The sequence below is a fragment of the Pipistrellus kuhlii genome, unplaced genomic scaffold (genome assembly GCF_014108245.1).
Source record: "Pipistrellus kuhlii isolate mPipKuh1 unplaced genomic scaffold, mPipKuh1.p scaffold_m20_p_4, whole genome shotgun sequence".
In the NCBI taxonomy this organism is placed as follows: domain Eukaryota; kingdom Metazoa; phylum Chordata; class Mammalia; order Chiroptera; family Vespertilionidae; genus Pipistrellus; species Pipistrellus kuhlii.
Genome location: NW_023425540.1, coordinates 48,605,220 through 48,677,308, shown reverse-complemented (window position 1 = coordinate 48,677,308; position 72,089 = coordinate 48,605,220).

The window sequence follows — 72,089 nt, the reverse complement described above, 5'->3', positions numbered from 1 at the left end:
AAACCAATGGGAGACTTCCTTAATCAAATCTATTCTTTAGCCGAAACCGGTTTGGCTCAGTGGTAGAGCGTCGGTCTGCGGACTGAAAGGTCCCGGGTTCGATTCCGGTCTAGGGCATATACCTTGGTTGTGGGCACATCCCCAGTAGGGGGTGCGCAAGAGGCAGCTGGTCAATGTTTCTCTCTCATCAATGTTTCTAGCTCTCTATCTCTCCCTTCCTCTCTGTAAAAAATCAATAAAATATATATATTTTTAAAAATCTATTCTTTAGATTAGTGTTTATTATTCATCATGTCCTAAATACCCAAACTGTATCTGCTTGAGTAAAGAAAACATCCTATATAATAAAAGGCTAATCTGCAAATAGACCGAACAACCAAATAACCAGCCACTGTGATGTGCACTGACCACCAGGGGGCGTGTGCGAAACATGCCAATCATTGGCCACGGTGGGATGGTGGAGCAGGTGAGCAGGAATGCCAAACCAAGATGGGGCACAGGTCACTGTCATCAGGGCAAGCCTCTGGTGGTTACTGAAAATACTTTGCTCAAGCATGCTGTGATCCCACCCAGCACTCACACCTGCTGTTGGTATGGGCGGGCTCTGCTCCCACTCACTGCCAGTACCAACCCCACTCTCACCTGCAGTTGATACCAGAGCCGCTGATGGTACCCACTGCCAGGGCCTAGTACTGGTCCCAAACACTTGGCTCTCTCAGTGGGTACAAGCAGTGGTTGCAGGCCCAATTGCCCCTGAGGAGCGATCAGGGCAGCAGCTGCTGCTCACACCCACTGCTGGTGTCAGCCCCAATCACTCGGCACCTTAAGCAGGTATAAGCGGGGCTGGCAATGTCAGCACATGGGAGCGGTGGGAGCAGGGCTGCCAACAGACAAGGGACCCAGAGCCATGGTGGGAGGGGTGTGGGAGGATGGTGTGGAGGATGAGCCAAGAACTACCTCTGTGCCTACTGCATCCTTGCAGCCCAGAGTTTCTTTCAAGATACAGGAATTTGTGCAGTGGGCTCCTAGCTGAAAATAATCAGCTTATAATAGGTTTACAGGATATGACATTTTGATGTGTATTTTGGGGCATCCATTTCTCTAAACACCATTGCTTATCTCGTACACAAAGTATAAATATTTTTTAACATAATACAACCAAGAATAGTAAGGAGGCCAAATGCTGGCATAGTGGGCTTAAATGTATTGAACTCAGCTCTCAACTTAAGTTTTCTTTTTAAAAAATGCTGTTGCTGACAGTTTGGTGATTTTCTTGTGTAGTCAGCCCCCTGATGCCAGGATGCTGTGGGTGTGGCATTCCACACCCAAGACACATCTACTGGCACCTCCCATACACTCCCCTACTATCTGAACCTTGCAGCAGAAAGATGGCTTAGGACACCAAGCCTCTAGAGCCAGAGTATGCTTTTGTCTTTGGGGAGTTTTCTAAAAGAGATTTTTCCAAATTTATAACATCCATGGTCAAATTAGGACAGACTTCAAACTCAGAGAGCATCCTTTTGGGATATTTGCCAAATCAAAGCCTTTTATCAAAATTATAAAGCTGGAGGGATCTTAGAAATCATCTAGTCCAAGCCCTTCCTTTAGCAATGAGATAAGCAGGGCTTGTGGAAGTTAAGTGGCTTGCTGCTGACACACAGATCAGGGAAAACTGGACAAGACTCCAGGTCTTTCTAGTCCAAGAAAACAGTTAAGCAAAAATTTCTGCTGTAAATAGAGAACATTTTTAAAAAAATTATTGACCTTAATACTTTTATAAATCTACCCAGAGGGAGGAAAGACATAAACTAATGAAACTGCAAATAACAATTAACTATTTAAAAACATTTTAAGCTACAATAGAAGATTTCTCACAAGAGAGCACAGAAGGAATTTCCAAAGTAACTGTATAAACAGTTTTGTCACATGCATAACATATTATTTTAGTAGTAAATGTATTATGACTTACGTAGTCAAATATTTTTATGAATAGATGAGTTTGACAAAAAAAAAAAAAAGTGTAGAGGCCTTTTCTATAGGCAATTAAACCCAGTGGTATGCATTTTAAAGACACTATAGAAATTTGGTTTGAGGGGATTGTGCCGGTCACCAGGAGGGCCTTTGAAAAGAAGGTATCTGAGAAACTCCAGTCAATTCATCAAGCAGCATAACCAGATGGTGGATAATAAACTTATTCATCTAGATGATCATTATGATGTTTAATTCTTAGACTTTGATAAAGAGACTCAACTAAGAACAGAAAGTGGATTTAAATATTTTATTTTGTCAATGCCAACTTGCTAAATTATTTCTCCCTAATTGGAGCTCAAATTCAGGGACTTATTTGAAGATTATTCATCATCTAAATTATATATAACTTTTGTTCCTCAGAAATTTGTGCCATTTTCAAGACATCCACATTATTTCTCTGAATTAGATGGAATCAGAGTATAGTAAAGAAATGCATACGATTGTAGGAAATGAAGTCTTTGGCTTCATGGAGAGGGATCAAGTGAAATCAATAGAAGAGAAATTTCCTGATCTGTGCTCCTTTGAAGACTGAAGTAGGAAAAACTTCATCATACTACATTCCTGCCATTTCATTGCTAAAAACAGTGGTGCTGCCCAGGGCTCATACTATCTTGTGAGTTAGCCCTAACATAATGACATAGGCTATTAAGTTCCAGGGATAATTTCAAACAGCAGCATATGACTATTAGGTCATAATCTTGCCCGAATAAAATAGATGCCTCTTTGGGGCTTCAGTGAACAACTCCATAAGCCAGAAAGTCAGCTCTGAGAGTGTGTAAGCAATGTGTCAGTAATCAGCAAGTGGAGACTGAAGCTTCCATTTCTGGAAGGCTTCAATGACCAATATGATACAAAAAATTTTTTAAGTAATAATTTAATTAATAATATTTACTTTTTGCTCTAGCTGGTTTGGCTCAGTGGATAGGGCATTGGCCAGTGGACTGAAGGGTCCTGGGTTTGATTCCAGTGAAGGGCACATACCTCAGTTGCGGGTTCAATCCCTGGCTCTGGTTGGGGTATGTGTGGGAGGCAACATCAATGTGTGTCTCTCTCACATCAATGTTTCTCTCTCTCTCTGCCTCTCCCCCTCCCTTCCACTCTCTGTAAATATTAATGAGAAAATACCTTCGGGTGAGGATGAACAGAGGCACTTTGGAGGGAAGCAGAAATGTAGGAAAGTGGAATGGGACCCTCAGTGACTGTGAGAAATGACTCTGCATGCCCAGGGCGAGAACCACCTAGATTTTTTTCTATGCATACCTCTCCCAGTCCTGAAGAATGCCAATTCAAGAATGTCAATGAAAATAAATGTTTAAAAAGGTCTGACAAAACATGTAAGGGAAAATGTGTCATATTTTTTAAAACTTACATCCTTAACTTGGACATTGCCATATTTTTCAGTATTTCCCCTCAGGCTGAGTCTGTACAGAAACAACCAAACATACTTCTTGTTTAAGAATGCACAGCCATGTGTGATAGGCAAAGACCATCCATAGCTCGGGAAGACAAGTCACCATTATCCCTGCCTACTAGTCCCTGTCATTCTCTCTTCTTATAAGGAACTTCCTATGAGGAACTCTCACCAGAGGGAACAGTGGGTACAAACACTATGTAAGACTTTAAACTTAGATATAATATATAATATTGGTTCTGATTCATAAGCCTTTATCCATAGTACCAAACATTTAAAAGGGAAAAAATATTATTAACCCATTTGGCATCAAAACCTGATCTATGTCCTAGACAGAATCTGGAAACAGAAAAAGGACAATATGTAAAAATTAAGAAAATTTTAACAAAGTCTGGGATTTCAGTTAATAATAATGTGTCAGTATTGGTTCATTAATTGTGACAAACGTACCATACAAAGTAAGATGAGATGCTAGCAATATGGAAAACTGGGTATGGAACATATGGGAATTCTACAGTATCTTGGCAACCTTTTTGTAAATCTAAAACTATTTTAAAATTTAAAAATGTATTTTTTAAACTGACATGAGACTACATATGGTCTTGCACCTATTCATTCAATAGGTTTTGTTATGAAAATATTAATGTATTTGATAACATGGTCCAACCTCAAATATGCCTGGTATAATACAATATATGGTTATGTACATATTTCTAAAATATTTAAAATTCTGAATTCTAAAAACATTTAATCCCAAAGGTTTCAGATAAGAGACCATATATCTGAAATATTCTTAGTGCTAATAATATAATTAGCAATGCATTTCACTTATATGCACTTAGCTTCAGTAGACATTTTCAGTTTAGCCTGAAACTCTACAATTACATTTATATAATAATCTAATTGGATCCTTAAAATCTGTAAGACAGGAATTCTTATACACATTTTCAAAGGAGGAAAATGAGCTCCAGAAATATCAAGTCATTGCAAGCAGTGTGACCAGACTCAGATATGAGGGATCCACCCGACATTTTCAAGACTCACTGTAAGAGTATATATGGGAGTTCCCCAGTCCATGGCCCCAGCCTCCCACCTGACACCTACTCCTTTCAGGTCCCACCCTGCACCATTACGATGGACAGCCTATCCCAGCCAGCCTATCCCAGGCTTCAGCAGTCCCTAGAAATGTATTCCCAGTTGCCTGGGCAGGGAATTCCAGAGTCCTGAGAGTACAGGGACAGAGGTTAAAGTGAGCATGAGTTCTTGGTCCCTCAGACTTCTTTCTCTATAAAGAAAACTGCAGCTGTCAGGAGGTCAGACTGTACCCTCCAAAGTAGAAATCTAGGACAGGGTCCCAGATTCCAGATCTAAAGGCTGTAGGACTGGTGTTCAAATGCACATTTGCCTGACTCAAATGCTCATACTCCTACTACTATAATATGTTGCCAAGAAAAAAATACATCTAAGGTCTACAATATCAACTTGAAAACGGATTTTTAAACACATTATATTTGTATATTAAGGAGTATCAAAGAACATGTCTTAAAAGTCTGATATTGATATGGAAGACTGGCAAGACGGAGGATCCTAATTCAAAAAATTTAAAGTAAAATTGAAATTCTTAAATCCATCAACATTAAAAATATATATTTTTATTGATTTCAGAGAGGAAGAGAAAGGGGGAGAGAAAGAGAAACATTAAAGATGAGAATCATTCATCGGCTGCCTCCTGCACACCCCACACTGGGGATAGAGCCCGCAACCCGGGCGTGTGCCCTTATTGGGAATCAAACAATGACCTCCTAGTTCATAGGTTGGTACTCAACCACTGAGCAATGCTGGCCAGGCTCAACTTTGATTTTTAAAAACATTTATTTAAAAATTTCTGTTGATGATTAGCTCTTCTGAGGAGTACAGGTTCTAATGGGGCAAATTATTTCTCCCCAACAATGAGAAAAGAGGAAAGACAGCACAAATTCTTTCCTCCAAAAATCAGTTTTTATTGAAAAAAAACTAGAAGTCCGGTGCACAAAATTTGTGTGTGTGTGTGTGTGTGTGTGTGTGTGTGTGTGGGTGGTGGGGGGGAGGGGGAATCCCTCAGCCTGGCCTGTGCCCTCTTGCAGTCCGGGACCCTCTCCCAGTCTGGGACGCCTCACTCCTTATCACCCACCCGCTTGCTGCTCCTTACAGCTTGGCTCACTGCTCCTTAATGCTGTCGCTGTGCTTTCCAGCTGTGAGCCTGGCTTCTGGCTGAGCATCGCTCCCCCTGTGTAAGCACACTGACCACCAGGGGACAGCTCCTGCATTGAGTGTCTGCTCCCTGGTGATCAGTGCACATCATAGTGACGGATCATTCTGCTGTCACAGTCGCTTACGCTTTTATTATATAGACTAGAGGCCTGGTGCACAAATTCGTGCATGGGTGGGATCCAGACCACCCCAATCAGGGCTGATCAGGCTGGCCAGATGGGGAGAAGGGCCGCAGGAGATTGGCCGGGTGCCCCACCTCCTGGTTGAACTCCTGCTCAAACTCCTGGTTGAGGGGTCAATTTGCATATTAGTTTTTTATTATTTAGGATTGTCTTTAAAAGTAAAAGTAGCATTTTCCAGGTTCTCTGTTGAGCATGTGTTACTGTACATAGATACTAGTAAAAGAAAGGCTGGATACATGGGAAGCTCAGGTAATCTGACTTGAAATGTATGTTTTTTTATATTCTCAGGAAGCATATTTTACTCCTTGGGCTATCTCTGCACAAGTGCCTGCTGGATATGTTGCCAATATAGGTTCTGTCTCCCAACTAAAGAGTTCCTTGAAAGTAGGGGCTGTCAACCAGTCCTTGTCACCTAGGAGACCCCATAGGCCTTGGTGCATTGTTCCCAGCCCTGAAATGCTCCATGTCCTGGTAGACTCTGTGTGCCAGCTGGAACTCCAGCAGGGCTGGGAACGTGCCACCCTCCCTGATGTCACTGTCTGCCTGGGCTCTCAGCTTTAAATGGATGAGTCCACATTCCTGTGGGTGCTCTCCTAGGCCTTCACTGTGCCACAAGTTCATCTTTCTATGAGTTTCAATTCCTAAGCAAACAAGCTTATGCCAGCAAAAGAGAGCCACTTTTTCCATCATTGTATCAACTGGAGGAGTTCTATCTGCCCCTACTGATGAAGTTGCTGACATATTACCTCTATTATTTCGGATGGCATGTTTACAAGTAGTATTTTCTAAGCCTTAGATATAAACAGGGTCCTAGCCCAAGTCAAGAGGTTTGCCCTCCCTCCTGGACTGTCAGGGGAGCTCTGTGTTTCTTTACCCAGCTGCCCCTATACTCCATAAAAGGTCATGGGTGCACTGAGAGAGGCTGCTTGTCCCGGCAATTCTCAGGAGAGAAGAATGCTATCAGGGGCCATCAGGAGTTTGAGGATAGAAAGCAGGAGCTCCTTTGCCCTCGAGAGCCTTTACATCTTAGCTTTTATCAAAATGTATTTTTTTTTCTAAAGTTGATCAATTGAATCTTAAGTCTCACTGAAGGAGGCATTTATCCTTATAGATATGACATCTAACTCAGTGTCCTACTCAATGAAGCCACCCAAATGTTTATTGGACGTCAATCATATGATTCCACATAAAACTGCTGTTCCCTTTGCCTGTACCTCTGTCTGCATGTGCACCTGCAGGTACCTCCCTCTCCCAACTCTCACCAAATACAGCACAGCTGACTTCTTCTTGTTCATTAGCTATTATTTCCTGAGAGATCATCCTTTCCGAACTATCTAAATAGGAACCTTACCACTACTGCCCTGCCCCATTATCCTTTAAGAAGAGTTTTATAATTCTATGTTTCATTTACTAGCATAACCAGGTTATTAAAGGAACAAGGATCAGTATGGCATGACCTGAACATGATTTATCCTCTCCCACTCCTGTGCCTTCAAATTGGTTCTTCCCTGTCACTAGATGAAAATCTCCTATGGGTTCCATGGCTATCCTAGTCACTTCCTGGTCATAAACAAATATTTGCTTGTCTTGGGTGATTTTATTATCAAAACTCCAAACCTAAGTTAATCTGCAATTTCCTGACAGCTCATTTTTACTTCAGACTTGGAAGCTTATCAGGGTAGGCAGCCTTGTCAGCTTTCTGCTCACTATACCCACTCCCTCCTTTCTCCCTGTGGCTTTGGGCCCTTCCAGGTTAGGGCAGGAGATGGATGAGAGTAGGGGAAAATGGATCTAACTCATCAGATACAGCTGTGATCTGGGGTTGGTGCCTCTGCACTTACCAGATACTCAAGCTTCTCAAACCTCCTCTTTATGGGGGTTTTCAGTAACTCCCATCAGGGCAGATATCTTACCTATAGCTACCTTGCTGAGCAAGTTTCCTTCTGATTGGTCCCTTAAGAAGACCCTCTCATTCCCACTTAGCTGCCCCATTCCAGTGACCCACTGTATTTTGTCCCCTCACCCTTCCATGTAGTCCTCCTTGTCAAGTTTCTTTCAAGATTACCTACAATAGTATGCTCTTTCCTCAGAGTCAATTCTTGCCCAGTCAACTCTGAAAGTACTGACCATTCCCGATGCAGCCACCTCTTCTCTCTGTTGCACCCTCATGCTGCAAGCCTACCCCCACCCTGGCCTCTGCCTTGTGATGCCTCAGAAGTCAGTCCCCAAGTTCCCAATTCTGGAAACACACAACAGCACTCTCTCTGAGTGGTTCCCAAGAAGCCACCTCCCAACTAGGTTTGAATGAGGAGACACACAACCCATCCCTGAGGTGAGGAGAGTCACACAGCATTAGTGACAACTCTCCTCAAATAAACCCTTTCTGCCATACATTTGAACCTCCAAGAACACTGAGCCTTCTCTTCAATGCCCTGGAGGTAAACAATGGGTACAGACCAGCAGAACCAGTTCTGAGGTTCCCTTTCAGCAAATCCTGCAGAGTTAGTCTAGCACCTCAAGTCAGAAAGCCAAGGAACTTGACACATACTGCTTTGTTCCTTGGTGCCTCAGCGAAACCAAGACAGAACTATCTTGTTACTCTTGTTTGTGGCCAGTCTGCCCCATTAAGCTATTCCAGGTGGCAGGGACCTTAGCTCTTTTATTCACCAATGCAGCAGCAGAGCCCAGCGGAAGGCCCTGAATAGGTTCCCAGTGGATGCTTACCGTAATAAATGTTTCTTGAAATAATGAATATATAATAAAATGAGATGATGATGATGAAGCTGCCCTTTTACTGAAAAGGTGGGGGGGGAGAGATGAGATTTTCATATTAAACAATAAAATATCTGTTCTTCAAATTAAGTGCCTTGTGGATTCTTTCCCTTGAAGGAACTTCCTGAAAGACCTAAGTCTAAATCTTAGAACTACCGTTTTCATTTTAAGAAAAAGAAAGAAAAAAAAAAAGTCTGAGGCACAGACAGCAAATGCTTACACAAGAGTTAACAGATTGGATGCTGGCTGATGATGCTAATATCAATTCTTTGTCTAGACATGCCATGCCGGTTCTGCTGACACATTCTCTCAGAGCTTTTTTTGCAGGATGTGAAGCTGGCCTCTGGGTCAGTGATATTCAGAAATAAGCCTGGACCGCTGCAGAGAAAAACCCTTTAAAGAGACTCTACCCCTCATGCTCTGCCCTTGATGATTCTCACCAAATATCTTTCACAGAGGCAGGTGGAGAAATAGGAAGGGCCATTGGTTTTTGTTTTTGTTTGTTTATTTGTTTGTTTGTTTTTAATGATTTTTTTAAAGGAGATAGAGACAGACAGACAGAGACAGGGAGAAACATCAATCGGTTGCCTCCCACATGAATCAAACCAGGGATCAAACCTGCAACATAGGTATGTGCCCTGACATGACAGGAATCGAACTTGTCACCTTTTGGTACCTAGGACAATGCTTTAACCGACTGAGCTACACCAGCCTGATGCCACGTTTTTCTTCTCACTTGACAAAAGGATGGGAAGAGAAAAAAAAAAAGCTGAAAAGGCAAATATCCCAAACTCATTACATGGTAAACCAACCAAGTGCATGATAATGAGGCTGGACAGAAGAGTTGCTACCAAAAGAACCTCATACAAACCCTCAAAAGATTTCTTTTGTCCACTAGTAAGGTACTGTGAGTATGAGGAGGTGGTTTAGAGTTTAGCCTCCAACTCTGGGAAAATGGGAAGGAAGGTTACAAAGAGAGCCTGGCCTTACAAGTTTGTGCCTGTTCTGCACACGCAGGCTCCTCACAGCCAAGTCTTATTCCCTAATTTCCTCTGTGCTCTTCAGCAGAACTGATGACAGAGAGAAAACTCCAGATACCTAGTCAAAGCCACAGAAACTATCTCTCCTAGCAGTTGTACTTAAAAAAAAAAAAAAATCTTTAAAAGAATGGGTATTTTGGTTGGATTAAGATTCACCTAAGGATGATCCTTCCTAAAACAAATATAATTGTTTCAAAATTCTGCAATTAAAATTGATACCTTAGGGAATGTCTTCTCTGTTGCCTTATATTCTAAATAAGTGAAGACACAGATTCTTGAGAGGATCGGTGACATAACCAAGGTTGCACAGCTCCCACTGAAACCTGCTTCTTCCAACTGCAGTGTCTTGCTCTTTCCACATCCTTATGCAGCATTCTGGGCATACTCAAGGCTTTCTTTACCCATCCCAGGCAGAAGATTTACAATTGCACTTCTGAGATGGATAGATAAGTTGTTTTGAATAGCCTCCAACTTTTTTTTTTTTTTTTTTTTTTTTTTTACTTTTCATCTTCATTTTCTTCTGAAGAACAGGTTAGGTGCAAAAAGTCAGTTCCATCTCATTATTCAAGAGAAGGGAGGTATGTGTGTCTATGTGTTGGGCTGTGTTCTGAAGGCTCCTGGATGAGTGATACTTCCAGGTGTGTGTGTGGTGGTGAAATGGATGGGGGTGGGGGGTGGTGGCCTGTGAATAGTCCAATTTTTATACCTCCCATCATTCGATTGTTCCAGAAAATATTAAAATAAGATAGTGTTCCTGCCTCCAGAAATTTAACTTTGGAGTTATACAAGGCATTCTGGCCTGCACACAGAAACTGAACTTTAATCCTAACTCTTTCCCTGACTCACCAGGATGCTTCAGGCTAGTCACGAAATTGTCTCGGTTTTTTCATCTGCTCAGTGGGAAGAGTAATGCTGATCTGTCACTTAATTTTACAAAGCTGCTTTGGCTGGTAGCTACTAAATAATTGTGGGGCGAAATTTTTATCAAGATTCCAAGCATAAACTGAGACCTTATAACTAAAGCATCCAAGTACCTAACTTAATGCTTTCTAATAATTGTGACATATGGTATCTCAGTTTATCAAACAAAGACAGGTGACGGCTGCTAGTCAAGCATGTTTCTACAGAAAACATATCATCATCATATTGTTTCAACACATCAGAGGTGTTAATTAAGCCTGCATAATTTTAGAGACAAAACTGAAATGGAAATTTGCCTCAAAGCTCCTGAGACTGGGTGTGTAACATATTCTTAAGGTTTTACCTACTAAATAAGACCTTCCCATGAGGAAAAGCAGGGAAAATAGGACCTGCTTTTCTATAACCAGATTCTCTCTGTGGCCAGAAGTCCTGCTCACCAGCATCAATTTTTGTAGAGGTGCCATAAGAAAAGAATTCCAGAAAACGCTAGACAATAGCAGTAATAGGGAATCTGATGAGCAAATTAAACTGTGCTTTGTTTCTTACTAACAATATTCTGCACCCATTTTATCTAATACTTAGCTAAGAGTGGGATTTATATGGATGGGATAAAAATAAATTTCATTCTTTTGTTTTCAAAAATGCCCACAAGATGATTTTAAAGTCCTGCTAACGCCCTGTTGCCAATTGGCACAAGCTGTCTAGACTCCAGTAGCATAATTAATCACTTCAGAAATTACCTAAAGAATGGAAAAATCAGCAAAGAGATGGTGTTTTATTTAACCAGTCTTTAACAGAACAACTAAAATGGCCTGATAATAAGGGCCTACTTACCAAATTATTTTTAACAGGGGAAAAGAGTTTATCCAGCAGATTTTATTTTTGAGACAGTGATGTCATTAGGCACTCTGATTAATGCCACACAAAAAAAAATTAGGAGTAAAAGCACAAATTATTCATAGGAGACAATAGATATTTTAAAAGTAATAAGAATGATATTTCAATAATTATTGTTGCAGGTAGTATAAGGATGGTTTTGAAGATTCATGGGATTCTCCATTTCCAGCTTTTCCCAATCACAAAATATGGAACACTGAAGTTGGTTGGATGCTGGAGCAAAGATTATTAGGGCTTATCACTATGTTTGCACTCTCCTACATTTTTTTAGCTGCCTTTGCACTTAGGTTAAGGTCATGTGACTAGTTCTGATCAATGGGCTCTGACGGAAGGTAACCCGAGTCACTCACGTCCAGGCTGAGTCAGTTAAGAACCAGTATGCCTTGTTCATCTCTCTCTTCTCAGCGGCATTGAAGGCCACGTGTTCCAGATGCTGTACTGCCATACACAGGAAAGCGACTACATTTGACTTTACATAAGTAGTACTAAACCTTTCTTGTATTAATGAGATTCCATGGTTAATGTTGGAGCAATCTGATAAATTACCCTGACATACATAGAGGCACTATATTAATGTGTTCATGATGGCCTCAAACTTAAATTTATACTGCTGATATGAAACTTTCAAAAATACCACTAGAGGAAAAATACTAATATAATTTCTTCTTCTTCTTCTTCTTCTTCTCTCTTCTTCTTCTTCTTCTCTCTCTCTCTCTCTCTCTCTCTCTCTCTCTCTCTCTCTCTCTCTCTCTCTCTCTCTTTTTAATTTTCTTACTTTTTCTAGCCCTGCACAGAATAAGGTTCTCAAAGTGTGGTTTTCAGCATCACCTGGGAGTTAGTTAGAAATGCAAATTCTGAGGCCCCACCCTAGGCCTGCTTCATCAGAAACTGGGGAAGGGCCCAGCATCTGTTTTAACACGCCCTCTTGGTAATTCTGATGAACATTCAAGTTTGAGAACCAAGGATATAAGGTAATTTTTTCTCAGTATCCTGAGATCACCATGCAGCCAATTTCCTCCTTTATATCATAAGCGTTCAGGAGATACCTAATGCTGAAATTCCTAGTCTTTTTGTCTTTTTTTTTTTTTTTCTTCAAACGTCAGCTTTTATATTAACTGGTTGCACACAGATTTACAGGTTCAAGACAACTGCAAATTCTTTGTCACTGCCCCCACTGAGAAGTGAAATCTAAAGAATGTCTCTTGAATAAAGGTTGGACCTGTGATTGCACTGACCAATAGAATACAGGGGAAGTGGAGCTGTCTCACTTTCAAACTTAGCCTTTAAGAGGACTGGCAGTTCCCATTTCCTGCTTCTTGAAATCCAAAAACCATTCTACATGGAAGCCTAAGCAACCACAAGAAGACAAATAGCCAAAACCGGTTTGGCTCAGAGGAAACCTGGAGTCAAATCAAAGCCCCCAGGTGATAGTCCCAGGTGAACTGACAGTTCACAGCCAGTGTCAACTGTTCACTATCGAAGTATGCCCTCTGGGATGCTCTGGTCCAATTGAGCTCTAAGATAGCTGAAGCCCCAGATGGTTTACATGAAGCAAAAGAACCACTCAGCTGAACCCAGTCAGCCCAGAGAATTAGGAAATGTAAAATGATTATTGTTTTAAGACACTAAGTTTGGGGAAAGAGGAAAGTTATGAAGTAATAAAGAATCAAAAAATTCAATTTCATTTTCATTTGAAAAGTACTGTCAAAATCAAATTTCAGTAGGTTCTGTTTACTCAAAATTCCTTTTTGGTTCAGATGGACTCTTACGGCTTCTTCAAATAGACTTTTCCTAATATGCTCCTCTCATTTAGCTTAGCTACAATAGTCTTAAGTAGCTTTTCCATCCTCAAGTCTGGAAGCTTCCAATAATTTATCTAACTATCCCATAGGCTTCAAATAGAAATGTGAGTCTTTTTTCTCCCATTCGCATAAATGTTCAGAAGAAAGAAAAGAATGTAAAAGCAGTTTCAAGTCTCATCAGAGGAACTCAATTGAGTTTAGTGAGATATTGTGACTTAAATAAATAAATTTTGCTTTCCACATTTACCCCCAAATGTGGTGATCGAACAAATTAGAACCTGGATACCAGAAAGCTTAAGCTTCAAAATCATTATGCAGTTTTGAATTTCTTGTTGGAAAAGACACTTGCCAAGTGAAAAATAATTGATATGAAGTGGTCATAACTATTAACTGATGACTTGAGACAACTTTGACTAATTGACTTTCATAACTACCTAACAAAGTTTAGAAAATTTGAAGCTAAGAGTCAAAAGCTAAGCATTCAAGATGTCAGTAGATGCCCAGAAGTTATAAATAGCAAAGGACCAATCTTGCAAAGACCTTTCAACCCAAAAATGATACCAGGTAGTAAGCTCTTAGATGGTGAAGAGCATGTCTTTAGCTCTCTATCTTCAGGATCCAACTCAGTGTTTGGTATATAAAAAGTGTTCAGTTTATGAATGAATGAATGAATGAATGAAGAGTCATGGCAAAAGAAGCAAAAGAGACCAAAATGAAGAGGATGCAGCAATGAGCAAGAATTTCAAATATAAATCCCCCTAGGAACAGGCATCAATTAATTTTTCAAAGGTGCTTTCTCAACTACAGGATTCTGTTACATAAGCAATAGGAATATAGACCTTGATCTGCACACATAAATAGCAGCAGCTAAACAGATCCTGCAGCTTTGAGTTCCCCAAGGCAAGTTAGGCCTGGGCAGAAGAGAAACAAGACTTTCAACACCCAAGAGAATGTAAAGGAAAGGAAGGTCCCACATCCCTTTCTGGCCAGTCCTCTACATCTTTAAGAGAAGGTAGTCAGTAGTCATCTATAATAATAAAAGTGTAATATTCTAATTAGATCAGACACTTCCAGATGTCCTTCCTTCTGGACAAAGCTGCAGAGGGCTGGTGCTGTGGCGGCAGTGGGTAGGAGGCGGGGCCAAGGCCCCTTCATGAATTTCATGCATCGGGCCTCTAGTGTCATAATAAGAGGGGTCACCTGGAATTAAGAGGAAGTCAATTCCATATGTACAGAACCCTCACTGTACCTGGAATTTTTAATACAGCACAACTCTTAATGATAACTTTCAACATTAAAATTTCCACTAAAAGAGACAAATTTTCATTTAGGATAATAGTCATATGCTAACATCAACATGGTTGATGCTTATTGGCCATTAAGACACCTATTTATGCTTTATTGTTTTAATTTCTTTTCATTATTTAATTTATGTATGTTATTTAAATCATTATTCATTTTCTTATTTTAATCTTCAGAGGCCATCCTATCAAGTTTATGTATATAATAAACAGTGCACCAAATGCATGATTACTTCTGAATACTTTCTGAAATACAACTTATTTCTGAATATTTCCTAAAATATTGCAATACAAATATAAATACACAGATAAATAAAAATTAAACAATAATATTTCAATAAATCAAACTCAAAATCTATTTTCCCACATCATCCAAACAAAGGCCCCACAAACACTTTAGGTTACATATATTTGCCATATTCTCCAATACCTAAAATCACAGAGTCAAAGATTAGAGCTGTAAGAAAACTTGTTTGCAAACTAGTCCAAATCTTTATTTCACAGATAAAAAAGCCTAAGGCCTATAGAGTTGAAGTAACTTAGCCTTATTAGAGTAAGTGGTTCCCAAAAATCATTATTGATGGATAGATTCATCCACTCAATAATCATGCATTGAGCAGGCAACTCCAGACCAGGCACTCTACCTGCCCTAGGGATATAAGGATGAAGAAGTTGGGTCCTGCCTTCAGGGCACTCTGTTTAGAGATAGGCCCACCATGAAACTTAAAAATGCAATTCTGGGTCACAGCTTCTGTAAGAAAAGTTAAGTGCTATCACCAACAAAATAGCAAATTCAACTGGGTCAGGGAATGTGAGTGGGGAGTTAGCTGAAGCAGACTTCTCAGAGAAGGAGAATTTAGCCATATAGTGAAAGTTTATATGTGTAGGGCATTCTCTTTATTTCAATGGAGTTTATGTTAACTTGTCAAACCTATTTCACAGGTCAGACAAGAAGTAAATATTATTTGTGAAGAGTTACTGCTTACATAAGAAAGATCATGTATGTAGTTTAGTCATATGGGGATAAAAATTGAGTCAATTTGTTATTACATTTTCTTATATATACTAGAGGCCCGGTGCACAAAATTTGTGCATGGGGTGGGGTTATCTCTCAGCCCAGCCTGCACCCTCTCCAATCTGGGACCCCTTGAGGGATGTCCAACTGCCATGGACAGCTGGCTCCCAATTGCTCACCTGCCTGCGTTCCTGATCACCCCTAACTGCTTCTGCCTGCCAACATGATTGATGCCTAACTGCCCCCGTGCCAGCCTGATTGCCCCTAATTTCCCTCCCCTGCAAACCTGGTCCCCCCCCCACAACTGCCCTCAACTGCAGGCCTGGTCCTCCTCAACTGCTCTCCCCTGCAGGCCCAGTTGCCCCCAACTTCCCTCCTCTGCCAGCTTGATCATCCCTAACTACCCTCCCTGTAGGCTTGATTGCCCTCAAATTCCCTCCCTTGCAGGCCTGATCCCTTCCAACTTCCCTCCCCTACTGGCCATCTTGTGTCCACTGGGGGCAACCATATTTGACCACATGGGGACAACCATTTTATGTGATGGAGTGCATATTACTCTTTTACTATTTAGGATAGAGGCCTGGTGCACAGGTGTGGGCCAGCTAGTTTTCCCTGAAGGATGTCCTGGATCAGGGTGGGGGCTCCCTTGGAGCATGGGGCAGCTTGGGCGAGAGGCCTATGGTGGTTTGCAGGCTAGCCATGCCCCCCAGCAACCCAAGCAGAGACCCTGGTATCTGGGATTTATTTATCTTCTATAATTGAAACTTTGTAACCTTGAGCAGAGGCCAGGGCAGGCCAGGGCAGGTAGGAAGCTTGGCTTCCTCATTAGCCAGGGGAAACCCAAGCCTCCTGTTCTCTCCAACTCCATGGCTGCCGCCATTTTTGTTGGAATTTATTTATCTTCTATAATTGAAACTTTGTAGTCTTGAGTGGAGGCCAGAGCCAGCCAGGGCAGGCAGGAAGCTTGGCTTCCTCCATCACTGGCAGCAACCCAAGCCTTCTGCTTGCTCCAGTTCTGTGGCTGCCGCCATATTTGTTGGGTTAATTTGCATTCTCACTCCTGATTGGCTGGTGGGTGTGCCTTGTGGGCATAGCAGAGGTATGGTCAATTTGCTTGTTTCTCTTTTATTAGATAGGATATTGTGTATATACACATCTAATTACTTCTTACATATTCATTTGATTGTATTATTTTCTTTTATAATTTTACCTTTAAGTCATTATAGTATTATTTTCTTTTATAATTTTACCTTTAAGTATTATAATATCTTTATGTTGGAGGTGTAGAAAAGATAAGCATTATACCCTTTATTGAAATTCAGACATTGTAACGTTGACTGATATTCCCAAGAGTATGGCAAGTAAGTGAGAAGTACCAGAGTGTCAAACTTCAGACTCTGTACTTAATCCATTGAGTCATACTGTCTCTTGGAAATAGGTCTCCTTTCAGATGTCTGCTTCAATAAGATTATGTAATACACAATAACTAGAAGCAGTAAGAGCCAATTAGTACATGCCTCATGAAGGTGTTTTGGATGCACTTCATTTTTAAGGAAAAATGAGAGGTTGCCAAATACCATGTAAGTCATGTGTGTTCCTATACTTAAACTAAATTATATAAAATTTGCTTGAATAAATTTTTAAATATTTTCCTGGCTACAACTCTGCCACATCTCTTCCCACATCAGTCAGTGCATTAAAGGTTATACAGTTGAAAGCTTACATTAAGTTTCAAAAGAAGAAAATAAATTCAACAAGTAAAAACAGGAAGTACCAATCTAGTATAGTTTAACATTCACTGGTTTCAAAGTCTAAGAACCTCAAATTCCTACATTCTGCTCAAAGAAAAATACTATCTCTTTATTTAATCTGGCTTTTATGCTGTATCTGTAAAACATGGACTAAAGTGGTCTGGTAATTTTATGCTCAATTTGGTCAGTGTAAACAATAAAAAGTGCACAATTCAAGTTTCAAACCAGAATATGATATAGCAAATTGTTGTGTCTACATTGACTAAATTAACTAAATTGTTGCTAAGTAGTTTCCCTTTGTTTTTCATGGGTATTCTCCTAAGCACAGGAATTTATGGGCTGCACTTGTAAGCCATAGAGATGACAAATATTCAATTACTCAAGTAGTCAAAATTTGAGTGTACACTCCAAAAGAACTCAACTTGTAAACAGGCCTATACTCTACATTGCCCCTAACATAAGGGTACATGGTCCCTCAACCCTGTCACCATGTGGCCAATCCCACATGCCCCTGCATCATAGGACTATCAAGGAACAGTGGTCAACTAACAAAGCCACCATGTCCATAAATAACTCAAATTCATCTTCAAAAACCACCGGGTTTCTCAGAAGAGCACAGTACAAAATCAACAACAGCAATTTTGAATAGGACTTTCAATAAGAAAACTATACATAACAACAGGGATATAAGTTTTAACTAAGATGAATCATTTTTAAGACCATTTGGTTAGGTAAACTGGGATGTGCTGTGAGTGGCTACTGCTCTTCAGGTAGGTCAGTTATACCCAACCTACCTAAGAATGAGTATAGGGCAGTACTTCCCCTTTGCTGCATTAATCAAATCAACATTTCTATCAGAAAAGGAAATTTCTGCTGGCAGACTGTGGATTGTCTATGTTTCTTTAATTTAAATGAAGAACACCAATCATCTCTTTTTAGCAATAGAAGTTCAGTTGCTAAATCTTCACCCATTTCAAGAGAAGCCAGAAAACAAATTTTGTTGTAAGTTCTCCTGATTTATTTTAACATCAAGAGATCAAACAGTCCTAGCTGGTTTGGCTCAGTTGATATAGAGTGTTGGCCTGCGAATTGAAGGGTCCCGGGTTTGATTCCAGTCAAGGGCATGTACCTGGGTTGCAGGCTCTTCCCTGGCCTGGATCCTGGTCAGGGAGCATGCAGGAGGCAACCAATTAATGTGTTTTTCTCACATCATTATTTCTCTCAGTCTTTCTCTCTCTCTCTTTCATTACCAAATAAATAAATAAATAAATAAATAGGAAAATATCCTTGGGTGAGGATTAAGAAAAAGAGAAAAATCAAACAAAATAGGTATATATTTAGTTTGGACCATTGACCACTAGTTTAAAATATTATATATACACAGGGATTTTTGTTCACTTTATTATTAATGCACTGAATATATATTTACCTGATCAATTCTTACATTTTATAATTATCCCTATGTTAACTTAATTCTATATAATTTTCTTGATACAGCTGCTATGGTCTCACTATGTGTTAACTAAATAAGCTAACTATAAATAAACTAGCATATCTGACGTTAAAGAGACACAGCCTAATGGTGGAGAAAAGTCCAGAGATAAGTGAAGTGTGTATATAATGTATATAGATAAATGTATTCAAAATTTAGGAGAGTTAATAACAGCAGATGAGGTTGAAAAGACCCAGCTAACTAGGCCTTATATGCCATGGTGATGTGGATACCAGCAGCTATCGTTTACAGAACATATAAAATGCAGCAAACTTTGTGCTTGTATCCCACATACATTGCCCAATTTAATTCTCACACCAACTATTATAATAAATGAACTATTACTATCTCCATTTTATAAATGAGAAATCTGAAGCTTAGAAAGGTCAAGTAAACTGTTCAAGAACATGGCTGTGTGTGGCAGAGTCAGAATCTGGGCTCACAACATTTGTCTGATTCCAAAACCTGTGTTTTCAGCCACTATGATATTGCTAAGGAATTTGGATTTCAGCCTATAACTAATGGAAAACAAATGAAGTACTGTAGGCCCACATTATTCTGTTCTGTTCTTACAAGATTCTATGAGCTAAATAATGGAAAGTATGATTACTATTTTATATCTGGAGAAATCATGAAAGGTTAAGCAATTTAAAGCAAAGGAAACAATGGGTTCTATTACTCTAGTGGGCCAGTTTCTAGCCCAGGATTCATGCTGGCTTTACATGGTTGGCAAATGCTTCACTTAAAAATTTGGTATGCTTTCAACAATCATACTAATTCAAATTCAGAAATTCCAAAAGCATATTTTCAATTAAATCTTCTGCTAAGCAGAATCTTAGATATTTCTAGCCACATAATTCCCAATTTGTAATGTCAGTCTGAGAAATGCAAAGTCACTACTATGACAAAGAAGGGCAGCAGTCATCAATTTTTTCTCTTCACCAACTGTGTATGCAAGAATGAAAAATCCCACTTGAATATCTATCTATCTATCTATCTATCTATCTATCTATCTATCTATCTATCATCTATCTATCTAAAAGCCAAGTGACCAGAACGACAGAATGACCTGAATGACCAGTGGCTATGACGCGCACTGTAGCAGCTAACCAGCCTGGTCAAGGCCCCTCCCCTCCGGCCAGCCAAGCCTCCTATCAGTCCCCCACTCTACTAGGATCAAACCTGCAACCCAGGTACATGCCCTTGACCAAGAATGGAACCCAAGACCATTTGATGCATGAACTGATCCTCTAACCACTGAGCAACTGTTCAAGGCAATAACATTGTTTGCCTTGATTTATAATTGCTGTAAATCATTTAAGCATTCAACTGTCCAGTTTATAGTCATGACATTTTATTCATGTCTGTACAAGTTTAACTCCATCAAGTTCTTCTGCAACAAAAATTTAATAGCATTTCTATTGTTAATATCAAAGCTAAAAATTAGAAGGAAATTACTTATTTATAACAATGATATAATATGGCTAAATCTAGAATATAACCAAGATATTTCTCTGCTCACAGAAGAAACAGTTGCATAATGGAACTATATTCTGGTTACTTTTGCTCCATAGCCAGATAGTAAATGCTTTCAAGAAAAAATACAGGAAATTTCTCAATAAAAGATAAAGGTAATAGTGACCATTTGTTGAGCACTTATAAATATGTTAAAATACCCTTTGAGGAAGGTTCAATACACCAACTTTTTCAGAGGAGGAAACTGAGGCTCAGACAGGTAAGGGAGTATAGTAAGATCACAGCATATCAGGTTAATATAGAAAAACCAATTGCTTTCTGATGTGACAATAATGGAATTTTATTTTTTGTTAAATAATGGCATTTACAATAAAATACTTATGGCCCAGCTGGTATGGCTCAGTGGTTGAGTATCAACCTATGAACCAGGAAGTCATGGTTTGATTCCTGGTCAGGGCACAAGCCCAGGGTTATGGGTTCAATCTCTAGCAGAGGGCGTGCAGGAGGCAGCTGATCAATGATTTTCACATCATTGATGTTTCTCTCTCTCCCTCTCCCTTACTCTCTCTGCAATCAATGAAAACATATTTGAAAAATAAAATACTTCTACATATGAACATAATCTATATGTGTCAAACTAAAAAATGTGATGGAAAAAAATTTAAATCTAAGTAAATGGAGAAATAATCAGTGTTCATGATTTTGAAACACTCAGCATTGTTAGGGTGTCAATTCTTCCCAAATTAGTCTGTGGCTTTAATGCAATCCCAATCAAACTCCTAGCAAGCTATTTGGTAGATATGAAAAAAACAAATTCTTAAGTATATATGGAAAGACAAAAGACCTAGAATTACCAACACAATACTAAAAAATAACAAAGTTGGAGGAGGCACACTACCCAATTTTAAGCCTTACTATAAAGCTACAGTAAATCAAGACAGTGTGGTTTTGGCAAAATATCAAACAAGGGACTAGAGAGTGCAGAAATAGGCCCACACAAATAAAATTACCTAATCTTTGATGAAGGTGCTAAGGCAATTCAATGGGGGCAAAAACGTCTTTTCAAAAACAGTACTGGAACAATTTGATGCCCATATTTTTTTTTTTTAATTAAAACATCCTGAGTGCAACAAACCTTACAACTTTCATAATAGCTAAGTCAAAAATGGATCATAGACCTAAATGTACGGTGCAAAACTACAAAATTTCTAGATGAAACCACAGAAGAATATGTGTCTGGGTGTAGTGATGAATTTTATTTACATCAAAGGCACAACTCATAGAAGAACTTGATAAGTTGGACTTTATTAAAATTAAAAACTTCTACTCTGTAAAATATGCTAAGAGAATGAAAAAACAAGGACAGACTGCAAGAAAATATTTGCAAAATATATGTCTGATAAAGGACTTATATCCAAAACATTCAAAGAAAGAGACAAATCTCCTTAAAAATCAAAAATAAGAAAACAAACAGTTTAACTAAAAAAAAAATTAAAAAAAATGGAAGAAATATTTCAACAGACACCTCACCAGAGATGGCAAATAAATATGTAAAAATATGTTCAACATCCTTTGTCATTAGGGAATTGCAAATTTTAAAAATGAGATATCTCTATATACCTATTGATATGTTAAATCCCAAAAGCATGTGCAGAGCATGAAAGATCTCTCAGAAAACTGTGGCATCAGGACAGAAATGCACTGCCATGACCATTCCTCACAGTAAGTGAGATCTCACGAGATCTCGTGGGATCTCGTGGGATCTCGAGGGCTGTCAAGGGAAATCCTGATATAGGAAACACCTGGGTTCTTCTGTCTCCCGACCCTTACCCCTTTTCAACATACAGATCTTTTTAGTTTTTTTTCTAGCATGGCCAGTAGTTGGAATCATATGATACGTAAATTTCTTAGGTAGCTTCTTTTAGTTAGTAATATGAATTTAAAATTCCCCATGTGTCCCTGCATGGCTCGATAGCTTATTTCTTTTTCTCTCTGAATAACATTCCATTGCCTAGGGGTACATAGATGTACCCCATTTTATGTATCTTTTCATCAATTGAAGGACATCTTGGTTGCTTTCTTGTTTGGGCAGTTATGAATAAAGCCACTGTTAACATTTAAAAAAATTGACAGTAATAAATGCTGACAAGACTGTAAAGCAACAGGATTCTCACTCATTGCTGATGGTTACCGTTACTTTGGAAGGCATTTTGGCAGCTTCTCACAAAGCTAAGCTAAGCCTAGTTTTATCATATGATCTAATAAATGCACTCTCGGTGCAATTTGCCTAGCAGAAAACTTATATCCACCCAAAACCTTCAGAGGAATGCTAATTATAGGATCTGTATTCCTAATCATTGAAAGATGGAAGCAATTCAAAAAATCTCCGTTAAGTGAATGAATAAGTAAGCTCTGATACACCCATATAATATTATTCAATGATTTTTAAATGTATCTATAAAACTATGAACAAAACATGTGTGAATATTAAATATATACTGCTAAGTATTAGAAATTAGTATGAAAGGGTTAGTTACTCTATGAATCTAATTATATCTCAATCTGGAAAATGAAAAACTAGTGAGATGATAAAATATTAGTGGTTATGGAGATTGAATAAGTAAAACACCAGAAATATTTTGGGGTGTTGAAACTATTCTATATGTTACTGTAATGGCGGATACATGACAATATGTATTTGTCAAAACCCCATAGTTGTTTGCAGCACACAGAGTGAACCATGATGTATGCAAATTTTAAAAATATAACTTAGGAGGTCAGGGGAATCTCAGGATGGAATGCAGAATGTGGCAAAAAAATCTAACTATATTACAAATGTCTGAAACAACCTCAGAGAGGTTGTTTCAGAAAAGGGATAAAGGATGTGGACCTAAATTAGTGGAAATTAGTATAATCTATAAGACTAAGAGCAAAAACAACCCTGGCATAAGTACTAAACTCTGGCTGATAAAGTTGTCTTCCCTGAGAGTACACGAAATTGACAATTCTAATACCACTATACATAATGGTGCAATTAAGAAAATGAATGGCAGTTTGGGGGAGCCAGGTTTCTCACTGTTAGAGTGGGAAGTGACAAATAAATAAGAGGAGGAGACTGGAATGATTCATGTGGTAATGAATTAGAGTTGGAGACATCAGTATGAATTGGTGTTTCGTGTAATATACAAATTTATTTATATATGTATATACACATACGTTTCCTTGCTCTGTGAGCTGCTCCTGTAGCAATAGCATACTATTCTAATATCATTGTCCAGTAAAATAAACCAGTTTTTCTTTTCTAATATCTTTGTTCATTAGAAGAAACAAGGGTCCCCTGGAAAAGTGGCTAATCCTAGGACTGAGGCAGGAAAAATACAAGATGAGCCTAGAGCATCATATAGTACCAGTAAGGAAGTGCTAAAAACAAAACAAAATAAATAACAATTAAAAAATAAACAATGGGAATATGAATAAAGAAATAAAGGGTGTGAAAGAGACAAATCTCCTTTGCAGAAGGATTACAAATAATTTATGTAGATACTGCACCCTCAAAAGAGGTGGAGCATAACTCCCCACCACAAAAGTGTTTGGGCTGTACATAGTAACTATTTTCCAAAGATACAGTAAGTATGGAAAGAGGGGTGGTAAGGGAGGAGTACCATATTTTTCCATGTATAAGATGCTATTTTTTTCCCTAAAATCATTATACTGAAAATGGTGGGGCATCTTATACTCAGAAGTCAGCCGAAGAGGGAGTCATGCAGGTGTGTAGCTGCCCATACCTTGTCAAACAGGCTTCCTCCAATCACAAGCCTTATTGTTACTGCCGTCAGCTGATGCCATAATTGGAGGTGGAGGTGGATAGTGCACAAATGCAACAGGGACTGGAGCATTCTTATCCCATAAAAATGTCAAAAAATAAAAAGATAATTACTGGTAAGCGATTATCTTACTCTGCAAAATTCAAACTGAAAGTAATCAGCTGTGCAAAAGAGCATGGAAATAAAGGCAGAGAGACAATTTGGACCTCCTCCCACTGCGTGTATGAGCAGACAATGGAGAAAACAGAAAGAACAACTGCTTAACATGCCAAAAAAGAAGAAGGCCTTAAGAGGAAAACCAGCAAAATGGGCAAACTTGGAGGAGAGGCTTAACACTTGGATTATGGAGCAGCACCAGAGTGGCTTATGTGTGTCAACCAAGCTTATTCAATGTCAGGCAATAATGTTTGCAAGAAAAATGAACATTGTTGATTTTACAGGAAAGGCAAAATGGTGCTTCAGTTTCATAATGAGAAAAGGCTTGGCCATGAGATCACAAAGTTAGCTCAGAAAATGCTGACTTGGCTACCAATTTATGAGGATAAAATCCAACAGTTTCATTTCTATGTCATACAACTTTGGAAAAAATATGATTTTTGAACCAAGTCAGATTGCAAACATGGTTGAGATGCCTCTCAATTTTGATGTGCCTTCCAAAAGAACTGGTGATGTGAAAGAAATCAAAACAGTGGCAATCAAACAAGTGGCCATGAAAAGACAAACTATAACTGCTGTGCAGATGGTATTAAACTGCCTCCTATGCTTATTTTTGAAGAGAAAAACAAATCCTAAAGAGACTATCCCACCTGGCATTATTGTGGAAGTTCAAGAGAAGGGATGAATGAATGAAGATATTATGGCCATTTGGTTTGCAGAGGTTTGGTCCAGAAGACCTGGGGGGCTGTTAAATAAGCCAGCTCTACACATTTAACAGAAAAACCGAAAAGGTTGCATCATATTTGCAAACACACCTAGCAGTTATTCCTGGTGGACTTACAGGTAGGTACATATATATCAACAAGTGAATTTAAAAATCAAGTGAATTAAAAATCTGAGGAAAAAACAAACTGGTGAATATAATAGAATCAGGGGCAAAGAAAGGGAGTGGATTGATAACTATCGGGGGAAAGGGATGTGGGGGATGCAGGAAGAGACTGGATTAAAATCGTACACCTATGGATGAGGACAATGGGGGTGGGGAGGAGTAAGGGCAGAGGGTGGGGTGGGAACAGGGTGGAAGGGAGCTATGAGGAGTGGGTGGAGGAGAAACCATTGTAATAATCTGAGCAATAAAGATTTATTAAATTTTAAAAAAAGAAATGTGGAATCAGCAATGCCATGGATGGAACTGAGGATGATCTCACATATATAAACAGTGACTCAGAAGACAGCAGTGATACAATAGAAGTTGAAGAAATTGATATGTCTGGAACTAATAGTGTTGAAGAATAGAGTAGTGATGCAACAGAGGCTGAATAAAGTGATATGCTGCATAATATCATAGTACTGGTATGCAAACATTACCTGCAGTAATGACTAAATAAAAATGTGTTCTGTTTATGTTCAAAATATTGATTTCTTAATTTTGGATTGGAAAAGTGGGGGCACCTTATAAATGGAAAAATACAGTAACTTTACAGTGGAGAAACACTGCCTCAGCCAAATGCTAAAGGTGATCACCAACAATGTTAATGTTAAAGTCATGTTAATGGAATGTATCTTTGATAACATGCAATGAAAATGGCACCTTATCTCTGTGGTTTTTCTCCCAAATACCGATAATCCTAGTCTAATCATGAGAAACAGACAAGTCCCAAAGGGCATTCTACAAAGTACTTGAAAATACTACTGAAGATTGTCAAGATCATCGCAAACTAGGAAAGTCTGAGAAACTTTTCACAGCACAGAGGAGCCTATGAGACTTGATGATTCAGTATAATGTGATCTCCTGAGTGGTATTCTAGAACAGAAAAAGGTCATGGGGTGAGAGGAGAGATTCTGAATAAAGCATAGGCTTTATTTAATAATAATGTAGTAATATTGGTTCATTAATTGTAATAAATATAACATACTAAAGTTAATATGTTAATAATAGGAAACTGAGCATATAGAGAATGGGGGTAACAGGAATTCTATTCTAGCTTCACAGTTGTTCTGTAAATCTAAAACTGTTCTAAAATTAAACATTTTTAGAAATACAAATCCAAGATTACTAGTTCTAAAATTTAAAGAGCTACAAATTGTAAAGAAGAAAACAATTCAAAAAAAGAATGAGCAAAGACTATGAACAGGACAGGAAATCCAAATGACCATAAAACATAAACAAACAAACTTTAAAAAAGTCATTGGCCTTATCAGTGGCCAAAAGGAAATAGAATTAAAACATGATACCCATCAGTTTGGCCTGTCTATGTTTAAAAGAATAAGAACATCTGGTGTTTGGAAGGATGCAGAAAAAATGGACACTCTCTTACATTGCTGATGGAAGTGTGAATTGCTGCAAGATTTTGAAAAGTAATATGGAAACAACTATTGTAATAAGAAACACATAAACACCTCGACCTAATTTAGGGATTTCTACTTCAGAAAATCAGCAATAAAAGCACGAAAATGAATAGATATAAACATAAAAGTTATCATTGTAACATTGTAGTTTTATTATACAGTATTTTAGGTGGGGGAAAATTAGAAACAACCTTTATGTCTATTAATAGAATTATGGTTAAATAAGTTATAGCATATCCATGTTGTAGAATACTATGCAGGTATTTTTTATTGTAATGTAATCTATTAATGTGGAGAGATACTGTTACATAATTTTAGAGGTAAAAGAAAATTATAGAATAATATGTATAGTGTGAAAGTATTTTTTAAAACACTCTGTATGTACCTCTATGTTTAAGTATTTTTGGAAGACTACACACATGGCTGTTAAAATCAGTTACTACAAGACAGTAGAATGCAACTATAGATTAATCTCTAATTATTCTTTCTATACACATATCTATATATATAAAAGGCTAATATGCAAGGTGTCCCTTGGGAGTTTGATTGGAAGATCAGGAGTTCGATAGCTTGCTATGATGTGTACTGACCACCGGGGGGAGCACAGAACGAAGGAAGGCCCCAGGCCTAGGGACCCTACCCATGTACAAATTTCATGCACCAAGCCTCTAGTATTAAAATAAAAATGATATAACACTTCAAACATGATTGGCATATGTTACAGTTAGCTGTGGGGTGTTCAGAACAAATGTATGCCAGAACCCCAGCAAGGACTCACCTGATCACTGTATAGAAGCAACATTGTAACAATAAAATGAGAAGATATTCTTCATGGGACCACAGTAACCTAGTTTCTGCATTAAGAGAAAAAGCATCAAGTTGTTTATTTTTATCAGTGACCTACAAAATGAATCCAGTAAGTCTATATGTATTTGCCTCCAAGTGAGTGCAATTGTTCACTTCCTAGAAACTGGCAAAAGGGTTCAAATTGCCTGTGAAAATTCATAGAAACAGCATTTTAAAAAATAAAATGAAGTCCAGTGTACATAAGTACCAAATCATACTCAAGAGAACCAAAACAATAAATTCAATTCAGGTGATAACAACAACCATGGACAAGGTTTGAAACCAGAAGTCTAGTCAGTAAGAGCCACAGGATATAATAAAGAGGCACAAACCCAACCTAAAAAGAAAAAGCCAGAAAAGAAAGTTAGCAGAATATTTGAGAATGGCTCAATTTCTTCTACACTCAACACAGTCAAAGCTCCATCCAGCAATGCAGATGACAGATGGCATCTAAAGCTACTCAGTCTAATACCAAACACCTGGCCATCGTTAGAATCATACGCTGTTTGACACAAAGCAGTGTGAATGAATGTGTTTTGAAGGAAGAAGGGGAGGAAAAAAGAAAGGGATAGAGGAAGGCATTTAGAAGTAAAATAAGTAAAGAAAATTATAAAAGTCTTTAATAGAGAAAAAACAAATAACTAATCTCAAATTTGAAAGATAATAAACATAAAAAGGAAGATCTAGAGTTTCTGTGGACTAAAAGAATAAAGATTAGTAAAATCTATTGTTTTATGGCCAACCTGGTTAGCACCAATCTTGCAAATAGAAAAAAAAAAAATATGTTCCAGTTATAAGGAAGCTACCGAATGTTTAATGAGCAAACTTGAAGCACACCCACTAGACTTCATATTAAGTTTTCTAGAAAAGTGGAACAAAGATAATATATTACAAGGAGTGGGGTAGAGAGGAATCTACATATCAAATAGAAACATAAATGTATTTAAGCAGATTAGAGCTTCAGAAATATTAAGAAATTGCAGGCAAATCAGGCCCCAGAGGCAGCAAAATTATAGTGCTTTCTTTTGTAATCGTGCCTGTCACATAACAGTTACATCTTAACTACAAAAGATCTCACACAGGAACACAGAGATTTGCAAATATGTCTATTCTGATTCAAAGGACAGTTTTGATTCGTGTCAAAAGTGCCTCAACACAGTGATGAAAAGTATATTTTTTCCCTAGAAATTTTGAATCTCCCTCAGTGAAATGATTTTGAGAGAAAAGGATGTGAGAAAGAGGCTGAAGAACTAGAAAAGAGTTGTAATAGGATTTAGGAATCTTAGGCTCTAGTCTTGGCTCTGAGGCCCTGGAGTTTTTCTATAACATTCCCTTTTTCATGAGAGAAGTGAGAAATCCCCTCTAGTACATCTTGTACTTTAACTGCAATGTGTGTTGGTTTGCTTTAAATGGAAACGAACTTGTACTTATGGTTCTCAGTTTGAGCCAATTTCTCATGTTTTGCTCCTGAAAATAAGGCTAAGGTCAAATTTTAGCCAATTTTTTTTTTTTTTTTTTTTTTTTTTTACAAATGTTTGCAATGTTTTAAATCCTCACCTGGCCTGATAATGAGGATTGCTCTCTAACTCTACAAATCACCTCAGGCCTATTTGCCTGAGGTGATTTGTAGGAAATTTCTTTGTTGTGAGAAGCAGGGTACTTAAGGATCAAAATACAGGATAGCAAGGCTCCTGGATTTCTCTGAGCCACAGAGAGAGATTGGTGGTAAGGCAGTGGTTCCTAAAGGCACAGGGGGACGCCTGAATAAATAATTCTTTCACTCAACCAACGATTACGGAGAGCTCACTACACAATGGCAATGGGAATAGGGCAGTGAAAAGGCCCCAGATTCCTGCCCCTGACAGAGGAGAAATAGTACATCAATAAGTCATAGGTCTTAACAAGTGCTCAGAAAGAAAGCAATGCTGTAAATGGGGACAATTCCAGCAAGACAGAAGGGAAGACTTCCACAAAAAGGGACATTTGAACTGATATGGGAGGATGAGCACATGGGGACAGGATGAGAAGAAGAAAAAATCATGTCCAAGAGGAAGCAAAAATAAAAGCCCAACCAGTTGATAGTTGGTAAACTGGGTTTATGGTCTTATTTTATTCTCTCTACTTTCATAGGTGTTTGAATCTTTTATACTAAAAAGCTTCAGTACCTGAAATAATACTAAAGCCATGTAGTAAAAAAAAAAAAAAAAAAAAAAAAAAAAAAAATCACCATGTTTGGGCTCAAGCTTTCCCTCCAAGGAAATGTTAAATGTATTTTTCAGTTCCTCAAAATAAAATAAACTGTAAGGCAGGAGATAGCCTATTAAGAGTGGATGGTCCAGGGGGTGGGACCAGCTACCCCCACAGCACTGTAGGCGTTTGCAGTCTATCCTGAGTTATGGGAACCCACTGGCGGATTTTAAACATGAGACTTGATTTCATTTAGCTTTCAAGTATCACACTGCTGTGGAAGAAAGGAGCGCCAAAGCAAGAGTAGGAAAAGCGTGGTTAGAATGAGATTAGAAATCTCTTGCAGCTGTTCAGGAAGGAACTGAAGGTGTCCTGAAACCAGGAGTAGCAATGAAATATGAGACAAGTAAACATTTTCAAAGTTATTTTAGAAATAGAACTACAATATAGGGTTGGCTAGGGGAGGTAAGGGCAAAAGGAGAGTCAAGAATGATTCCCAGGCTTTGGCTTGTGTAGTTGGACGGATGGTGAGGGTTGGAATGAAGAGAGGGAAAGTAGTGCAATATTGGGAGAACTGGAGATGTTGACTAAAGTTATACAGTCATCGTTGAGGGCTCCCTAGTTATTGAGATCTACATAGGACATCCTTGAACCTTTGCTCTGTACCTAGGGAGGACTGTCCCCAAGGCTTCTTCCCAGAGACTTAGGATCTCACCATCATCCTGTGTTTCTACCTCTTGTGTTCTCACCTCCAGCCTCCACTCACTGCTGTCAGCCCTTCAATCACTATCTTTTTTGTCCCTTTCATTTTTAAAATATGTGATGGCTTCCTTATTTGGTACATATTCTTTTTTAAAAAATATATTTTATTGATTTCTTACAGAGAGGAAGGGAGAGAGATAGAGAGCTAGAAACATGGATGAGAGAGAAACATCGACCAGCTGCCTCTTGCACACCCACTACCAGGAATGTGCCCGCAACCAACGTACATGCCCTTGACCGGAATCGAACCTGGGACCTTTCAGTCCGCAGACCGATGCTCTACCGCTGAGCCAAACTGGTTTCAGCATATATTCTTAACAAAACTAATGGTACTGTATGCAATGCCACAGGGTTGGCATACTAATTTCAACAAAGCACAATTAATTTAAGGTATGCCTTACAATGCAACACTCCAGAGGGGTTGGGGAGGGGTGGAAACACCCAAAGTAATCAAGACAATAGTATTATAATGAATACTTTTTATAAACAGCTTCATAGTATTTGAAATTGTATAGATTTTATATTCGTCAGAACCTTACTACATTTCCTAAGTGATTGTGTGATTTCACTGGAGTCCCTATCACCGAAGTCACACTGTACAAATAATGTAGGAAAACATCTCTGATGTCATTCTAAACTTAATTGTTTTCAAATGGGACTAGACATGGTACAAGTTTTTATTTGATGCATTCCTGTACCAGTGACAGTCATTCTTGTATCATATTACCATGCTTCATATTACCATGAGAAATTTCTCCCTGATAAGAGCAGTGATTCATGCCAATTCCCAATGGGGAGCATGCTGTTGTATCTGCTTCATGTGATCTGGTGCAGTAGCATCCAGAGGCCCAGGAAGCAGGACACCCAGCTTCTCATAAGAGGCTTCTGGAGAAAAGGACGTGCTCTTGTTGATAGTTGCCTCTCTCACCCACAGGTTCACAAAACAAATCTACTCACACCTAACTTTCTCTGAATCTTGACTCAGTTTGGTGAAGATCTGAGGGCTCAGCAATATCATAATCAGGCTTACAATGTATCTCAAATCTCCACAAATTATAAATAAAAGCATGCAAAGATTAAGACTAACTATATGTTGTCTATCCTGTCTAGACTACATTTTTCTAAAAATATTTGACCAAAAAAAAGTATTGTGTACCTGTAATAGGACAGAAACTCCAGGTACTACAGACAATCCCTACCACCAGGCAGCTCAGGGGTCTCAGGGCCCTTGTGTTATCATTCCATCAGCAAGGGGAATCAAACTTCCTCAACTTAGCTCTGTTTTCCTGTAAACCTTAAAAAGGGAGAGTCTCATAAAAGCTCTATCAATAGCCCTAACTATTTCCACAGTTTTTCAAGTCAAGTCTTACATTAAATGAGATATTACAGTTAAAGTTCCCTGTACAGTGCCTGGTGCAATGTAGGCCCTAAGGAAGTGTTACCATCCTGCCCCTTCCTTTTGTGGTATACATTTAAAGCAAGTTGTACCACCCTTCTAAACTGAGGTTCTGCAAGGGAATTGAGTCCTAAGGCTCAAAGGCATCCTTTGGATGCTATGAATTAACTTCTTTCCAGTGCATCCAGAAGGTTACTACCTAAGTACCACCCTTGGGAGATTTGAGAAAACCAGTATCAAGTCATGTTCAGTAAGATTTACTTCTCTCACACCAACCTCAGCTGAAAATTAAGAAATATTGAAGGACAGTATCACTTTCACCTTCTATTTAAAAAAAAAAAAGCAAGGTTAAATTGGGGGAAAGATTTAATTTGGTAAAGGCACAGACCCTAGAACAACAATAAAAAATAAACCAGAAGCCAGAACGTCTCTAGAGAACTAAGGACTCAAAGAGAAAAGTTAGACCCGCTGAGGGTGAGTGTGCTAAAGAAAACAGAACTGGGCAGAGGCCAGGGCCTAGGAAACTCCAGTTAGACTAAAGTCAAACACAGTGCAGCTGAAACCAAAACAAATGTCCCCATTCAAGGACAGAGACCAGAAAAGCTTAGAAAATATCACGCTTCTCTGTACTCCTCAGGGGGTTCCCAAAACTTTTGAGATAAACTATTACATGCTCATATATCCTAAAAACAGTGTTTCAATCCCACAAAGGGAATGAGGCATGCCACAAAAAACCCAAGGCTGAGAAGTTACTCAGATGAGAAAGGTTTATGTCAGAAGTTAATTTAAAATTCTAAAAAGTGCTTAAATTCATTTAATCTAATTGCTCGGTATCTGTTTCCCAGAACAGAAATTACCTAACTCCAGGACATAAAAACTCCGCAGGGCCTGTTTCAAAACTGACAAAAGCACAACAAAAATTAAGTTGTAGGAACGCATTAGTACTCCTTAAATAAACACGTACGTAATTGCTTACCTCCCTACAGCTCAACGGCCGGGACTAGATACGCACTGATTCATAATACACATCTATCATTACTTTAAGCAAATGATGTAAAAATGAGATTTACATTTAATACATTATTGTAAATTGCACCAACTGCTGCTGTTAACACAGCATTGGATGCCAAAAAAGCTTTTAAATGCCTGGAAGGAGGATGTTTTCCAAAACTGTTTGGAAAAGGGAAAAATAATGTAAGAAATTGGAAACAAGAAGAGACAAGAAAACACTTTTTTCCTGTCGCTTAATGTTCTGTATAAAGACCATAAAGGGTACTTGAAAAATAAAGAGAACAGGGGTTTAGACTTCTCAAACCAGAGCTCAAGAAAACAGGCTGTTCTTTCTTCCCCTCCTTTGCAATTCATCAGTACAACCAGGAGGTGTGGATGAGATAAATCACTCCAGCTTTCAAGCACAGCAAGTGGCAACCGGCAAGTACTTTTGCTCATTTTTATATTCACTTACAATTCACTTCTAAACCAACAGCAACAGTAAAACTGATCCCTTAATAATGGTCTTCACAAGAGCAATTAGAGAATTTCACAACTTTACAAAAATCACAATTTGTAGTAATGCACCTAATGATCTCCTCTGGCCACTCTCTACAAATTTTAAATCAGCTTAGGTAAAATTATCTTGGAAGTGATTGCAAATAAAAACGTTTATTATGCCCTCCATAATTTCTAATTTGACATTTGATTATAATGCTATGTTACTTCAACATATTTTAAAGGCCCAGAACATTGAGCTGTTCAAATGCCAATGCCAATGAAGATTTGGATAGCAAACATATTTAGCGCTTTAATATACAAAAAAAACATAAATTACTAAGTCTCCAAAACATGGAAGGTTGACTCACCTTTTTCAAGAAATTAGAAACTATGGTTTAAGTTTTGGGTATAATTGGAGCTCAAAACATGACTTCCTAATTTACTAATGTTATGATCTTTACTTCTCTATACATTTTTCAGCTATAGAAAAAGAAAAACATTCTCTATGGTGGGAATTAAGAGATTATTTACAAAGTGTAGCATGTAGAGATCAACAAATGACAACTATAATTATTAAGAGGAAATCAAGGATGTTTAGAATGCCATCATTTGAATATTTATAAATAGCTTTTATATACTACCATGGCTTCAGGAAATCTTAAGGTAGAATAAGATATGTAAAATACAAAGTCATCAAATCAAAATGTAAACACACACACACAAAAGGAAAAAAAATTAAGTTAACTTTTAAAAAGCAAATTGTCAGCCCCACCTGTGTTGCTAAGTGGTTGAGTGTTGACCCATAAACCAAGAGGTCACTGGATTCAATTTCAGGTCATGGCACAAGCCTGGGTTGTGGGCTTGATCCCCAGTAGAGGGCATGCAGGAGGCAGCCAATTGATAATGTTTCTCTCTCTCATCAATATTTCTATCTCTATCCTTCTCCCTTCCTGTCTCTAAAAAAATCGATTAAAACATATTTTAAAAAGCAAAATATCAGAAATGATGAGCTTCATCAGTTACAAAAAGTACAATTTCTAAACTAAAACAGAATAATTACTTAGGAAAATTAATCAATAATTAGCTGAGAATAAAGCAAAACAAAAAATTTTTTCCCAAGAGCCTTTGAAGAAAATAAATAGAACGAAAAACATCTTCAATAATATCCTTACAAAAGATAAATTTCACAGATGTTCTTGATATTGTAGTGTTTTTTATAAAGTCAGAAATCCCATACTAAGCAAACAAAAGCACTTTTTGAATTTGAGAAATTGATAATAGACTTTGTGCTGGGTTTACAAAGAATTTCCCAAAGGGATCATTCATGCATGAAGCAGAAATTTGCAATAGATAAAGGTCACCTCATCAAACAAGCCTATCACCTTCTATACTTGTCATTGTAGAAGAGGATATGAATATATCCTCTTCATCAATATATCCTCTTCCTTCATCCATAAATGAAGAAAGGAGAAAACAGGCACTTTTTGTGAGATCCTCCCTCCCCACAACTGGTGGGTGGAGTTATGACATTACTGGCATCTGCCACCCAGACATCCCTAAGACATTGAATCACCAATCAGTGTGTGCCAAGTGCCCTGTGGCCCACCCCTTCCTGTTCTGCCCTGGATTCAACCATTTCCTGTTCCTCCCCTCAAAAGGCTCCCCACCCCTGCACACGTTGCTGTTCTCTCTCTGTCTGGGAGTCAGCCCTGTTGGGTCCCTCCTTTTTCCTCTCCCCCCTCCTTTAATTCTGATTTCTTTACCTCCGCAATGAGTCCTGCTCGTTACTAGGAAATAAATCTTCCTTTTATATGTCTTGGTCTCCGACTTCAGTTTCCTGTGCCTCAAACCTTACACTTTTTGCCTTAAAATAGGTTGAATGAATGGAGAACATCTTTATAAGGGGACAAGAATCCTACCAGAGATCATAACTAAGAACTCTGTACAAGTTCTCACATCTTCTCTCATGCTTGTTAAATTCTGTTTTCTCTTAGAAAGTAATGTTAAAACCTGAAAATGAAAAGGACTACAAATTAAGAGAGAAGAAGTCCTAGGGAATAGACTTTGAAATAGTCCAGGGGGTCAGGTAATTCTTGCACAGTCATACAGCGCGCTCGCGCTCGCTCTCTCTCTCTCTCTCTCTCTCTCTCTCTCTCTCTCTCTCTCTCTCTCTCTCCACAGCATTTCATAGAGAAAAAAAAACAACAATACCTGAATTTTATTGAATACTAACTGGCCACTTCAAGCTAAGTATCTTACTTCCAGCTCATAACAACCTTACGAGGAAAGTACTGTTATTATTTTCTTTTTGCCAATAAAGAAACAGAGAGGAAAATGTCCAGTCTTTTTTCTGGCACTTCCTTCCACCTGGGTTGCAAATGGCAGGGCCAGTGATTCAAAGGCAGGCAGCTTAACTCCAAAGCTCTTCCACAAAGCCTCACATCAGATAAAAACTTCATTCACACAACTGATCAAGTATGTTCATCATCTAAGTTAGCTTTGAACTTTAAAGAGCTAACCTTTAAATGCATGCTCTACCACTGAAGGAAATCATTGAGGTCACTATAAATAAATTACAATGATTCATATTTATCCATAAAATATGACATTTATAGAGTTTTAATCACTGGACTAGCAACCCAATATTTTATTCTTTGAATTTAAAGGCACTTTAGATGTAAAATGTTAAGCAAAAACCTATCATCAACTTTGGAGAATACATTTGATGATTACTTTGCTCTTAAAGGCTGCAAAGTTATCCTAGTTAAATAACAGACTTAAAATAATGTGCACAGAATCAGAGCCTGATTTGGTAAGATGTGGGCAGTTGACATTCACATAAACTATCCCATCTTTGCCCCCATCCTGAGGTTTTGTGCTAAGAATGGGGATAGTCATTTAAAAAAATTAATCAAGGGGGGGAGAAGGATAACTATGTAAGACTAGTCATTAAAGTCAACTGATGTCTTATTTAAACATCAAAGGATGCAAAAAAGAAAGTGATAGGATATAAAATAAAATGAGATTGAGATAACTTTACCATTATCTTCAGTATACATGTTTATGCATTAATGGCTGCCATAATCTTTAGTTCTAAAACAATAATTTGCATTGTTTTGTTACCACTCTTTCTAACTTGCTTAATATTTATATGAGCTCAATGCTGAAAGTGTTTATTGTTATTATTATGAAATACAGGTATGGATTATAATCAGTTTGCTCATTAAGCAAGTAATTATGTATGATGCTTCTCCTATGAGGTACCAGGTACTTTCTATGTTATCCTATCTAATAAAAGAGAAACATGCAAATTGACCATACCTTTGCTATGCCCACAAGCCATGCTCACCAGCCAATCAGGAGTGAGTATGAAAATTAACCCAACAAATACGGCAGCAGCCATAGAGCTGGAGCAAACAGGAGGCGTGAGTTGCCCCCAGCAATGGAGGAAGCCAAATTTCCTACCTGCCCTAGCCAACCCTGGCCTCTGCTCAAGGCTAAAAAGTTTCAATTATAGAAGATAAATAAATCCCAGATACCAGGGCCTCCACTTGAGTTGTCGGGGGCATGGCCGGCTTGCAAACCACCACAGGCCCCTCGCCCCAAGGGAACCCACACCCTGATCAAGGTCACCCAACCAGGTGGCCCCCACCCATTCACTAGGCCTCTATAATAAAAGAGTAATATGCAGTTTGACCATTACTCCAATACACAAGATGGTTGCCCCCTTTGGTCAAAGATCCTGCCACCATGTGGACACAAGATGGCCACCAGGAGAGGGAAGTTGGGAGGGACTAGGCCTGCAAGGAGGGCAGTTGGGGACGATCAAACCTGCAGAGGAGGGCAGTTAGGGGGACCAGGCTGGCAGAGGAGGGAAGTTGGGGGTGACTAGACCTGCAGGGAAGGGCAGTTGGGAGGGACCCAGGCCTGCAGGGGAGAGCAGTTAGGTGTGTCCAGGCCTGTAGGGGAAGGCAGTTAGGGGTGACCAGACCTGCAGAGGAGGGAAGTTGGGGGCAAATGGGATGGCAGGGGAGCAGTTAGGGGCAATCAGGCTGGCAGGAGAGTGGTTTGGGGTTGATCAGGCTGTCAGGCAGAAGCGGTTAAGGACAATCAGGAAGGCAGACAGGTGAGCAGTTGGGAGCCAGCAAACCTGGATTGTGAGGCGAATGTCTGACCTGGATCGGGCCTACGGGCAGTCAGACATCCTTTGAGGGATCCCAGATTAGAGAGGGTGCAGACTGGGCTGAGGGACAACCTCTCTCCCCACACCCCACTCCCATGCAGGAATATGAAACAAAGTCAGGTCTCTGTACTTAAGGGGTTTGCACAGTTAGGTGAAAAGAATTTAAAAGTTCTAATGAATTAGTTAAATCTGAGTTAACCATACAGTTGGGTATATGTTTGAAGATATTGAAAATTAGAGGGCATTAAAACACACACACACACACACACACACACACACACAAAGATCTTTAAAAATTAAACATCTTTAAATATTTGGGATTAGATTATTTATTTAGAGAAAAAAACAAAAGATTAAAGTGCAATTTCATTGCCTTAATAAAAGTTTTTGGACATTTTATTAGCTCTATCTTTACCCAAAAAAATTAAGAAATGGGGAAAGTTTGATCTGAGCAAACAAACAATCTCAATGATCAGGATGATTAAATTTGGATGAGAAAACTTAATACTTTTCCAGATTTAAAATTCTGAAAAATCAATCAAACAAACAAATATTGCCTATCTGGCAGCACCAACTGGAAACATTGTTTATGGAAGAAAGAAGAGGCAACTGAATAGACCCTAAAACCTCAGAACACTGAGAAGAAAATAAAAAGACTATGAAACAGGCCAGGTGGAGGAAAAATTTTAAGCAGAAAATTATAAGAAAAGACAGACCTTTTTTGTGTCTAATATGTTTGCAAGCCTTAAGTAAGATTTTCAATTATAATTATTCACAAAATCATCTCTCAAGTCTCTCCACTGTGGAGTTGGACAATACATACATTAGTCTAACAATTCAGAAGTTATTTTCAATATGTTGACTTTTCTATTAAAATGATTTTGTACTCTGTGGAATCCCCAGTGAGAAGCCAGCCTTGGAAAAAAACAACATTTTACTAATCCACCAAGTAAACAATTCTCAAGCAGATAGGCCAGAGGTGATTTTTCCACCATGCTGAACTTCAATTTGGAAAATAGCTTCTTAAAATAAAACCCTAAAACTCATGACAACAATGTAAAGGTGTCAGAAACTTAATTTATGTCCCCCCATCATTATTTTAATATAAATAAGCCATTAGGAAGGAAATTATTTTTATTTCAAGTTAATAATGTATTTATTAAGCCCATCACATTGTTAGTAAAAACAAATCAAGCCATGATCTAAAGATCAGAGCACAAAATGATGAATAATCTCCTAACCTATAGGCTTCCATGCCTCTGATTTCATAGAGAGCTGGTGTAAACAGGCAAAAATAATGGATATGAGTGTTTCTCATAAATTTGTTCAAATTCAAGGAGATATTTTTATAAGCCTAATATGTGTGTCCTAGGAATTTCCCATGAAAACAGAACATATCAAAGAGATAACACTTCTATAAGTCAAGAAACTAAATCACTCTTACACTTAGAACCAATATGGTGGCATAGGTAAACTCGGTACTTGAATCCTCCCACAACCACATCAGAATTACAACTAAAATACAAAATAACCATCATTCAGAACTGCCTGAATTCTGGCTGAATGGAAGTCCTACAATTAGAAAAGTAAAGAAGAAAGCACATTGAGACTGGTAAAAGAGGCAGAGGCATGGAACAGGCTGGTCAGACATTCACTTGTGCCGTTTTTTAGTCAGGAGGGAAGAGCACCCCCCCACCACCACAATGTGAGGCACAAGGGGTCCCAGACCCACACCAGACCCCCAGCCCAGGGTTCTAGAGCAGAGGGGGGGGAGGGGGAAGTCCTTATAACTTCAGGCTATAAAAATCAGTGGGAATGTGGCTGAGTGACACTGAGGCTACTGGAGACCAAGGCAGTTCCTCTTACAGGGCACATGAAGTCTGAGAGTTAATTCCACTCCCTTTAACTAGGCTCTTCACTTGTTTTCTCACATACATGGGTGCAGCAGAACCATTACAGGCCCCAGGATTTTTACTTGAATAGCAGGTCTAATACAAGAGGACCTGCCCCTATTTAGGATTTATCTAACTTAATATTTAAGTTATTTATCTAACTTAATATTTAAGTGTTATTTTTGTTATTTGTTGTTGTTTAAAAAAAAAAGATTATAAATGCTCTTGAGGTTTAGGAATTCACAATCCAAGAAATAAATTCTGAGTTTCAGAGTTAAGTTATAAAGAAAAAATGAAAGTATCTCAGCATTTCAAAATGGCTGAAATTCAGAAAAGTTCTCATCCTGTTTTAAAGAAGTTTAACTTAAGCAATATTATCCCAAGTTTGCAGCAAAATCTTTTCTCTACTTCTAATAAGAACATAAGCTAGCGTTTGAAGCTAAAAACAGTAGTTTCTCAAAACTCATATTTTTGCCTTTGTAATTTTTTCTAACAAATTTGAAACTGTCCAATGAGATTCTAAAAGTACCCCATTATTCAACAGTATCCTATAATCATAGAAATTCTATTCAATCATTGAAATAGCTTAATAATTAGAAATTATGATTAATACTATTTAAAGCCCTGCCAACCTAAAAGACATGATTTTGGAGTGGGAAAAGAAAATTAGAATGCTTAATTGCAAAAGTAAGAAAAGAAATATTCAAACTGAAAGAATAGACTAAATTTAGATTAGAATTACATTTGTCTTTTGATCACAGTGCCATTTAGTATAATTGGCATATGTTGGGTAGGGGAAAATGTAAAGAGGATGGAGGGATCAAAACTTCTTGCTTAGTAATAGTCCCTTCGTAAGTCCTTTTTTTCCCTCCAAGGAGTGTCCCTGGGGACACTCTGTTGACAGCCCATGTCTGACTGACCAGGCAAACACACATACATTTTCCTGCCCTGAAAATCTGTGCCTCTATGAAAACTAACAACATGATCCTATTCCACATACACTTCAATGAACTTGCAAATGAAATTTGCTGACTCCGATGATCAATTGTATTTTGGCTTGATTCAACCTCAGAACTTCACCTCCAAACTGGTGAATAGGTAAACTTTCTTTAAACAAGTTCTGTCCTGAGGAGGTTGAAATTTTTTTTTTTTTTAATTTCATAAAAATGGACATGAGCTCAAATACTGGGTGGAATTAGTCCTTATGATCATTATAAGGCACTTATCAACAAGAGTGAAATCATGAAAGAATTAGATCCTGATGACTCTCTCCTTTTAAGCAGTTATAGCAGTGAGGTACAACAAAAACAACTATTATGTACCTGTTCTGTATGGCACACTATATCTAGCATATCTAGCATAGTGTGTCACACAGAACAGGCACAGAATATCCTTAATATCTAGCATCAAGGATATAGTCTAATAAAACGTAACTGCTCCCCCAAGGGGCACTTTAATTCAACCAATTAATGTGCCAAGCACTATTCTATATACTGGGAATATAGAAGTGAATATTACATGCCCTTTGAAGCTTATATTCCAGTGGGCATAGATAGAAGAACATCATATGGTATTTTAGATGGTAAGAAAATTCTCTAAGATAAAAATTTAAAAATACTCTAACAAATGCATAGAAAATGCCAGCGATGGGAGGTCTTGATATTTTAAATAGGGTGGTCACAGAAGATATTCCCAGGTATGTAATATTTGAACAAAAATCCAAAGGTGAGAGATAGCCAAAGAGGCTATCTGGAAAAAAAAAGTAATTAGGTAGAAGAAAGAATAAGTGAAAAATGCTTGGGGTTAGAGTATGCCTGGCATTAGAGGACCAACAAGGAAACTAGTGTAGCAAAGAGAAAAAAAGTAGTAGAAGTAAGATAAAAAGACCATTAAGGGCTGATCATGGTGGACCTTCTTAGGCATCACAAAGATTTAGGTCTTAACTCAGAGCAAACTGTTAACTCAGAGCAAACTGTTAAGCCATTGGAAGGTTTTGAGCAGAAAAGCTACTTTATTTGACTTAAAAATGTTTTAGCAGATGTATATTTATGTATCTGCTTTATTTAATTGGTAAGGAGACTATTTCAATATTCCAGGCAAGAGATGGTGCAGAATGAAACAAATCAGTAGCAGGAAAGTGATGAGACAGATTTAGAGCTTGGAAATATTAGTGGAAGCTCTCTGATTATATGCAGAGGAAAACCACTCCACCAAAAATAATCCTATATAATAAAACCCTAATATGTAAATTGGTCATTATGACACATATTGACTACCGGGGGCAGTCACTCAGCACAGGAGCTGCCCTGGTGATCAGTGCTGCTCAGCCAGAAGCCAGGCTCATGGCCACCAAGCACAGTAGCGGCAGGCAGGTGGTAAGGGGCTAGGGGTCCCAGACTGCAAGAGACCCAGACTGAGAAAGGGATATTTGCTGGGGATTGAGCCTACTCTGGCAGGCAGACATGCCCCAAAGGTCCTGGACTGTGAGGGCACAGACCAGGTTGAAGGACAATGCTCCCTGCAGTGCATGAATTTAGTGCACCTGGCCTCTAGTAAATAAATAAACAGAACATTGGTGAATCTCATGAAATCAGCAAGGAACCTAGAGAACCAGATTTGGGAACAGGATAGGAACAAGGCCAGGTACTACCTGACCATCAGACCAATATTCCAGGAATGCATGTGTTTCAACTATTACTTCTAAATTTGCACCACTCAAAATTCAAATGACCAAGAGAATTGCATTTTCCAAGTTTGAGTCACAGGCCCATCCTTAGCCCCTACCCAGCAGTAGAGAGCTTCTCTAGTGAGAATCCAAGGTAGTTTGATTTACCACCGCCACCTTCTAAACCCCCAGAACTACATAAGATGGGAGAGAGATAACACCACAGAAGGAAATCAGAATGCTATTAGGAAAAAAGAATGAATGCCAAGAAGCCTAGTCTAAAAAGCAATTTATGACTAGTTGATAAATGCAGAATTATAAACAAAAGATATTGACCCATAGTTTTCAGCAAAGAGGTATTGGTGTATTCGATTATCACTTTACCTCACTCTAGATATAAATATACTAATCTTGGTACTTATCAGATTACATTGGAGACTAGTTTAGTTTGCTGTCAAGTGGTCACACTTACAAAATTTTTCTTAAAAGGCCCTGAATGTCTAAATAAATCATTTTGAAAAACATTTAATTTTCTCTTTAAGCCTACATGATACATAATACATATATATATACCTGTCCTCAGAAGAATCAAAGGAAGTATACTTGAATCAGTATAGAATTTAAATTCAAATTATTTGAATAACCTTATGAATTTCTGACCATAAAGAACCAAATAAAAGTCCAAATATATCATCTTAAATCATTCTTTTCACTCTCTCTAGATAGTTCCTGTCCTTTGAACAGGAAATTGACATGGGAAAACATGATAAAGAGCCACTCATTCTCTTATCATGCTTTCCCATGTCTATTTCCTATTTTTTTTTTTAAATAATCTTGAGAGAGTGAAAAGAATGATTTAAAATGATATAGTCTAAGTATATAAACCTTACAGATAATTTCTCCAGGGCACAAGCTGGCAATACAAGCTTTTAGAGCTTCTAAAGGAACCATTGCTGCTCCAATCTAGTCAATTTTGCCACATCAAAATGCAGATTCAGAGACACCAGATTTTCCAACTTTCCAAAAGAAACTGAGATTCTAGATTTTAATGTGAAACCTGAAAATTTTAAATGCTGGAAAATTTGGTTTGGGTTTTTATTTATTTGTTTGTTAGTATTAAGTTAAAAACTTTTGGTGGTGGTGGTGGTGGTGGTGGATTTTGGCTTTTGTTTCTTGTGTTTTTTCAAATTTTTTAACACTATAGATCAACTAAACACCTAAATGTGACCTCTCTTCTCCATTCCAGATCACACTGCAACAGAGATGACCAGCTGTCTGGCTTTCTTTTTCCTTGTTTCCAATCATAACATTATAACCCTCTCTTTCCCTCTGGCAATGAGATGAGGTATATGACTAAAACATGTAATTCCCTGAGAATTCCCTTCATACTCTAAATGCAACTAAAATGACCTATGCTTTTAGAACAACTTCCAATGGGCATTATCCAGTGAAGAAATGGAAGTGCCCTGTGTTAGGTTTGGTGGAGCAATTGAGTTGATATCCTTCCCCAGAGAACTGGCTTTTCAGGTCATTTCACTATGGCTGAAGACCACTTTTCACTTGCTGTGACCATATTCCATTCTCTCCCCTCCAGGTATGCATAAAGAAGACTAGGCCCAGGAAAAAATAAAAATGCCAAAAGTCCTTTAAAAGCTGCTGACTCCTTTCTCTGGGTGCTAGAGCTATCCTGGCTCAGCCACCTGGTGTGCAGGTGCCCAAATAAATTTGTAATCCCACCACTCCGGCCTCGTGCCCTTCAGCCACCTAACACCCTGGCTGCTGCTCCCTGCATAAAGTCCAGAAACACAAGTTGTGGAACTGCTACTGTGAAAGAGCCATGTTGCCTGGGGCACTTGCTGAGGGATGCAGGAACTCAACTAAAAGAGGAACTCTGAGTGTAAGAAAAAAAATTTGCTGAAAGAGGACCTGGGGTGGGGGTGGGGAGAAGCCACAATAGAAAAGAGGCCCTTCAGAATTCCTCAGCCCTAGCTTTATTCCTCAGCCCATCAACCTAGTTCTTTTAGATGTATGCATTGGCTTCTTCAAGTTAAAATAGCATCATGAACTTCGGGCTCTTGAAAGACACAATAGACATCTTAACATAAAAAACAACAACACTGAAACCTGTAAAGAATTTTTGTGAGTTTGTTTGAGCCAAACTGTCGACACATGTTGAAGCAGAACCTCAACAAATTGAGATAATGCTCCCTCCGGAGAATGCCTGGTTACTCTGTGTTTATACATTGCCATCCAAGGAAGGGACATAGGGGGGTTTACATGATAGCCATTGGTGATAGATTAGAGAGGGGGGAGAAAGCAAAGCAAGGATGGGGGCGGGGGAGTAAAATGATGGACACATACTTAGGTGGGTGCAGGAACAATTAACATGATAATGAAGCATCTGTCCTGGCACCCACCACATTTGGTTGTGCCCCAGGGGGCCCAGAAAAAGGGAAGTTACAAATTACCCAGACACTTTAAGGGTATGTTATCATAGATGCAAAAAGACAGATAGGCTCAGTTAAGGTAAAGGTTGACCTTGTCAGTGAAGATACCAGTCCAGGACGTAACTGCCCACCATAACTGCTTTTAGTTAAAGTTTCATTTCAGACCATCCCTTGTGGTTACTTTAGGTCTCTGAGTTTGCAAGACCGCCTTGCAGGCCTCCCCTGAGCTTGTCAGGTTAGCATGTGGCCCCTTTCATCCAAAGACAAAAAATATATATGCATTAATTTCCAAAAGAAATTACTTGAGAAGAAATTTTTATGGAATGTGCTCAGCGAATTGGTTACTCAGTGGAGATCTATGTAAATATTTTTAAAGGTATTTATAAGTGACCTAATCCAGACAACTAGGCTTCCTTTTGCATTTTCCCCTCAGAACAGTGGAAGCTTTATTCACAAGCTCCAAGTGAAAGAAACATATTTTTCCATCCCATGTTTAAAAACCTGTAGAACCATTTCCTTTTTACAATGCAAACTTGGCACATGACTTACCCACGTACTTCAGGTGGGGGGCAAACCACAATCGTGCAAGGGAACAATAGGGCACTGCCTTTCATCCTCTCAAAATATTCACAAATATTAACCAATTAATTGGTGGTTGAAGTCAGCCTATAAAAAAAAAAGAAAGAAAAAGAAAAAACTGGAGATATTTAAAGGCTTTCCCTACAAAGGGATTCAGTGTCTGAGTCTGAATTAGAACTTGGACCTTCTTAACATTAGCAGTTCAGAGATTCAACTCATGTAAACATTTGAAAGGTCAGCTGTTCATCAAATACTTTTCCAACTTCAGCAAATGTATCCTTATTAAGTTTCTTTTGCAAAAGTTCCAAGGTGCTGAACATTCATCCATTGCCACCAATAATTAACAATCCAAAACAGCCTAAATACAGAGAATTTTTTGTTGGCATTTTGAAACTTCAGACTATCTTAGGAACAGAGCGTGTGGGAGTGGTTCTGGGCAAAAGGTAGGCTAGGAAAAAAGACATCAAGCTGAATTTTCCCCCCAAGATTGGTCCTTCCCTATTTCAAACAGGTTTGCACCAATTAAAAGAAAAAAGAAAAGTGTTTTTCTTCCTCCAAAAAGAACTTTGTGCTTCCTAGAAATGAGAAGAAAAGTAAAAGTCAAGCAAAATAATATCACTTGGACTAATATTTAGAAGATTCAACAAAACTTGGAGTCCTAAGTAGGCATTTCAGTCATACCTTATTCTACGTTATCTTGTTAACTGATTCGAAGATATCGTCTACCCAAAGTTTAATGACTTCAAAAAATGACTGGCACTCCATATCTACCATGAGATATTTCTCTCTCATTCTTTCTACACACCCCACAAAAAAGTCACAAGCTCACTTTAACAATCCCATTCATTGTGGGACTTGAGAAAAGAATACCTACCAGCTTTAAAAGGTTACTTTGAGTCTCATACCCAGCTCTCTTATTCTAGTTTCTACACGGCCATGTTCCACCTAACTGGTTACATGATGAGCAATATGGCACATTAGCAAGAAGAGAGGACTCCAGCAAAAGCAAAATTTAAATCTCTATGCCAGGCCTGGCCACTGTGGCTCAGTGGTTGAGCATTGACCTATGAACCAGGAGGACATGCTTAGATTCCCAGTCAGGGCATGAGCCTGGGTTGCATGTTTGATCCCCAGTGTGGGGCATGCAAGGGGCAGCCAATCAATGATTCTCTCTCATCTTTGATGTTTCTCTCTCCCTCTCCCTGAAATCAATAAAAATATATAAAAATAAATAAATAAATAAATAAATCTCTTTGTCAGGCTCAAAATTAACTTCAAGTGGTGGTAGAGTTAAATGTAAAAAACAAACTTTCAGAAGAAAATCTTTATGACACTGAGTTAGGAAAAGATTTTTTTTTAAATAAGACACAAAAAGTGCAAAAACAAAAAACAACATTGGACAAAATGAACTTCATCAAAAGTTTAAACATTTGCTCTACAAAAGGCACAATTAAGAAAACAAAAATGCAACCCACAGACTGAGAGAAAATATTTTCGAACCTTGTATTTGATAAAGGGTTATAATCAGAGTATTTATTTGGAAAGTATTTATTGCAACTCAATAAAGAAATAACCCAATTTTTTAAACGAACAAAAGATTTGAACAGACAATCACAGAAGATATGCAAATAGCCAATAGGCCCAAGAAAGATGTTCAACATCATTAACCATCAAGAAAATGCAAATTCAAACCACAATGAGCTACCGCTAAACATCTACTATAAGAGCTGAAGTTAATAAAACTGACAATATCAAGTGTTGTGAAGAACAGAAGCAACAGAACTGTAGTACATTGCTGGGGGAACATATAAAAGTACAGCCACTTTGGAAAACAGTGTGGCAGTATCTTATAAAGTTAACATAGATTTGCCATATGACTAAGTAATCCAACTCCTGGCTATTTACCCAAAAGAAATGAAAGCATATTTCCACAAGTAGACTTATACATAAATGTTCATAGCAGCATTATTTACAATAATCCAAAACTGGAAACAACGCAAATGCCCATCAACTAGCAAATGGATAAAGAAATTATGGTATGTCTATAAAGTGAAACACTACTTATTAATAAGAATGAAAAACTACTGATAAAAAACACAAATAATCTCAAAAACTTTATGCTCAGTAAAACAATCCTCACACATAAGATGACAATTTTATATGATTCTATTTATATGACATTCTGGAAAAGGTAAAACTATGGTGACAGAAAGCAAATCAATGGTTGCCTAGGGCCAAAGGGTCAAAAGAGAGGATCAGCTGCAAAGCAGCACAGGGTGCTTAATAGGTGGTGGAATTTTTCTTTATCTGATTGTGGTGGTGGTTATGCAGCTATATGATTACTAAAATTCACTAAATTGAAAACTTAAATGAGCAAGATTATGGTATGTAAATTGTACCTCCATGCACACACACACACACACACACAAAAGAAAGAAAGAAAGAAAGAAAGAAAGAAAGAAAGAAAGAAAGAAAGAAAGAAAGAAAGAAATCTTTGAGTCAGGAAGTCTATAAAATCTTGCTCTTTTAAATAATCTGAATGTTTATTATTACAATTTCACAATAGATTTAAGGTTTCCTTTCAAAAGGAACCCTTTAAACATTTTATATCTCTAATTTGTTTTCATATTGTTTCAACTTAATAAGATTCATCATAAAATTGAACAATGATTTGACTTGCTCCTTTGTCATCTTCAGAACATCATCTTCTGAGGGGAAAAGACCTCACCTGGATTTGGTGTAGTCACAGTGTAATGCAATTCAACAAGCTTTCATTAAGGGGCTACTAAATTGTGAATTCTGAAACTAGACTGCCTGTGTTCAAATTATAGGTTACCACTTAGCAGTGTGACTTGGGATAAATTATTGAACCTCACTTAATCATCTCTAATGTAGAGATAACAGCAGTAGCTATCTTTTAGGTTTGTTCTGAGGATTAAATAAGTCAGTATATTGAGAGTGCTTGGAATAGTGCATAGTATATAAACAAGTACCTTGCCTTTATTATCATACTAGAGGCCCAGTGCACGAAATTTGTGCATGGAGGGGGGGGGGAGTCCCCCAGCCCAGCCTGTACCCTCTCACAATCTGGGACCACTGTCTCCTAACCACTCACCTGCCTGCCTGCCTGATTTCCCCTAACCACTCTGTCTGTCTGCCTGATTCCCCTAACTGCTCCCCTGCCTGTCTGATTGCCCCTAACCACCTCTGCCTGCTGGCCAGTACCCATTTTATGTCTGAGGAAACTGTCAGAGATTGTGAATCACTTATATGAAGTCAATAAAGTAGTACATGCCTTAAGCTAGAATCCAAACACAGCCATTCAGACCTTGAGACATGTGCAGAGAAAATGGCATACCAAAGACTGAGTTGTTGAAGTGGCACAGTGAATTGTGGGAAATAGCAAAGAGCTCAGTGCACTTAGAACACAGGTAAAGCAGCAAGGTGAGCATGTGGTAGTCCTGCAAGCAGTTATCATGTCTCACCCAGGGAGCTTTATTATACTGTTTCCAGAAAGGCAGCTTCTAGTGCTGCTTCAACATATTTTACTGCTTCAATAGATTTTATTTTGTAAGCATATTCTTCCTTCACCAGATCTTGTTATCAGTAGCAGCGATTTCTTAATATGTGGTCCAGGACCCCTGGGAAATTTGTTAGAAATACAGATTTTCCAGATACTACATAGGCCTACAGAATCAGAACCTCTTTGATCTAGAGCCCTGAACTTCCCCCCAAGTATTTCTCAAATACATATAGAAATTTCAGAGCCCTAGCAATTGCAGATTTACTCAGAACTGAGCTCTCAAACTTCAGCGTGCATACAAATCACCTGGAAATCCTTTTAACAATGAGATTCTGATTCGGTTGGGAGCAGGAGGGGAACTGAGACTCTGCCAGATGTTGCAGACATTGCTGGTCTACAGCCCACGCTTGCAGTCGCAGGGTTGTAAAACATTCCACCCAGACTGCTCCTCCCTTTCTGCTGTCCTTCATGCTCTTGAATTTATCTCCAGACTACTACTTCTTGCCCAGCTTTGTTGCATTTTTAAAAACAAGTTTCTGTTTATTTACCTTCTAAAAAAAAAAACAACAACAAACATACCTTTGCCAAGAAGTGATGGTCAATTTTTTATTTTCATATGCTCAATACTGAAAAATAGTACTTTTTATATAAAATGTTTCTGGGATGTCTGGAATTGTTCACTGAAATTCTAGGAAGGCCTACGAAGTCTGGCTAGCAGTAGATAAAAGAGAGAGACTGATGATGACAAAAAGTGTATAATGTGTACTTAATTGTGGTATGATGTACACAGTCAACCCTGGGATCCTATTAACATTTTCCTCATTACACTGTTTTAAATAACACAATGAAACCAACAGAGCATCTGTCTCTGGAGTCACGGAGGACTAAGGAGAAATCTTAGTCAGAATGAATCGCCTTATTTAGACCTTAAGGAACCTGAGCTTTCTGGTCTCCTGTGCAGACACGCTCTGGAAGCCTCTCCTTGCTGGCACTCCTGCGGGGAAGTTGCTGGGTGAAGCTGTCTGCCAATGCTGCAGCTCCCTGGCACTGGCAGTGGCACACTCCACGCCGGCTGAAAGGCGTCTTATGCACTCTGGGTGAGAAAGGCTCCTTTAGAAGATGGCTTTTTCAGTTCCCAACGCTATTTTTCTATGTGCTATCATATTTTCAAAGCACTAATCCTTAATCTTTATAAAGGAGATTATTTGCAAGGCCCCACTTGTATTTTTGCAGTGTCTGTTTTTTTGGGCTCTCCTAAGCCTTTTCTATTGTGTGTCCATTAACTGGGAATCATTCTTGGCTTTGTAATTCAAATGGTGACTTTATCTCTGCAGTTAAAACTCTTCGGTTTGTTGTTTCCACTTGATTCAGATGAATTAAATAGACACTTGCAACTTGCAAAACAGGGCCATAAAACGGACAGCCCACACACTGAGGATTCACTGGAGACAACAGTCTTATTTGATTTGGTGCATTCTAGGTGATGGAAAATATATTTTTGTCTGAAAACCCACATCTTTGCGCTGAAGTATTAGTTCTAAGGCTGCCAAGAAACTACCAGTGAAATTACTAATGTTGTTAAGAAATATGCTGTCAATGGAAAGACAAATCTATACTTTGAAAACTATACTTTTGACTGCCTTTGATACTTAATATGGCTGATACTTAAGATTGTTTTTAATACTTAACCATCTATGGTCCATGGGAAAACCAAGAGGGTCTGTTGGCAAATTGGAAAATAAATATAGTTATATTTTGAGGTCCTCCTACCTCCCTGATTTGTTTCCCTCCTCACCTCTCATCCCATTTTTGGGATTTATTTAATAACTTTTCTCAAATACCAACTATGAATGACAGACTGTTAGGCTCTAGAGATGTAATTTTAAGTAAGTAAAATGTAGTCCCTGCTCCCATAAAATTATCACCCAATGGAGGATACAGGAGTAAAAACGACAATATAATACGCCCCATTCTTGATTTAAAGTGTTTGCCAACCATCCCTGACATGATTTAATGTGTACTGTCACTCAGTACATTCGGATTTGCAAGGCTGGTTAATTCTTCCTGTGCGGGATCACTGGGCCTGTTGTGGTGCCTGAGGAATACAATGGAGCCCTGGATTACTGTCATGTACTCCAACCGTCTCTCGCCAGACAATCTCTCTGAATATTTAGCACTTTCCCCTTTGGTATAAAAGAAACATTCACTAAACTAACAACATAAAAAGAAAACCACTCATTAACATTGCTGTCTGTAAACAATATAAAATTGTTTTAAAACTACATAAAATAAGATTTAAAGAAATGCAAACACATATAAATCACATGATTTTTTTTTCTGTTATTACTTGTCTAATTTAATGCAATGCTGCTTCTTAGGCCCAAACAAAATTTCTCCCTGGCTTAATTTTTAGAGTTGGAAACAGTTCCACTATAGACAGTCACCCGACTGTGCTTTGGAGCTACTGAATGAAAGAGTATCTCTTCAACCTGCTCCTTGGCATCAGACATGGAATTAGACAGAAGATCAAATTTTTACTGTCTCCTTCTAATCCACCTAGGCAGGTCCCATTTCCCTCCCTCGTATAACATCCCGGAATCAGAATTTCACCAGCATTCCCACAGGGAGAATCCTCCTTCAAAATCCTGGCCGGATTCTTTATGACTCAGCTAGAGTAAAAAGAACAGGAGACTGACATATGAATGCAAGGAAATTACCCAGAGATAATCTCTTTGAATGGGGGGGAAGGAGGGGAGAGACATGACCCCTGACAAGTCCTTCAGCTAACTCACTCTGAGACTTTTTCTGAACAGCCTACTTGTTTGAGGGATGTCTTATACATAATGGTTTAAGATTACTCTATGATTCATGTATTCAGATTTTACTTTATCAGAGGATTATCTTCATTGATTGATTATTAAAGGATATTTTCTACTTCTCAAAAGGATTTGAGATTGCACAAAAAGCCATGCATCCAATTAACAAAAAAACAAGGATAAAAAGGGAGAATACCTGATAATAAAACTTCCCAGAGCCAGCCCATCCTTCACCCCATTATAATAGGAGGAAATCTAGCCTGATAGGCCATCTACAACATTGAACAGTATTTATTCAGTGCTGTGTGTGTCACCCACACCCTGTACTATATTGTGAGTTCTTTGAGAACTAGACATGTATCTTAGCCAATTTTGTGTTCATAAGTCCTTGGCAAATGTGGGAACAGTTGAGTTCACTCTGAATTTCAGAATTTCCAATATATTTCTTTTAGGAGCTGTGCTTTATTTTTTCTTTTAAATATCTTAACATTTAATTTAAATATATTGAAATATAGGAACCATTATAAAACATAGCTTTATATTATATGTTTCTCCCCATAATATTAAGGTATTAGTTTGTAAAGATTTAAGATGTGACTCTTCCCTGAGTGATTTGTATTTTTAAAGGTTGGGGGAAATTACTTTCCCTTTTCTGCAATTCTGTGTCACTTTTGCTGATCCCAGAATGTCCTGAAATAACCTCTATACCACCAGACAAGCTTACCACATAGACATTCTGCATGTGCTTTAAGCCACTCTCCACTTCTTCTTTCCCTCCACTCTTGCTACTTTCACCTTTATCTCTTCTCAGACAGGAACATCACCCCCATCCTACTCAGAAAATCATAATAAATGAAGATCTGAGTTTTTTAATCTGAAAGATTGCTAATCCCTCTTAGAGGATGAATGTTCATTGTCAAAAAGTATTTGTAAATATTACCACACACTATTTATCTTAGAGATTCATAATCTCAATTACATTTTCTAAAAGATTTCAGATCACCAAGATAAAGTTGTATGCCTTTATTATTCAGTTTAAAGATTTAAAGTAAAGGCAGAAAGATGATCGAGGGATTAGAAATTAAAGCCAATAAAGTTGAAGGAACTTTGTCAATTCAATCATGGGGAGAAAAACAAGAACTGGAAAGAACAAACTGTCATAAATGAGGCTGATTGGGCAAGAGACTTGAAGTTCCCTAAAAAACACAGCTGATGTTATGAGGGAGGTGGATGAAGATGGGGGAGGCTAAGCAGCTAAGATCTCATGTGTTGGGCAGCACAATGGACAATATCAAAAGGATGTAGTGAAAACTCAGTTTCATGTAGCAGACAAAATATGTAATCAAGCAGCAATGAATGGTTTCATGGCTCTGAGTAAGCCAGTAATAATAATAATGAGAGTAGCTTATACTTACTAAGCATTTTCTAAGTATTTTATATGTATTATCTCATTTAATTCTTACAATTCTGTGAGGTGGGTACTATTATTTCTCTGTTTCACAGATAAAGAAACTAAGAAAGGTAAAGAAAGTAAGATGATGAAACTAAGGAGAGGTTAGGCCACTTGCCCAAACTCAAAGGTGGTCGAGTCAGTTTTTCAACACAAGCAGTTTAAAGCTAGAGACCCACTGTTGGCCTCACAGGACACTACATTCTATGTGCTGTGAGATCAGTCAGCAGGGAGTTCATACAGCAGGCCACCAGAGAGAAGAGACAATAGCAGGAGTGTTGGGCTAAAACTACCTGGAAAATTAGTCTGGTAAACTGAGCCAGAAACCAACACATTAGGAAAGGATGAGACACCAACAGAGAGGGCCCACAGCATTCACATCTGGCTGCAAGATATGAACTGTGTGTGAAGGAGTCATGCCAGATTGAGGAGAATAAAGATCAAGGCTATTGGTCTACTTTCAGGCCAGGATAGAACTGTGGCAAAGAAGATGGTGATCCACTAGCAGTAGGGGTAGGGGGAGAGCTGGGAAGCTGGGTTGACCAGAAACTGCCACCCCTTACATAGCCCACCAGGCATGTCTCAGAAACTAAAGGTGACTTAAGAAAAGCCTGTCCTATATAGAAGGCCAATAGACATATAAAAAGTCTTAGTCAATTTGGCTCAGTGGATAGAGCATCAGCTCAGCCTGAGATTGAAGGGTCCCAGGTTCAATTCTGGTCAAGGGCTCCTGGCCAGGTTGCAGTCTCAATTCCCAATGGGAGTGTGCAGAAGGTAACTGATCAATGATTCTCTCGCATTATTGATGTTTCTATATCTCTCTCCCTCTCCCTTCCTCTCTGAAATAAATATATATGTATTTTAAAAAAAATGCTCAATATCACTAATCATCAGAGAAAAGCAAATTAAAACCATATTGACAAGTATCAGATGATCTCACACTCATACATGGAATCTAATGAACAAAATAAACTTGTACAAAACAGAGACCCAGAAGCAAGGAATCGACTGTCAAATCTCAGAGGTAAGGTAGGGTTGGATTAGTGGGTGGCAAGAGACCAAATAACTTATATTTGCATATGCATAATCTATGGACACAGACAACAGAATGGTGAAAGCCTGAGGCGGGGTGGGCTAAAAAGGGTCAACGTGTGGGGGGGTGAAGGGGAAAGGGGATACATGTAATACTTTCAACAATAAAGATTTATAAATAAATAAATAAATAAATAAAAACATACATACATACAACTCACATCTGCCAGAGAGGTTATCATCAATAAATCAACAAACAACTGTTAGAAAGAATATATGCATCCCTATCTTCATTGCAGCAATTTTTTTTTTATTTTCTTGTTAATCCTCACCCAATGATATTTTTCCATTGATTTTTAGATTTTTAGGGAGAGTGGGAGAGGGAAAGACAGAGACAAACATGGATGTGAGAGAAATACTTTGATTGGCTGCCTCCTGCACACACCCTGATCAGGGCCTGCGTGCCCTTGACAGGAATCAAACCTGGGACCTTTTGGTCTGCAGGCTAATCCTCTATCCACTGAGCCAAACCAGCTAGGGCTATTGCAGCATTTTTTACAAATAGCCAAGGTTTGGAAGCAACCCAAATGCCCATCAATAGATGAATAGATAAAAAGTGATGATACATATATATACATTGAAATATTACTCAGCCATAAGAAAGAATGAAAGCTTACCATTTGTAGCAACATGGATGGATCCATAGAATATTATGCTGAGTGAAATAAGTCAGTCAGAAAAAGACAAACATCATATAATGTCACTTAAATGAGATCTAAAGCACAAAATAAACAAACAAAATAGAAACAGATTTAAAGATATAGAGAACAGACTGAAGGCTGTGAGAGAGGAAGGGTGTTTGGTGGACTGGGTAAAACAGATGAAAGGATTAAGAAGTAAAAATTGGTAGTTACAAAGTAGTCATGGGGATGTAAAGTACAACATTAAGAATATAGTCAATAATCCTATATAATAAAGAGAAGATATGCTAATTGACTATCACACCCTCACAAAGATGGTGGTACCCACAAACAATAAAGAGGGAATAATTGACTGCCACACCCTCAAAGATGGCAGCTCCCACAGGCACAAGATGGTGGCTCCCAATCCCCTCAGCCCCACCGAGGCAGCAGGCACGTGACATGGCTGGGGCTGCTCCCACCTGACTCCCAAGACATAGGCAAGCCTCAGATGGTGGCTGCCCAGCCGATGCCCAAGGCACAGGTAAGCCTTGGTGGCAACTGCCCAGCCACCTAGGGCCACCCAAGGCTCAAGTACCCAGGGCTGGCAGAGGCTTGTGCTGCCAGCAGTGATAGCAGCAGAGGTGTGATGGGGGCCTTGCCTTCCCCTGATCAATGGGTTGTCTCCTGCCCCTGGGGGCTCCTGGACTGTGAAAGGGGGCAGGCCAGGCTGAGGGACCCCCTCCAGTTGCATGAATTTTTATGCAACTGGTCTCTAGTATTGTAATAACTATGTATATTGCCAGGTGGGTACTGGAAATATCAAGGGAATACTTTGTAAAGTATATTATTGTCAAACCACTATGCTATACACTGGAAACTAATATAAAATAATATTGAATGTTAAACTGTAATTGAAAAATAACTTTAAATAAAGAGCCTGTCCTACCTTAAAATCCCAATAAAAACCTGAGTGTCACCTATGAACTTTATAGCATGTACAGCTAATTAAAAAAATCTCTTACCCTTTGAGACAACATGGAAGAACCTGAAAAGTATTCTGCTAAGTGAAATAAGCCAGTCAGAGAAAGACAAGTATTATATGATCTCACTTATATGTGCAATCTAATGAACAAAATAAATCCAGAGACATTGAAGCATGCAACAGATTGGAATCTCAAAGGGAAGGGTGGGAGTGATTAAACAAAGAATTTTTATGTATACTAGAGGCCCGGTGCATGAGATTTGTGCACTGGTAGGGGAGGGTCCATCAGCCCAGCCCGCACCCTCTTGCAGTCCAGGACCCCTCAGGGGATGTCTGCCTGCTGGCATCCAGACATCCCTCCTGCAGTCCGGGGCTCTTGCAGTCCGGGACCCCTTGATCCTTACCGCCTGCATTCAGTAGAAGTGGGAGAAGCTCCCACCACTGCCACTGCGCTCACCAGCTATGAGCCTGGCTTCTGAGCTCCCCCTATGGAAGCACACTGACCACCAGAGGTAGCTCCTGCTTTGAGGGTCTGTCCCCAGGTAGTCAGTGCACGTCATAGCAACCGTTTGGTTGATTTACATATTACACTTTTATTTTATAGGATATGCATAACCCATGAACAGACAATAGTGTGGTGAAAGCCTGGGGAGGAGGCAGAAGCCAGTGAAAGGAGTCAATGAGGGGAGGAGGGGAAGGGGACACCTGTAATACTTTCAACAATATGATAAATTTTTAAAAATTTAAAATTTAATTCTATCATCAGCCCCACACACAAAGGTGGGGGGGCTGATGATAGAATTAAATTCAAAATCCTCTAAAATGTTACATTTTTAGGTGAGCAAACTGTTAAAGCTCAAAGAGCTTCCTTTCATTCAGGATAAATCATCCTTTTGCCAGCTCTGATGGGGGTCAATGACACTGCCCTGCTCAGAGCATTATTGTGGGTCTCTCATCTCATTTCATCTGGTCAGGTACTTTAAGGATCTGCTAGGACTAATCAGGAACAGCCCTCACTAAGACAGAGTCAGACATTTCTGCTTCAGATGGTAATGAAGTAGTCTTACGCAAGGACCTTCAAACAAGAAGATTTGAAAATGACAAGGTCAACTGTGAATACATAGGAGACATTACTAAGTGGTTAAATGAAATGGAAGCAACACTGCAGCATTGCACAGAGATAGGTTTGAATAGTGAGAGAAAGAGGTAGGTTTGAGTAGTGAGAGAGAATGCCTGCTCTAAAGTCATGACAGTTGTTGGGCAGGAATGATTAGGCCAATGGCTTGGCTCCACTCCCTACAACTTGGTCTTGTTCCATCTCCTTGGTCTTGTTCCATCACTTTCCTTTGTCTTCTTCCGGGTGGAGGGCTCATTGTACACTCTGAGACTGTTTTTTCTAAATAATAATGTGGCTCAGTGGTTGAGCATTGACCCATGCATCAAGAGGTTGCCAGTTTGATTTTAAGTCAGGGCACATTGCTGGGTTGTGGGCTCCATTCCTGGTGTGGGTGTGCAGGAGGCAGCTGATCAATGTTTTCCTTCTCATTGATGTTTCTATGTCTCTCTTCCTCTCCCTTCCTCTCTCTTTAAAAATCAATAAGAAGTTTGTTTTTTTTTTAAGAATAATAATTCATTTTTACCAAATGCTTTAAACTGTTGGGCTTTTTACTAATCTGTTTTTAAGATATTTCATTTAATGAGCAATTTTAGGTCCTTAGGATGACATGAGGAGCAAAAGGTCTCTAATGATTTATTCTACGAATCCAAAGTTTCTCACCTTCTAGTATATGGAGGTTTCTTACATAGTAAATGCCAAGAGGCTATTGCCACCTCCTTAGGGCAGCTTCAGAGGTTTACTTGAATAACATCCTTGAAGGATTGAGATTAGGTGAAGGATAAATTTACTGATAATGAGGTTAGGTCTCTCATTGTGACCTGAGGGTCACATAATCCAATCTGGTGTCTCCCTCCTTATGAAAAGATAATGTTAACATCATCAATTCAACTGGCTGTATATCCTGCCAAGACAAACAGGAACCTGGCTATAGAGTTGGTCAAACTTGTCATCATCTGCTTTGTTTTGTTATTTAAACACAGTCTAAATTGCTAAACACTAGAATTAATAATAAAAAGAAGTTGGATTCTCTTAAAGGGGTTAATAAATGTGATGCCTTTTCTGAGGATATTTTTAATGGACCCGTGTCAAGGAGAAAGGAACAAGGTAGAAAGAACAAGCAGGCCTTTCAGGATCTCTTTAGTTGGGGAATGCAATGATTGTATCACACGTAGAAGAAATGCCAGCCAATTTTCTTTGGTGACTAACATATCTTTTTGGAATTTAAAATAGGAGCAATGTTAATGATTTGCCACAGGTTCAAGCAGAAAACACGACACCTTTTATAGAACTCTATTTTAGAGTGACAAGAGGCCAAAAGACAAACTGATGGAGAAAGCCTAATGGGGTTCCTGACCAGTGGCTCAGTTGGTTGGAGGGACATCCTCTACACCCAAAAGTTTCGGGTTCGATTCCTGGTCAGAACACACACCTAGGTTGTGGATTTAATCCCTGGTTGAGGCACATGTTGGAGGCAACCGATTGACATTTCTCTCTTTCTCTCTCTGTTCTTCTCTAAAATCAATAAAAACATATCCTTGGGTGAGGATTTTTTTAAAAATTAAAAAAGGTTTAAAACTCTAAAAAAAACAGACAAAGAAAAAGAAAGCCTAATGGGGGATGAAGGAGGGAAATCATGGCAAACTACATGAAATGTGCTTGGAAACCAAGATTTCCTTCAACCATGTGGCAACATTTTTTTTTCAAACTGCTGCCCTTGTAAATATGGCTAAACTCAGACACTTTATCCTTCCCTTGTACAACCACCTTGGCTTTGAGCCAAGGTCCCAAACATCAGGTAGAAGTTACCATTCCAGGAAGCTAAATACAGTGAGAAAAATGGAACACCCATTTTTTCCCCAAGTCAAGCAGGACCTTGTAAAAAGCAAAATAAGAATTTACTGTTAGACTTACTGGATAATTTGAACAGCTGTTAAAGATGACTTTTGTAGTAGAATTGATTCACAGGCCCTAAAAGCCAATGAAAAGAAACTTACAATCCTCAAATTCCTTGTTCTAACAGACAAATCCAAACAATCCATAAAGAATCAATGTCCAAAATTGAAAAATAAAACATGTAAACAAGTTAGCAGATTCACTGTGCCTGACTTCTTGCCCATGCTCTGCTCAGTAGAGTGAGAAAAATTCAGGATTAAAGTCAGATGGCTGGTTTAACACCCAACTCATTTTACCTCTCTCAGCCTTTGCCAGTATCATTATCTATAAAATGAGAATGATAATTATATCTATCTGATAAGATTACTGTGAAGATTAAATAATAATATTAATAATGTATTTACTACATAAATATCTGCTGGCATCAGGAAAACTTGTGGCACAGTCCTCTCCTACTGTATCTTCTTCTCAGACTCTCAGGATAAAGGAGATATGGCAGTGCTAGAATGGGAGGTCCCTTGGAACAGAAAAAAATTCCACTCTTTGTAAAAGATCTTCAGACTTCTGTGTCCTAGTATCTTTTTAAATTTCATCAGTCTCCTAGTATTATCCAGGTCCCCCCAACTGACTCCCTTAGTTATAGATATAAACCTTTGGGAACTCATTAGTCAGAGAACAAACATTCCAGGTAAATAATTTTGTTTTCTCCCATAGATCAAATATATTCTCATCTGCAGAGACTAAATGGGTTCCAGGATCTTTCTCTACATATTTGACAATGAGATAACAAAATGGCAAGGTCAACAATAATCAGAAGGCAGGTGCAATGAACCAAGCAATTTTTTATTTATTTTTTTTTTTACAAATATTGTTTTTCCTTAAGGGAAATAAAACACGCCTTCAATACAACAGCTCTGTAATTTGAAACAAGAAGAAAAGAGATATGGGGGGAGAAAGACTTCCAACCTGGAATAGGTTCTATTAGAGCACTCAGCTTCAGTCAGGAACACAGAGCAACTTCTTGGAGTTTGGTCAACCAGGTTCAAACCTTTGAATACAACTTTGAACAATTTTTTTTCTCTTAATCTACCAAATCTAAAGTTATCCCAGTGATTATTATTATTACTTTAAAATGCCTTCATATTTTCTCCTTTTCTCCACTTGTCTCTGCCATCTTACATTTTTTGCCTAGAGACTCAAGTGCCTCATAACTAATCACCCAGATTCTCCAAACCCAACTGCCCAAGTAACAGTGTCCAACAGGTCTCTAGAGAGTCATAATTTAGTTTAAAATGCAAGATGAGTTTCCTGTGGTCTACAAGCCTGACCTCTTCTATATTTCTTTCAAAATCCTTCATAATCTGCCAGGACCGGTTTGGCTCAGTGGATAGAGCGTCGGCCTGTGGACTGAAAGGTCCCGGGTTCGATTCCAGTCAAGGGCATGTACCTTGGTTGCGCGCACATCCCCAGTAGGGGGTGTGCAGGAGGCAGCTGATCGATGTTTCTCTCTCATCGATGTTTCTAACTCTCTATCCCTCCTTCTTCCTCTCCTTGAAAAATCAATAAAATATATTTTAAAAAAAAATCCTTCATAATCTGACTCAACCCTAGCAACTGGGTCTTTCTTTCTTTCTTTCTTTCTTTCTTTCTTTCTTTCTTTCTTTCTTTCTTTCTTTCTTTCTTTCTTTCTTCTTTCTTTCTTTCTTTCTTTCTTTCTTTCTTTCTTTTTTTCTTTCTGATTCTACTGATTTTCTTTCTTTTTCTTTTTCTTTTTTTGCCTTATTTTTTAGGCAGACTGGTTTCCTCACCTGCTCCCATGAACATAAAAGACACACCCCTCCCCCTGCCATGGCTCCACTGCCCTACCCATGACTTCATACATGCTGCTTGCTATTACGTGGAAGCCCTGTTTCTACAACTGCATATCCAAACCTTCCTCATTCTTCAGGTCTGGATTTAGTCCCACCTCCTCCTACATACCTCAACAAAAATGTTCTCTGCACCATATAATCACCTCACAAAACATCTGTTCACCAATCATTTCATGTGCACTAGACTCATCTCCATACCTAGATAACAAATAAATTACAAAATGCAAGTCCTTATGCCAAATGTGATTCCAGACATATTTCATTTGAGCCTTAATTTCTGTTTTCATTTTAATAATTTTTTTCAATTTAATAATTTTTATTAAAATAATTTATTTTAATAATTTAACACCATCACTGCCTGTGGAATTTCCTCAATGAAATCAATTTTTTGTCAGCAATCCTCAAATTATTTAAATTAAGAATGTCAGAATATACATCAATAAAACCAATAAATTATAAGAGTAGGAGGAAAGGCATTAGGTAAGTTAGAAAAATCACTGAAAGATGATTTAGGAGATCTGGCTACCCTGCCACTAACTAGCTCTTTAATCCTGGTTAAGTCATGCAATTTCTGTGTAAAATGAAGTGGTTGGATGGGGTGACTTCTATAATCTCTTCCATCTTCTTCTTGCTCTAATTCTAAAGTTGCCAACAAGATTTCAGAGCCTAGTTTGGTCATGTCTGAAAAGCAGAAATGAAGAGGTTTTTTACCCAGGAAGCAGAAAAGCTCTAGTATGTAACCTGTATAATCACAATATTAATATTTGGGGGGAAATTTGACATTAAATTATTCCCATTTATTAAGTGCTATGTTGCAGTAATCTTTAGGTCAAATACAAAAGAAAGCCATCATTATATTTTGAACTGATTCAGGAGTGGTCTATCTTGAATTTAGATGTAGCTAATACACCAAGTTGCTCCATTGATTGGAGCATCATCCCATAAACCAAAAGATTGCAGGTTTGACTCCTAGTTGGGCACTTATAGGAGGCAACTGATCAATGTTCTCTCTCTCTCTCTCTCTCTCTCTCTCTCTCTCTCTCTCTCTCAAAATCAATTAAAACATATCCTCAGGTGAGGATTAAAAAAAAAAAAAAGGGTCCAACTCAAGTTTGTGGAGGAAAAGTCCAGGGATACATATTAAATGTCACAAGGTAAACTTAAGAAAATTCTGTACATAAAACTCTGAAAAGCAAATCTTCTGTTACTCTTTAGCCAAATATATACTTTAAGTAACAAGAAATACTAACAAAATATATATATGTACACTGACAACATTATAGAAATTGCAGGGGGGAGAAGATTGGGGAGGTAGAAGAGGATCTGGGGGTGTGGATAAATAGTGATGGGAAAAATAAAATAAAGAAATAATTACTATAAAAAGAAAAAATACTAATAAAATGCTATAAATCTCAGAGATCCTTTTTCTTTCTTTCTCTTTTATATTGGCCTTGAGAATGAGAGAGTTTCTTTTTCTTTTTAAAAAAATATATTTTATTGGGTTTTTTTTACAGAGAGGAAGAGAGAGGGATAGAGAGTTAGAAACATTGATGAGAGAGAATCATCAATCAGTTTCCTCTTGCACACTCCCTACTGGAGATGTGCCCACAACCAAGGTATATGCCCTTGACCAGAATCGAACCTGGGACCTTTCACTCCGCAGGCTGACGCTCTATCCATTAAGCCAAACCGGTTTCGGCGAGAGAGTTTCTTGACAAAAAAAATAAATAAATAAAAGAGAGAGAGAGAGAGAGAGAGAGAGAGAGAGAGAGAGAGAGAGAGAGAGAGAGAGAGAGAACAAGTTATAACAGCAGAAGATGAAATATAATTTATGAAGCAATACATAGAAGCAGGAGAACTTTCTAAGGGTAGAGGAAATATTTCAAGAAGGAAATAATTTAAAAGGGGGTCTGCCAAAGATGCCAGTCAAATAGGAATGGAAAATGTGTCACAAAACCAGTCACATTGCTATTATGCTTTGGGATCTCATGTATTCATTTGTCAATCATTTATTCATCAGGTGTTTAGGTAATATGCTGGGCACTGGGGATAGAACAGAGAAAGACACAGTGTCTAAACTGCAGGAATTCACTATCAAGTGAAAAGTCAGCCAGCATCAGGTCAGCACTGCCCCTGCCTGTGGGCTCCCTATGGGGCAGTTACTATGCTGACCACATACCCCATGAGGCAGGTACCTTTATACTCCTCTGTCAGGAATGAAGAAACAAAGACTTCAGGAGATACAGTAACTTACCCAGGTGCTATGATCTGAATGTTTGTGTTCCCTAAAAATGTGTGTGTGTGTTGAAATCCTGAACCCCAATGTGGCATTAGGAGGTGGGATCTGTGATTAGGTCATGAGGATGGAACATGAGAGATTAGTATCCTTATAAAAGAGATTCCAGAGAAATCCCTTATCCCTTCTTCTGCCACATGAGATAACAAACAAGAAGGCACTGCTTATAAGGAAGTGGGCCCTCACCAGACACTGAATCTGTCAGGGCCTTGATCTTGAACTTATCAGCCTTCAGAACTATGAGAAATACACTTGTGTTATTTATAAGCCACCCAGTTTATGGTATTCTGTTATGGCAGCCTAAACAAACTAAGGCACCAGGGACACCTAGCTAGAAAGAAAAAAGGCTTGTCTGTCTCCACAGCCAGCACCCTTCAATAGACTACAAATTGCACACTATAAACCGATGTGGATCATGCAATGTGGTGAGCAGTCGGTCATGGAGACAGGCACTCAGTACTGTTCCCTCGGTCACACACAGACATGTTCATCCCTACAGAGATACATACCCATGAACCTGCACACTAGAAGACACAAAAGCTGGGAAGAACAGATGGGTTCCAGGTCTGTCTCCAGAGCCTGTCATCAGGGTTCAAGGCCATGGCTCTGGCTTCAGCAGCCTCTGAAGTTGGTGTGTATAAAACTACCCAGGATGTGGTAGACTGCAATCAGACCAAGGCCACAGGGGAACTAAAGCAAAAACATTTCAAATGCTTCAGATTCTCTGATCTCCAAAAAGTATCACCCACCCACTCACATACATGCAACACACTCCCTTACCACAGTAGTCCTCCCAGAGAGCAGTTTATTCCAAAAGTCTTCTCCCCGCAAAACAACAACAACAACAACAACAACAACAATGTTTTAGACGTGTTTGAAAACTAAAAATAAAAAGAATTTTTTAAAATATATATTCTTCCTAAAATCAGAGGCCTCAGGAGACTAGGGACAAAAGACTCTGGGTAGCCATTTGGCTGTTTGGTCCTCCAAGGCTGAGCAGCTGCCAGACTGAGAGGACCCCAGAGGGACCTCTGGTCACAGCCACAGGGAACCAGAAAGTTTCAGGGGCCCTGGGAGGAGGCTGCATGCTCAATGGGACATGGCCCCACCTGCTCCAACGCCAGCCCGAGGCCCTCATCGGAAACCTGTTTTGAATCATAACACTGGTGGAGATGAGGTTTCGTTTATTTTCTGTATGATATCTTCTTGTCTTCTTTTGTTTGTTTTAATCTAGTAAAGCCCTAATACCTTTAAGTGGGCCAGGAGGGGAAGACGTGCCTTCAAAGAAGGGCAAACAAAATTCTGGCTTCAGTGAGGTGCTGTCCCACCAGCATTACCTCTAGAAGTCTCCAAAGGGGTGGGACCTTCTACCAAGGCCCCATTAAGGATTGTGTCCTAGGCATTATGAGAGGGACCTCGTTTTATTTACACCTCATAGTACGTTTTAAGATATTATTAATCTCTTTTTCAGGAGGAATAAAGGTGAGGCTTTGGGCAACACTAAATAATTTGCTAAGTAACACATGGCTAGCCAGCAGGAGCCAGAACTAAAGATCTCTCTGACCCTCAGGCCCAGGAAGAAAGTCCTTTTTGGAAAGCAAGCAGTAAGAAGAAATCCTCAAGAGAATATGAAAAATTAACGTCTTTATTTATTGCTGGTTTAATTGTGCACTTATTTGAACAGGGATTATATGCAGAAGGAACACATTTTAAGCTTTGTGAAAGGGCATGCAATGAAAAGTAAGATGCCTCCCACCCTCCTCTCTCAGCTCTCTAGTTCTCTTCATCAGAGGCAATTGCTGATTTCAAGATAGGCTACATATACACAAACATACACAAGTGTGTACATTTAGCCTTTTTTTTTTTTTACATAAATGGCAGCATTGCCCATCCCTTCTTAGATACCTGATGTATCTTGACAATTTTCCACATTGTTACATATAGACATGCCTCATTCTTTTAATAATTGATAAAAACCTCTGTGGTATGGTAATTTATTTAACCAGTTCCCTATTAAATGGTCATTTAGACTGTTTCTAATCTTTGGCTATTGTAAACAATGCTGTATAAATATTCATATACACTCTTCCTTGAACACATACGTTAATATATTTTGGACATACATGCTTTGACAGAAATTCTTCTGTCAAGTGTATGTGCATTTTAATCTTGATAGATAGACCCAAATTGTCTCCAGAAAGTGTGCACAGATTTACAGCCCTTAAAATATATATTCATGCTTGCTTCCCTGTCTCCAAAACAGTGTTTCATTCTGTGCTGAAAAGAAAAGCACCATATGTTCACCTGCACCTTTAAAAGTCACATACTAACTCAGAATGAACAGGGGGAACCTATATAGTCAGGCCTGGGCATTAGATTCCTGGAAGATTTTTGAAGCCCCTTGCACTGCATACGATGCTGATTAAACGCATCTGGTCCTCAATTAGATGATGTTGGCAAAGTAGGAAAGTGGAATAAATCCCTGAAAACAAGCAGTTGGCTGTGACTAATCAGCTCAATCCACCAGAGTACTGTCAGCGCCACGAGTCACCCCTGGGTATCCCAGTAACCCAGCCAGCCTGCTGCACAACAAGGCCAGGTCTGGCTGGGAGCCAGCAAGGGGAAGTCTGCCACAAGTAGGGCATTCAAAATCCACTGTCTGCCCCTGCTTGCTGGGGGAAACGAGCGTGGGGGAGGGGCAGAAACATAAGCCTGGACTCTAGGCCCGAGAGGGAGACTGCCAAGTATTGAACACTGTTTCTTAATGATACGGAAACGAGGGGGAAATAGATATGGTAGAAAATAAACCCCATCGCTATATTTTCCAATAATAAAAAAAAAAAAAACTTTCCAGAGTAAATAAACCCCTCAGGGACTTCCAACACTAATGTCTTCATTCACTGGTGTTGCCTGACTGATCAAAACTGTGGGATCCAGGCAGGAATATTGCAGGGGCTTCAGAGGCTGAGAGGATGCAAGGCATACACTTTCGCTTTGGCTTAGCTTTGCCTATGAGAATCTGCTAAAAGTCTGGGTCTGACATTCTTTCAGGATGCATTACAAAATGTTCCTCCTCTGCTTGGCAATCACCTTGATGAGGTGTTGACTGTCAATACCTGGGGGAAAGAGGACAAAGAGGAAGGGCAGTGGCTTAGGGGCACAGATGATGCATTGACATGAGAGGAACTTTGTCTCCTGGGGCCCAGTAGTGGTCATATTAATGGCCATCTGTAATTTGGCTTGATTTTTGAGCTTGTGCACAAATAACATGACTAAAAGAACAAGTAAATATGCATTGCTAACACCTCCTAGCAAAGATTTGTTTTCCCAACCAGGTGGTTGCCCTATAGAGCTGAATATTTAAACCAGTTAGGGAAGGAGCCCTCCAGCAAGCAACAGAATGTCTCCTAATTACAATTCGTGCTTTTTTCTAATTAGCAACCAACAGTGCATTGTCATGGAGGCATTGTTGGGAGTTGTTTTCCTCTGTGCAGATGTATTCAGATACTTAATGTAGGTTTCTAGGCTTGATACATGTTATTATACAAATTACAGGGCTAAGAAAAGAATATCATATGGACTTGTTTCAATCCATCAGATCTGAAGCAACCTCTGGGTCAGCTTCACAGGCAGCTGGAGGCTGTCAGACAGAATTTACTCTTTGTTACCCAGCTTGCATCCTATCAGCAACATACACAAGTTAACCTTATTTGACATTGTTAGCTCTATTCCACTGAACTCTCTCCAAATCAGTCACTAATTCACTTTCAAGTGCCATCCATCTCCACTCAGATGAGCTCTGCCCTATTCTCATTGATTGAGTTTGATTGATCAATTGATTCATCCCCTTATTAATCCATCATCCGGACAGAGAAAAAAATAATTTGGAACACTCATCTCTGAATTGCATTCCAGGTTCCATTTAGCTCCATGTGGGTTTCTATGATGATCTCTCTTCTTCCAGTCCACCCATCCCTTTCTCAATTATGAACTTCTGATATAGAGAAAGGTTTCATAAGCAAGAATTCATGAAAATCTATGAAATATAGAAAGATGAAGAAAATGTAGAATCCTAAAAAAATAATAATAATAATTAAACTGAAGTTCCAAATTTATATAAAAAGACTGGTATTCCAAGTTTTAGATGCTAAAAAATAAATGTATGTACATCCTTAAACCTCCTGTGTTTTACAGCTTGAGATGATCCTGAGAAAATTTGAATGAAATCTCTGATAATAAAGCAATCCAATACATAGATTAAATCTATCAAAATGCTATGTTTAAGGAATTCTCCCCACCAACACTTAGGAAAGACTATCTGTTACTGGTATAGTAGTTATATGAATGCTCATCATGTAACTATTGAGCAAGTTGCTTTAAGTTGTCACAAGTGTGGGAAATTCATAAGTAACCTGAATCTATCCCTACCTACCAACAGTCTACAGAAGTGCTATTTTTGCCTGCATGCCCTTTAAATTAAATTTTGTATCAGAGAGGTTTTAACTAAATAGATAGCAGGAATTTTACTAAAACAACAAAGGAGCTCAACCAAATATGTCTACACTGACATCTCATAGATTATATGGTTGTGGCTGATTTATTTTAAGTAGTGATAACACTTGAGGTAAATTGATAAGTGTCATGAAGGGATTTCAGGGGGTAGGGCTAACCACCTCATGTGGAAATTTCCTCAATCCATCAGGGTCATCCTAGTCTTTTACCTAGGCTCACACAGAGAGGTAGGAGCAGAGCCGTAACAAAATTCAGTCTTCTAACTCTGTTTATCTGTCGCAAACTAATAGAGCCAAAGGAACAATTGTATTGGATTCTGGACAGTTTTCATTAATTCCAATTAAATAACTGATGCAATTTTTTAAATAAGAGCCAGTTCTTCACCCATTCATTTTCTCTTTGTTTTCATACCCTGATCTAAAAAGTGACCTGATGTAGTTTACAGAGCAATACATAACATGCAACAAGGTAAAACAGTCATATCAACATAAAAGAAAAATATTTTCCAACACTTTAGAAATATTAATTTGCCAGAGAAAAATACCCTCCGGTTATAAGAAATTCTGACAATATTTTTACTAAGTTGAGAATCATCTGTTAATTAATCTATTTTACTATTCTATTAGAGGCCTGGTGCACAAAATTTGTGCATGGGGTGGTGTCCCTCAGCCCAGCCTGCATCCTCTCCAATCCAGGACTGCTGACTCCCAATGGCCAGTCTGCCTGCCTTCCTGATTGCCCCTAACCGCTTCTGCCTGATCACCCCTCAACCACTCCCCTACCAGCCTGATTGGTGCCTAACTGCTTCCCTGCCAGCCTACTTGCCTCTAACTGCCCTCCTCTGCAGGCCTGCTCACCCCTAACTCCCCTCCCCTGAAGGTCTGATCATCCCTAACTGCCCTCCCCTGCAGGCCTGGTCCCCTCCAACTGCCCTCCCCTGCAGGCCTGGGTCCCCCTCACCTCCAACTGCCCTTCCCTGCAGGCCCAGTCTCCCCCAACTTCCCTCCTCTGCCAGCCTGGTCACCCCTAACTGCCCTCCCCTACAAGCTTAATCACTCCCAACTGGCCTCCCTTGCAGGCCTGGCCCCTCCAACTGCCCTCTCCTACTGGCCATTTTGTGGCAGCCCTCTGTGTCCACATGGGGATAGCCATCTTTGACCACATGGGCACAGCCATCTTGTGTGTTAGAGTGATGGTCAATTTGCATATTACTCTTTTATTAGATAGGATTTTGTGATAAGATTCTTTTTATCCACACTAATTTTGAGTTCTTTGTTACTACTATATTCCTGACCCTCATCTTACAGTTCCTAGAGAAGACTGAAATGCAGACACATTACCAACCAAAGGCATACTATAAATGAGTTCTGGCCAAGATCAGAAAGTAGCCCCTGTAATAAAAAGTCAGGAGCTGACCCAATTCCCCTGCTTGATCCAGGACAGGTTCTGACTTTCAAGTGGCTTGGTCAATGAATGAGGGGTCAAGCTGCTGAGGGGTTTCCATGGTCCTGGAGGACCTGGCACATTTCAGATGTAGTTAGTTAAGTTCAGTCATTAGAAAGAGGCTTTTTTTCTTCTCCTTTTTTTTTTTTTTTTTTTTTTTTTTTTTAATAAATTGCTGTAATTTAGGAATGTGGACATTTGCTTTTCATTGTTCAACTTTATTGGGTATTATTTGCCAGCTCACTTCTTAGCCTTAGAAGACCAAAGAATAATATATATGTTGCCAGTAAATGAAATTGGTGTCCCTGACAGCAGTGTGAATAATTTTTATAATTTGGGGTCACAATTTTGTTTTTATATTAAATGTCTCAATTTAAAATTATAAGTGCTCATTCATTTTTCAAGACCTTGTTCAAATATCACTTCCACTGAATCCCCTAGGCAGATTTAGCTGCATGCTTTCTTTCTTTCTATTAAACTATTCTCCACACTGCATTGTAATCATGTAATTTATTTGTTTATATGTCTGTCTTGCTTCCCTGACTATAAATTTTTGAAAGGCAGGAGATAGGGCATATTTGTCCTTCAGATAAGACATCCAAAAAGTATTTAATGGAAGAATAACTATCATTATTTTTATAAAAATCCATACAGTGTTTTGAGCTGGTGGGTTTTTTATTTGTTTGTTTGTTTGTTTGTTTTGTTTTTTAAGTCAGACTGTGGTAGGATTCAGGGGAATTCCATTAGAGACTGGGGATTCTTTCTGATGTAAGTCCAGAGTTTAGAATCTAGCTTCACGGTCAGAGGGAAAGGCAACTGGATGAAGGAGAAAGATTAAAATCAGTTTTCAGGGTCTCCTTAATTTCTTATACCTTCCATCTTCTTCATCGGTTGCTTGAAGCAATAAAGAGTAGTGAGGTGGACATCTGTTGTTTTGGTCCACTCTTCTTTTGTTCTTCCTTCTTCTAGTAATAGCACCTTGATTTTGTTTTGCAGGGACTTCTCCATCAGATATAGTCAGATGTGATTGCCAACTTAGATGTCCTTTCTTCCTCTAGCCAACTGGACCCACACGAGGCTGATCAGATTTCTCTCTCTGGAACAAGGGACAAGAAGAGGCTGACTGACCCTTTAGTGTCAATCCAGCTGTCCCTGTTCCCCACCCCCTCAATGGCCTTTCCCTTGCCTTTTCTCCTGGTTGTTTGAGCTTCCTGGCTTCCAATAAATTACTTCTCTAATTCAATTAGTTAGAAGTGATTTATGTGTTAGCAACCAACAAATGATAATTGATAGAAACAGTGAACTAAAGATTAAAAATTCTACTTGATTTATCCAAAAGTCTAGCAAGAAGGAATAACACTGGATATCTCCAATCTATTCCCAGGCTCAGTTTGCCTCTTTCAACAAATTTACCCATGGCCTAGGTAAGCAATCTGAGAAATCCCAATCATCCTTTGAATATTCATCCTGTTCTAAAAGTAACCTACCAGTAGTTTTCCCAGTAAGTCCCAGGCCAGCCTCAACATATATCTTGCCTAGTGAAGTAACCCAGTGGGGTTAAAGATCCCTGCAGCCCTACCCTTCCTGTTTAACCACCCAACCATGCTGCCACAAAAACATTGGCACTTATTCATTTTTATAAGATTTCCAAATCAGCCATATGTCATTAGCCTATTACCAGTTAGTTGTTTTACCTCCTGTTCACCAGCAATTATGAATGTGAAACCTAATTATCTTACTTTTTACTTAACACTTTTATAGTTCTTACTCTGCACCAAGCCTATCTGAAGTACTTTGTTGACAAAAGAACATTCAGCCTTAAAAAAAGTCTTAAAAGAGTTTGAGCCAAACTGACGATAATTGCTGAGAAACAAAATCTCAACACATTGAGAAAATGCTCCAATTTTATATGCTTATTTTATACACTAGAATCAATGGAGGACATGTAAGGTGGGGGTTTTACATGAAATCTATTGGTAGTAGATTGGGGAGGCAAGAGAAAGCAAAGTGGGGAATCTCTGAGACTAGATAAAAAGTAAAACAGAGAAGCACATACTTCTTTTACATTGTTGGGTATTGGATAGTTAACATTTACAATACATGAAGGTGGTATTTGGGCAACGAGATAACAATGAGGGGTTCTGTGGCCATGTGCTCTGGTGGGAGATTGTGCCCTGATGGGTCTGGAAAGGGGGATTCCTCTGACATTCCCATGGTATGTTATCCTAAATGCAAAAAGACAATAGACAGGCTCACAGAAAGATTGACTTCTGTCAAGGAAGCAACTGGCCTAGGAGGTAATTACCTGCCATGTCTCACTTTTAATTAGGAATTTAAAAAATATATATCTTTTTTATTGATTTCTGAGAGGAAGGGAGAGGGAAAGAGAGAGAGAAACATCATTGATGAGAGAGAATCATTGATCAGCTGTCTCCTGCATGCCCCACACTGGGGATCGAGCCCACAACCTGGGCATATGCCCTGACCAAGAATCAATCCATGACCTCCTGGTTCTTAGGTGGATGCTCAACCACTGAGCCTCGCCAGCTGGACAGTTAGGAATTTTTATGTTCAGACCATCTGATGTGGTTACTTTTAGTTCCTGAGCTTATAAGGTCTGCCATGCAGGCCCCCCCCCTGAGATTTTTTATATATAACCCCTTCTTCGTCCTCAGATTCATACATTTTAACTCATTTAATCATTATAAAAATCTCCAAGATAAGAATAAGTAAGGAAAATGAGGCATAAACATTGTTAGTAGCTTGTATAAAGTCTCAAACACCATAAAGCAGGATCACGATTCAAACGCAGGTACTCTGGCTCCAAGACTGTACTCGAAAACTCCAAGCCGTGGTTTTGAGACGACGGGTTTATTACATGGCCAATTAAAGGGAAGAGCTAATCATATTTAAATCTGCAGCAGCTGACAGGGCACATTGACATGGAAATAAGATTAGTCCTCACATGTCAAAGACTAAAAACATCAAGTCGCCGGGACCGGTTTGGCTCAATGGATAGAGCGTCAGCTTGGGGACTGAAGGGCCCCGGGTTCGATTCCGGTCAAGGGCATGTACCTTGGTTGCGGGCATATCCCCGGTAGGGGGTGTGCAAGAGGCAGCTGATCGATGACTCTCTCTCATCGATGTTTCTAACTCTCTCTCTCTCTCCTTTCCTCTCTGTACAAAAATCAATAAAATATATTAAAAACAAACAAACAAACAAACAAACAAACAAACAAAACAAAAAAACATCAAGTCAAGGCCTCTTTTTTTAAACACCAAAACCAAGCCAACGTATTCCACAGTGGTTTCTAGTCACATTAAGAAGATTCTAGCAGCCCTAGGCTTGGGCT